The sequence below is a fragment of the Pinus tabuliformis genome, chromosome 6, assembly GCF_031772625.1.
Source record: "Pinus tabuliformis cultivar Carrire ecotype Pingquan chromosome 6, CPIR1, whole genome shotgun sequence".
Classification (NCBI taxonomy): Eukaryota; Viridiplantae; Streptophyta; class Pinopsida; order Pinales; family Pinaceae; genus Pinus; species Pinus tabuliformis.
Genome location: NC_142292.1, coordinates 623,915,745 through 623,987,833, shown reverse-complemented (window position 1 = coordinate 623,987,833; position 72,089 = coordinate 623,915,745). Strand labels below are relative to the sequence as shown.

Here is a 72,089-nt window from a genome sequence, read left to right as displayed (position 1 = left end):
CTTTGCTTTCCTTGGGAGTGTGCTTTGGATGGTATATGGCGCTCTTAGCAAGGATATCATCATGATGGTAAGGTTACTACTTTATATCAGAGAATTCCTCTGGCGTATAGTGTTTCTTGTTCTCACTGACGTTATAAGCTACAACTGAATCATACTTTGTTTTTGCAGGCACCAAACTTTGTCGGTGTGCCATTAGGGTTGGCTCAGATGATTTTATTCTGTGTTTATCGAGCCAAAAAGAGCCAACGCGTTGAAAACGAAAAGATGGATGGAGGCAAACAACGGGACTTTATCAAAGAGAGGAGCGACGTGGAAAAACCAAAATGCCCCTGGGATGACCAAGATATCGAAATGCAGTTGAATGTATGACTTGGCCGAAGCCGACCAAACTCTTTATCCTCTGCGATAAAATTTGCATCGTATTTTCGTTATTTTACACACTTGCTAGTGTGCAGCCATATCGAATTACGACTCAGGCTTTCAGTCAGTGCATGATACCTAAGTGTGATAAGTTCATGTAAAATTCTGTGGACTCTATGATTTATTAAATAAGTCCAGTTTCCATTTCTGTTATTCAGCAATGTCCGTAAATCTTGTGCAGTGTCCGTAAATCTTGTGATATCTATATAGAAGAATGTAAAATTTAAATCTATTATCATAGAATTTAATTAAATTTTGAACCAGCGAAGCACAAAACATTTGGGGTATCCATATGCGTAAAGCGAAAGCAACTTTAGTGCAACTCTCAGCTTCGAATGCGATGCACGCCCAAACTCGAATTTCAAACAAATGGCTGACAAATGCATGACGAAATCATGACTGAAATATGCCAGACAGAATAATGGAAAGCGAAAAATAGTAGGCTTGATGTAACATATGCAAGAGGACAAATGCCCTCGGCTATAGAACTCAAATAAATTATTAGCTATCCTTAAACATTAAATAACTTTTTAAAAGAAGTGACATGTAAAGTTCATATAATTTTCACAACTGCAGTATGTTGTTTTTTTTGGAATTACAAATGTATTAATTATTTTTTTTATATAGGTTTTGGTAGGTTATGTGGAGTTTAGAGTCTAAATATTAACAGTTAGTAAAGCATGTGAATTAATATTGGTATAAATATTATTAGCATTTAAAAAAAATGATACATTGTCGAATTCAACAACATTGTTGTGTGTTATTATAGGGGTTTATGGTTACTAATTTAGTGTTTAATTACTATAGCAATTTAATTTCCTCCTATGGCTAAGGAATTTGAAGAATCTTTTATCTAAGAATGATGGATGTTCTTGTAGAGTTGTTACCCAACCATTGCACTTAAGAGCCTCTACCAAGAACCATAGTTGTAATAGTGGAGCCCCCATCTTAAGCTGTAGCTCCATCTTAAGTTGTAGTCACGAGACTAGAGCCTCGATTGTAAGTTGCTTCCCTAAAGTGTTGTCATGGTGAGCTTGAGTCACAGTAGTCACTTCATCATCAATAAGAACTTTATGTGACTCAACTTAATGCTGGGAAGTGTTTCAAAAACCATTGTTGAATGGGCCATTTGCAGAGAAAACTCTACCACTTTGAGCAAGGGGCTACCATCATATGTAGGAAGGAAACAATGGAACAAAGCGAGCAATAGAGAGATAAACCGAATCAAGGGTTTGTAAACCCACACTACTACATGTGGGGGGTGTTTTCAGACAATATTTAAGACAATTTTCGAGTCAATTGTCTTAACTTGAGAAAAAAGGAAACTTGTGTATTGTCTTAATTATTGTGTTTAAGCGGGTTTCTCAAAATTATAGTCTTAAAAATTTGTCTCTATAAAGACAATATAGAACATATATTATTCTTGTCTCTATAAAGATAGAGACATTAGTGCCTCTTAAGAGACAGTTTCATTTGTCTCTATAGAGACACTTTCATTTTTGTCTATAGAGAGACTTTCATTTTTGTCTCTTTAGAGACAATTACATTTTTTTCTCTTCAAGGACAATAGCTGAGATTAAAAACATACTATTTCTATACAGACTCTAAGTCCATAATTCCAACTATTGTTTCTCTAGAGAGAATATGAAAAAATATTAAAAAAAAACAGAATCATTTTAAATTTTATTTTGAGGTGGTTTCAACATTTAATGTTCGCAAATAGTGATTTTAATTACTTGAAATCTCTGTTCTTTATGGAAAAAAAAAGGAATAAATTCCAATTTTTTTAAAGTTAACAATAAAGTCATTTTAAATATAAATGAAAAAACAATTTCCAAAACTTTACAGCTTTGGAAAGAAACCTTGAAAATCAGAAGGCAACGCACGTATATTTGTTGAAAATACATTCATGTCATTGAATTCGAACATGCAAGATCCTTAGTTGGAACTTCATTTCATAATATATTATGATGCAAAAAAAAATGTTCAGGATTTCTCCAATCTATAAGAGAGTTCACTCTCCAACATTTAAATCCCAGTCCCAGATCCTGAATCCCATTAAAAAAAATCAAAATTCACATTTCCTTAATTTCCTATCATCCCCTAAGGCCTAGTAGATTGTAGCATACTGTTTAATTATAGTTCCATGCTACCTGAATGCTTCTGCTTTTTCAGTTAAAATGATCACAAATTTCATAATCCATAAAATTATATTATGTTCTTAAGAATGCTTGCTTGGTTATTATCACTTCATCCTAGGAGACAAATGCATGGCAGAATGATGGCCACCAGACAGAATATTGGGAAAACAATGGGCTCGATGTCGTAGATGCAGAAGTTCAACTGCCCTCTCGCTATAGAAGACAAATACATTATTAATTATCCGTAAACATTTAATAACCTTCTAACATAGGTGACATGTAAAGTTCATATAATTTCCACCACTTAGGTTGCCCACACAAAAATTTACTATCTATTTTTAATGTCATTTAATTTGTCATGGGATATGTAAGGTACAATTATGAGGTGCACTTAACTTGCCTTAAACACTGCACAAGCAACCTTTCCTCCTCAAATTCTGAATCCATGTCGACTCCTACATCCCAACCATCATTTGAATTTTTACGTAAATTTAGATAAACAAATTCATATAGTGATATCTACATCGGGGGAGCAAAAGGGTTTTTATAACAAAGGTGGTTTCAATTTCATCATGTACATGTGTATCTTCATTTTCTTCACCATGTTTTCTCTCTTCATCTCATACAAAATCATTATTTTCTTCGAAAATTTCTTTATTAAATTTGTTTATATTGTTTATGACAACTACACTCTTCATGTCTTACATTTATTATTCTACATCGATAGGACCTTCCATGACTTCTTAAATTAATATTGCAATATCAAAATCCTCTAGTTCTTTTGTCACAATAATCACTTCGTCAACAACTGCAATCCTCTCTTGATCGGTGTTGCTGACATTTTCACTTTATGTCCTTTGTAGAATATTTCAAGCTTCTTTGGATGTGGTTTTTGTAGCAATATTAGGAAGCATCCTCTCATCCAAGCCTTTTTGAATAAGAAACAATGATGTTTCATACTCCTTGTTCTCTTCAAGTTTCTACCTCTAACCTTGAGTCATGGCCTCATAGGCTACCTGGCTTGAGGGTTCTTCAAACCCATTCAAAAAAAATTCCCATAAATAATCTATTAGTATCTTAATTTCCCACAATTCATAATTTCTACCAAAGAAAATAGGAGGGGGTGGAAGATAAGGACCACTAAAAATATCCATTCTTTGATGAATATGATATTTTCCAATATTTATCATGGTCTTGAGCTTGCAAAAAACCTTCAAACAATTACAATTTATATGCAAAACAAATGAGAGTTGTAGATTCCACTCTAGCAAACAACTAGGGCTCACAATGCTCATCCTTTCGATATGGTGGCTTCCTCAAATACCAAATGTTTCTCATCGCCCCCTCAACAAAAGAGTCTATGAAAGTAACATAACTAGGAGTTTTTAATGGATATGGGTTTCCAAAGTCCTTGATTTGGTGTATCTCTCAAATGATTTTGAAAATGGTCCTCTATACTAGGGCGTTTTTAATGGAAATGGGTTTACAAACCATTGTTTTGGTTTACCTCTCTATTTCTTTCTTTGTTGCATCGCTGGCTTCCCACATATGATGGTAGCCCCTTGCTCAAAACGGTAGAGGTTTCTATGAAAATGGTTCATTCAACAGCTGTTGTTCAAACACCTATCAATATCAAGTTGAGTCACTTAAAAGTTTTTGTTTTCCCATTATTGTGTCGGGAAGCCATGATTTTCTAGAAGGAAGTTATTTTCATCTTCCACCTTCTTAGTATTGCAAATCTGGAAAATTTTATCATCCTAGGGAGTCTTGGGAGTAGACGATCGCTTGGTGTCACTCTGAAGTTCACGAGATTTATTTCTAATCCTAGCAATATTAATTTTACTCTTAGTGCTAGTCAACATAGAGAGATAATTTTGGTTATCAACGGTGGGGTTGATCACCTCCTTATAGTACCTTAGCTTCCTTTTATCCTCCATCTTCTTAACATCCCACATCTTGTCCCTAAAATTGGGGTTAATGGTATCTTTGATATTGTCCTTGCTTCCCATGATGATCTCCTCCTTAATCCCCCAAAGTTTTAGAAAATACTGAGCATCCTAATGCGCACATGTGTGGGTTTTGCCTAATGTTAGAAGCAATTTTTGGGGGCCTCTTGGATTCCATATTGTGAAGATTCTTCTTATACATCAGATATGTAAACATAGTCGCACTTTCAATGGGAGACAGGCCAACTTCGATAAAGAGGATATGATACGGAGTATTTCCCTGGATGTTGAGGTTGTAGGTTATGAACTGCTTTTGGATCATCTCAATATTTCTCCACAACTCCCTAGGTATACTGCACACCCAAACTTCACATATCTATAAGATAACAGAGATGATGAGAGTATCAAAGAGGAACTTTTTTTACTTCAAATGAAAAGATCAACTGCCTTACAATTGTTTTCTAGCACATAATAAGCTTTGAAACCTCCAATAATTCTTTTCTCGATGCTATAATTTGAGTGGAGCTGATGAGGAAAGTTAATACCCAAATATTATAAGAAGAAACCTACTCAAGAAAATTGTTATCATAGACACAACTACCATGGGTGATGTTTTTACACTAGCCTTTAGTTGACTCGATTTTTTTTCCTCTCTCCTCCTCCTAGCACAAGGCAAAACCACCCCCTCGTTCGACTTGTTGATGAGGGCCATACTTTAATATTTAGATTATTATTTTAAATAATATTATTATTTTAAATAATAATGATAATAATAATATTTTTATTAATATAAATTAATAATATTCATTCATTTGTTAATTCAAGAAAATTTTAGGAAAAAATCACATAGAGAGTATTTGGTCAACGCGTTTCGAACCACCGAGGGTGGTCCATCTACAGGACAAGATGAAGATGCAGATCTCGGAGGAAGTTTAAATAAGATGATAGGTCAACCTAACGGTTAGAGGAAAACGACTATATTTGAGTGGGGAGCGAAATTTATATATATATAATATTATAAACCAACCAAAATTCTATTTACATTAAATTTCTTAAATAATTAATAAATAATAATTTAATTATTTGAAATAAATATTTAATATATTAATTAGCTTATTCATTCCTTATTTATTAATGTATTTATTTATTTGATTATCCAAATAGGAAATATTGTGTAAAATAAAATAAAATAAAATAAAAATATATAAATAACTAAATAACTAAACTAAACTAAATAAAATATAAATAAATAAATAATAAAGAGGATAAATAAATATATAAAAATAAAAAGTGAGGGTGTGCATTAAAAAGAATAAAAATAAAATATAACCAATTATATATATATATATATATATATATATATATATATATATATATATATATACACACACACACAAAATAAATAATAAAAGGGGATAAAAAAACAATAATAAAATGAAAACTATTTAAAATTATATAGAAAATAAAAAAGACGGTGTTAAGAAAAAAACATATTATTAATAATAATAACAAATGTTAATAGTAATAACTGAAATTCATCACAAATACACAATATTACTAAAAAAACAATAAAAATAAATAATAAGAGAGAGCGAATCCTCTATAAAACAAAAAGGGATAAAAAGCTCAGAAAAAGAGGGGAAAGAGTAAGAGGAGAGGGCAGAAATCCAACAGTTACTAATTTTCAAGTCATCATCCCTACTAACGTTATTAGAGGATCCCTCAATTCCAATGGCTTCCCTAAACTTGCATTGATGAAATGAGAAATTTTTGCGAAGAGCTTAACCTCCACAATGCATATGTGATGGTTGGTCTTCACTGCATGTTCCGCTAAAGCCCAGGATTTGGTCCTCCCAAGTTTGTTAGCAAAGACATGTTCTTTAACCCTTTGGTCAATAGACCAACCCATTTCTCCTATGTATGAGGACCCACACGAACATGTGATGACAGAAACACATTTCAAAATCCATAGGGTTCACCTGGTCTTTAACCGATTTTAGGGAGCCTCTAATGGTGTTGAGGGGTCTAAAGGTCGAGGGAACATTATGTTTCCTCAGGATTCTCACAATATTTTTTGTCGTCCCTTGGATGAAGTGGAGGTGAGCTCTTGAATGTTGATCAAATGTGTCAGTCTTAACCTTACGACCCTTACCATCTTTGACGAAAGCTTTAACAAACCTCTCTTCCTTGGGCTATTTTTAACAATTATAAATAATAAGTCAAAATTCGATAACTTCAATTCAAATTAAAAAATTAATTTCTATAACATGCAAATATTTACTATTATAATAATATTATTTACTATTTTAGGAAATTAAATTATTGAATTGTTTGAAAATAGAAAAATAAATAAACACAAAATTTCATGGAAACATTCTTTAAAATTTTATGAAAAGATTCTTTCAAATCTTTCAAATCACTCTAAATTGTTTTTTTAATATATTTCTAGGCTTTTATGAATCATATTTACCAAATTAAAGGGTTTATAATACTAATCCTATTAATATTATCAACATTTAATATATTAATCCTAGTGTTTAATATTCATGTTAGGGTTTACCATGAATATGTATAATATTAATATTCCCTCTAGTTTATAATATTAATACCTTGTGTTCTCAATATTAATCTCTTGAATTTTTAATATTAGACTATTGGATTTATTAATCTCTTAGATTTTCTATAATAATTGGTTAGATTGATAATATTAATCCTTTAGATTTAATATTATTACATGGGTTTATAATGCATTGGATTTATATTGATATATATCATATTATTATAATATAATAATTATAATTATTATAATTATTTCATTAATATTATAATATTATTTTATTATTATGGATATAATAATATAATAATTATTATTAAATTTATATCATTAATATCTATCAATATTTCAACCAAATTTATTAATATAATTGATATAATATATCAATTACATTTATCATAGTATGTATCACATGAAAAATTGTATTGTTTGTGTAATAGCTTTTACTTTGTTAGTGGGTAACATGATGGTAACATAAAACTGATTCAGAATGAAATATAATATAATATACTATATATTACCATTGATATTATTTACATGTTTAAGGTGGACTCCTTAATTTCATAAGCATATACTTATATTATTCTTTATTATCCCATAACTATTTTCTCAAAATACGGGGGTGACGCAAATCAAATATTCTGGGCTATTACCCTACCCATTTCGCGAACTATGCTACCTCGCCTTCTTTCTCACTAACCTGAATCCCATGCCTACCTTGGAGAATAGAGAACTTAGTTATAATTTTTATAGCCACATAAGAGCTAAGTTAGTTATAATTCCCAAATAAGAGCTCACTTACTCTCTCACCACCTTAACTTGGATATAATTCCCGGATAAGAGCTCAATTACACTCTCGCGACCTTACCTTTTTCAATGACATCAGGGAACACAAACTATGTGATTTTAGAATTTTATATCCTTTCATGCTTTACATTTCATGTTGTTTGAGTGTTGCATGTACAATACTTAAAGGGTAATTAGATTTTATGATTTAGGAAAATTAGATTTTATGATTTAGGAAATGATGATTTTTATGATTAGGAATATTTGTTTTCGGGATAATGAGAGGACTACGTAAATTTTTAGGTTTATAATAACATGCTTTTTAATAGTTTTATGCTGAGTGTTTAAAATAACCCATTTTACTTGGTAGTTGTATATCACGAGTAAAATACATTTCAATGTTTTAGGCTATGTTCTAAAAAATTAGTATGTAAACCATTTAATTTAAATGTAGCATAATGTTGAAACTAATTGGACGACATAGAAAATTTATAGTTATGATGATTTTAAATTTAAAGTGGATTAGTTTAAGATTTTAAGTCAAATTGATATTTCATCAAGAATGAGGAAGACATATATACTTAATTTGAGCTACATAAATTTTATTTCAAAAAATTTAAATGTAAACTAATTAAATTTTTTGATCTATATTTCTTATTTTTATCATCAATAAATTTTATTATTTACAATATAATATAGGGGATATCATACTACTCAAAACCTTAGTTTTATTGATTTCTATATTTTTAATTGGGATTATAAGCTTATAAGGTAAAAAACCATACATAAAGGCACCAAAATAATAAAAATGAATAGAAAACATTCTTAAACTCCCAATTGAATGAAAATAATGCTTATGCGTACCTAGGCAGAATGACGTAAAGAAAAGCCACGGGAAATTAAAAGGCAACAACCATCAAAGCATTCCTAAAGGCAGCACTGAGTGGCATTTCCAAACTAGAGCAAACCCTAGACAATAAACTAAAATCTGGGACACTAAACCCTAGACATTTGTAAAATTGTGGAGTTTGATATCATAAACTCTTGGCCACCAAAATTTTGGAGTGTTCTAATTGTTTTTATGTGAAAAATGGATTTAGTATTATTGAAAACTTTGGGCCACCAAAATTTTGGAGTTTGACATCAAAAATTCTTGGCCATGAAAATTTTGGAATTTGACATAAAAAATTCATGGCCACCTAAATTTTAAAGCTTTCTAATTGTGTTTTTGATAATGTAAATGGATTTAGTATCATCAAAAGTCATGAGCCACCAAAATCTTAGAGCTAGATATCAAAAACTATGGGCGGCCAAAATTTTAGAGCTCGAAAACTCTAACCTATATTTACAAAAAAAATTTCCTAATTTTACCAAAATCATATGGAAATTTTCATAATTTTCTAGGTGGGAAAATTGGAAACCTAATTAGTCTAAACAAAACCGAACCAAACCAGATGAACCTAACCTAGTGGGATATCATAATCGATGCGGATCTATGTTTTCTTACCTTACTGTACTCGTATATTTACCCAGCATTCGTGATATTTTTATGCTACCATCTCGTCTTTTGCTCTGTTGTCGAATAGGTGACAATATACGTGCAGGGACCCGCAGAGATCACGTTCCCGGAACCCTTCAACGAATGGAAGTAAAATTTACACCAGAGCTATAAGTATGCACCCGACACTATAGTATCTTCACCCCCTCGTTTTTCGCTTTTAAGTTTAACCATCCCGCAGACACAGAGTTTCGCGTTTCCAGAACATAGAAACGATGAATAACTTTGTACGTCTAGGGGCTGGCATTTTAGGTTCGTCAACGCTACCGTACTCCGCAATATTATGTTAGCTCTCTTTTTTCTGTTATTATAAACGTCATAGTTTTCAAGTTGGACGTATAGATTGAATGTTTAGATTCTAGTTCCTGTTAAACTGTAGCTGAACTATATAGTAACGTCAGCGTCTGGTTAATCTTACATGACTTTACAGGAAGTGCCATTGCTCTTCTTATGTACGGAGCATCAATGTAAGTGTAATAGTTATCACCGCATAACCCATATTATTAATTTCTGATATTATTTTAGTGTAATCGCCCTGAATAGTACTAGGTTGAAGCGAGTTATTCAGATTAGAAAGGCAGAGAGGCTCATGGTATTAATAAACGATGATAATATTTTAACCCTGAACAGAACCACATTCAAGAAGGTGATCCAAATGAGAAGTACGGAGAGTTTTTCAGGCTTTCCATACGCAATAGCGTTGTACAACTGCATTCTGTACACGTGGTATGGATCGCCTCTAATCAGCAATGGGTGGGAAAACATTGTTGTTATGGTTGTCAATGCTGTTGGCTTCCTACTTGAGTGCTGCTTTATTTGCATCTATCTCACTTTCGCTCCACCTAAACCCAAGGTATTATCTTGTCATATTTATTTGCTGCAAATAGTTTGGAGGTTCCATAAGACCTATTTTTGTCAATCAACATGACATAGATCCTTGGTATCATTTGGCAGTTCAAAATCAGTTAATGTTCAATGAATATTTCTTGCAGAGGAAAATGGTAGGAATGGTTATAGGCGTGTTGATGGTGTTTGGAACTATTGCAATAACTTCCTTTTTGGCTGTCCATGATCACAACAAAAGGAAGGCCGTTGTAGGAACTGCAGGATTAGTGGCAACTGCCATTCTCTACGCTTCTCCACTATCTGTAATTGTAAGCTTTACACTGCATTAGCTCTTTATAATGGCGCATCCATCGTTTAGATTTAGTTATTGTTACGTGTACAACATGGCATTTATTGTTAATATTTCTTACCGAGTTTCTTAAACTGCAGAGAACGGTAATTCAAACCAAGAGCGTGGAATTCATGCCCAGCTTCTATTTCTCCTTCTTTGCTTTCCTTGGGAGTGTGCTTTGGATGGTATATGGCGCTCTTAGCAAGGATATCATCATCATGGTAAGGTTACTACTTTATATCAGAGAATTCCTCTGGCGTATAGTGTTTCTTGTTCTCACTGACGTTATAAGCTACAACTGAATCATACTTTGTTTTTGCAGGCACCAAACTTTGTCGGTGTGCCATTAGGGTTGGCTCAGATGATTTTATTCTGTGTTTATCGAGGCAAAAAGAGCCAACGCGTTGAAAACGAAAAGATGGATGGAGGCAAACAACGGGACTTTATCAAAGAGAGGAGCGACGTGGAAAAACCAAAATGCCCCTGGGATGACCAAGATATCGAAATGCAGTTGAATGTATGACTTGGCCGAAGCCGACCAAACTCTTTATCCTCTGCGATAAAATTTGCATCGTATTTTCGTTATTTTACACACTTGCTAGTGTGCAGCCATATCGAATTACGACTCGGGCTTTCAGTCAGTGCATGATACCGAAGTGTGATAAGTTCATGTAAAATTCTGTGGACTCTATGATTTATTAAAACAGTCCAGTTTCCATTTCTGTCATTCAGCAATGTCCGTAAATCTTGTGCAGTGTCCGTAAATCTTGTGATATCTATATAGAAGAATGTAAAATTTAAATCTATTATCATAGAATTTAATTAAATTTTGAACCAGCGAAGCACAAAACATTTGGGGTATCCATATGCGTAAAGCGAAAGCAACTTTAGTGCAACTCTCAGCTTCGAATGCGATGCACGCCCAAACTCGAATTTCAAACAAATGGCTGACAAATGCATGACGAAATCATGACTGAAATATGCCAGACAGAATAATGGAAAGCGAAAAACAGTAGGCTTGATGTAACATATGCAAGAGGACAAATGCCCTCGGCTATAGAACTCAAATAAATTATTAGCTATCCTTAAACATTAAATAACTTTTTAAAAGAAGTGACATGTAAAGTTCATATAATTTTCACAACTGCAGTATGTTGTTTTTTTTGGAATTACAAATGTATTAATTATTTTTTTTATATAGGTTTTGGTAGGTTATGTGGAGTTTAGAGTCTAAATATTAACAGTTAGTAAAGCATGTGAATTAATATTGGTATAAATATTATTAGCATTTAAAAAAAATGATACATTGTCGAATTCAACAACATTGTTGTGTGTTATTATAGGGGTTTATGGTTACTAATTTAGTGTTTAATTACTATAGCAATTTAATTTCCTCCTATGGCTAAGGAATTTGAAGAATCTTTTATCTAAGAATGATGGATGTTCTTGTAGAGTTGTTACCCAACCATTGCACTTAAGAGCCTCTACCAAGAACCATAGTTGTAATAGTGGAGCCCCCATCTTAAGCTGTAGCTCCATCTTAAGTTGTAGTCACGAGACTAGAGCCTCGATTGTAAGTTGCTTCCCTAAAGTGTTGTCATGGTGAGCTTGAGTCACAGTAGTCACTTCATCATCAATAAGAACTTTATGTGACTCAACTTAATGCTGGGAAGTGTTTCAAAAACCATTGTTGAATGGGCCATTTGCAGAGAAAACTCTACCACTTTGAGCAAGGGGCTACCATCATATGTAGGAAGGAAACAATGGAACAAAGCGAGCAATAGAGAGATAAACCGAATCAAGGGTTTGTAAACCCACACTACTACATGTGGGGGGTGTTTTCAGACAATATTTAAGACAATTTTCGAGTCAATTGTCTTAACTTTAGAAAAAAGGAAACTTGTGTATTGTCTTAATTATTGTGTTTAAGCGGGTTTCTCAAAATTATAGTCTTAAAAATTTGTCTCTATAAAGACAATATAGAACATATATTATTCTTGTCTCTATAAAGATAGAGACATTAGTGCCTCTTAAGAGACAGTTTCATTTGTCTCTATAGAGACACTTTCATTTTTGTCTATAGAGAGACTTTCATTTTTGTCTCTTTAGAGACAATTACATTTTTTTCTCTTCAAGGACAATAGCTGAGATTAAAAACATACTATTTCTATACAGACTCTAAGTCCATAATTCCAACTATTGTTTCTCTAGAGAGAATATGAAAAAATATAAAAAAAAACAGAATCATTTTAAATTTTATTTTGAGGTGGTTTCAACATTTAATGTTCGCAAATAGTGATTTTAATTACTTGAAATCTCTGTTCTTTATGGAAAAAAAAAGGAATAAATTCCAATTTTTTTAAAGTTAACAATAAAGTCATTTTAAATATAAATGAAAAAACAATTTCCAAAACTTTACAGCTTTGGAAAGAAACCTTGAAAATCAGAAGGCAACGCACGTATATTTGTTGAAAATACATTCATGTCATTGAATTCGAACATGCAAGATCCTTAGTTGGAACTTCATTTCATAACATATTATGATGCAAAAAAAAATGTTCAGGATTTCTCCAATCTATAAGAGAGTTCACTCTCCAACATTTAAATCCCAAATCCCACATCCTGAATCCCATTAAAAAAAATCAAAATTCACATTTCCTTAATTTCCTATCATCCCCTAAGGCCTAGTAGATTGTAGCATACTGTTTAATTATAGTTCCATGCTACCTGAATGCTTCTGCTTTTTCAGTTAAAATGATCATAAATTTCATAATCCATAAAATTATATTATGTTCTTAAGAATGCTTGCTTGGTTATTATCACTTCATCCTAGGAGACAAATGCATGCCAGAATGATGGCCACCCGACATAATATTGGGAAAACAATGGGCTCGATGTCGTAGATGCAGAAGTTCAACTGCCCTCTCGCTATAGAAGACAAATACATTATTAATTATCCGTAAACATTTAATAACCTTCTAACATAGGTGACATGTAAAGTTCATATAATTTCCACCACTTAGGTTGCCCACACAAAAATTTACTATCTATTTTTAATGTCATTTAATTTGTCATGGGATATGTAAGGTACAATTATGAGGTGCACTTAACTTGCCTTAAACACTGCACAAGCAACCTTTCCTCCTCAAATTCTGAATCCATGTCGACTCCTACATCCCAACCATCATTTGAATTTTTACGTAAATTTAGATAAACAAATTCATATAGTGATATCTACATCGGGGGAGAAAAAGGGTTTTTATAACAAAGGTGGTTTCAATTTCATCATGTACATGTGTATCTTCATTTTCTTCACCATGTTTTCTCTCTTCATCTCATACAAAATCATTATTTTCTTCGAAAATTTCTTTATTAAATTTGTTTATATTGTTTATGACAACTACACTCTTCATGTCTTACATTTATTATTCTACATCGATAGGACCTTCCATGACTTCTTAAATTAATATTGCAATATCAAAATCCTCTAGTTCTTTTGTCACAATAATCACTTCGTCAACAACTGCAATCCTCTCTTGATCGGTGTTGCTGACATTTTCACTTTATGTCCTTTGTAGAATATTTCAAGCTTCTTTGGATGTGGTTTTTGTAGCAATATTAGGAAGCATCCTCTCATCCAAGCCTTTTTGAATAAGAAACAATGATGTTTCATACTCCTTGTTCTCTTCAAGTTTCTACCTCTAACCTTGAGTCATGGCCTCATAGGCTACCTGGCTTGAGGGTTCTTCAAACCCATTCAAAAAAAATTCCCATAAATAATCTATTAGTATCTTAATTTCCCACAATTCATAATTTCTACCAAAGAAAATAGGAGGGGGTGGAAGATAAGGACCACTAAAAATATCCATTCTTTGATGAATATGATATTTTCCAATATTTATCATGGTCTTGAGCTTGCAAAAAACCTTCAAACAATTACAATTTATATGCAAAACAAATGAGAGTTGTAGAATCCACTCTAGCAAACAACTAGGGCTCACAATGCTCATCCTTTCGATATGGTGGCTTCCTCAAATACCAAATGTTTCTCATCGCCCCCTCAACAAAAGAGTCTATGAAAGTAACATAACTAGGAGTTTTTAATGGATATGGGTTTCCAAAGTCCTTGATTTGGTGTATCTCTCAAATGATTTTGAAAATGGTCCTCTATACTAGGGCGTTTTTAATGGAAATGGGTTTACAAACCATTGTTTTGGTTTACCTCTCTATTTCTTTCTTTGTTGCATTGCTGGCTTCCCACATATGATGGTAGCCCCTTGCTCAAAACGGTAGAGGTTTCTATGAAAATGGTTCATTCAACAGCTGTTGTTCAAACACCTATCAATATCAAGTTGAGTCACTTAAAAGTTTTTGTAAATGATAAAGTGACTATTGTGACGCAAGATCACAATGGAAACACTTAGGGAGTTGGCTTACAATCGAGGCTGTAGGCTCGTGACTACAATTTAAGATGGGGGCTCGAGTATTGCGACTATGGTTCTTGGTAGAGAATATTATCTGCAATGGTTGGGGTAGCAACTCTACAAGAGCGTGATTCATTCTTAGGTAGAGGATTCTTCAAATTCCCTAGCCTGGTACCATTATGGGAGAGATAGGAGAAAATTAAGTTGCTATAATAATTAAACACTAGATAAGTCACAACAACATCCTATAATAACACACTACAATGTTGTTGAATTCCACAATTTAGAAGAATCTTTAAAATGCTAATAATAATTATATCAACTTTAACTCACATGCTTTAATAACTATCACTTTATTTAGACTTGAAACACCACATAACCTACCAAAACCTATACAAAAGAAGCAATTAATACATTTCTAACTCCAACCAAAAACAACCTTGTACAATTGTGGAAATCATATGAACTTTACCTGTCACTTATGTTAAAAGGTTATTAAATGTTTAGCGATAGCTAATAATTTATTTGACTTCTATAGCTAGAGGGAACTTGAACTTTTGCATCTACGGCATCGAGCCCATTGTTTTCCCATTATTGTGTCGGGAAGCCATGATTTTCTAGAAGGAAGTTATTTTCATCTTCCACCTTCTTAGTATTGCAAATCTGGAAAATTTTATCATCCTAGGGAGTCTTGGGAGTAGACGATCGCTTGGTGTCACTCTGAAGTTCACGAGATTTATTTCTAATCCTAGCAATATTAATTTTACTCTTAGTGCTAGTCAACATAGAGAGATAATTTTGGTTATCAACGGTGGGGTTGATCACCTCCTTATAGTACCTTAGCTTCCTTTTATCCTCCATCTTCTTAACATCCCACATCTTGTCCCTAAAATTGGGGTTAATGGTATCTTTGATATTGTCCTTGCTTCCCATGATGATCTCCTCCTTAATCCCCCAAAGTTTTAGAAAATACTGAGCATCCTAATGCCACCCAAGCTTGGGGCACATGTGTGGGTTTTGCCTAATGTTAGAAGCAATTTTTGGGGGCCTCTTGGATTCCATATTGTGAAGATTCTTCTTATACATCAGATATGTAAACATAGTCGCACTTTCAATGGGGGACAGGCCAACTTCGATAAAGAGGATATGATACGGAGTATTTCCCTGGATGTTGAGGTTGTAGGTTATGAACTGCTTTTGGATCATCTCAATATTTCTCCACAACTCCCTAGGTATACTGCACACCCAAACTTCACATATCTATAAGATAACAGAGATGATGAGAGTATCAAAGAGGAACTTTTTTTACTTCAAATGAAAAGATCAACTGCCTTACAATTGTTTTCTAGCACATAATAAGCTTTGAAACCTCCAATAATTCTTTTCTCGATGCTATAATTTGAGTGGAGCTGATGAGGAAAGTTAATACCCAAATATTATAAGAAGAAACCTACTCAAGAAAATTGTTATCATAGACACAACTACCATGGGTGATGTTTTTACACTAGCCTTTAGTTGACTCGATTTTTTTTCCTCTCTCCTCCTCCTAGCACAAGGCAAAACCACCCCCTCGTTCGACTTGTTGATGAGGGCCATACTTTAATATTTAGATTATTATTTTAAATAATATTATTATTTTAAATAATAATGATAATAATAATATTTTTATTAATATAAATTAATAATATTCATTCATTTGTTAATTCAAGAAAATTTTAGGAAAAAATCACATAGAGAGTATTTGGTCAACGCGTTTCGAACCACCGAGGGTGGTCCATCTACAGGACAAGATGAAGATGCAGATCTCGGAGGAAGTTTAAATAAGATGATAGGTCAACCTAACGGTTAGAGGAAAACGACTATATTTGAGTGGGGAGCGAAATTTATATATATATAATATTATAAACCAACCAAAATTCTATTTACATTAAATTTCTTAAATAATTAATAAATAATAATTTAATTATTTGAAATAAATATTTAATATATTAATTAGCTTATTCATTCCTTATTTATTAATGTATTTATTTATTTGATTATCCAAATAGGAAATATTGTGTAAAATAAAATAAAATAAAATAAAAATATATAAATAACTAAATAACTAAACTAAACTAAATAAAATATAAATAAATAAATAATAAAGAGGATAAATAAATATATAAAAATAAAAAGTGAGGGTGTGCATTAAAAAGAATAAAAATATAAAATATAACCAATATATATATATATATATATATATATATATATATATATATATATATATATATATATATATACACACACACAAAATAAATAATAAAAGGGGATAAAAAAACAATAATAAAATGAAAACTATTTAAAATTATATAGAAAATAAAAAAGACGGTGTTAAGAAAAAAACATATTATTAATAATAATAACAAATGTTAATAGTAATAACTGAAATTCATCACAAATACACAATATTACTAAAAAAACAATAAAAATAAATAATAAGAGAGAGCGAATCCTCTATAAAACAAAAAGGGATAAAAAGCTCAGAAAAAGAGGGGAAAGAGTAAGAGGAGAGGGCAGAAATCCAACAGTTACTAATTTTCAAGTCATCATCCCTACTAACGTTATTAGAGGATCCCTCAATTCCAATGGCTTCCCTAAACTTGCATTGATGAAATGAGAAATTTTTGCGAAGAGCTTAACCTCCACAATGCATATGTGATGGTTGGTCTTCACTGCATGTTCCGCTAAAGCCCAGGATTTGGTCCTCCCAAGTTTGTTAGCAAAGACATGTTCTTTAACCCTTTGGTCAATAGACCAACCCATTTCTCCTATGTATGAGGACCCACACGAACATGTGATGACAGAAACACATTTCAAAATCCATAGGGTTCACCTGGTCTTTAACCGATTTTAGGGAGCCTCTAATGGTGTTGAGGGGTCTAAAGGTCGAGGGAACATTATGTTTCCTCAGGATTCTCACAATATTTTTTGTCGTCCCTTGGATGAAGTGGAGGTGAGCTCTTGAATGTTGATCAAATGTGTCAGTCTTAACCTTACGACCCTTACCATCTTTGACGAAAGCTTTAACAAACCTCTCTTCCTTGGGCTATTTTTAACAATTATAAATAATAAGTCAAAATTCGATAACTTCAATTCAAATTAAAAAATTAATTTCTATAACATGCAAATATTTACTATTATAATAATATTATTTACTATTTTAGGAAATTAAATTATTGAATTGTTTGAAAATAGAAAAATAAATAAACACAAAATTTCATGGAAACATTCTTTAAAATTTTATGAAAAGATTCTTTCAAATCTTTCAAATCACTCTAAATTGTTTTTTTAATATATTTCTAGGCTTTTATGAATCATATTTACCAAATTAAAGGGTTTATAATACTAATCCTATTAATATTATCAACATTTAATATATTAATCCTAGTGTTTAATATTCATGTTAGGGTTTACCATGAATATGTATAATATTAATATTCCCTCTAGTTTATAATATTAATACCTTGTGTTCTCAATATTAATCTCTTGAATTTTTAATATTAGACTATTGGATTTATTAATCTCTTAGATTTTCTATAATAATTGGTTAGATTGATAATATTAATCCTTTAGATTTAATATTATTACATGGGTTTATAATGCATTGGATTTATATTGATATATATCATATTATTATAATATAATAATTATAATTATTATAATTATTTCATTAATATTATAATATTATTTTATTATTATGGATATAATAATATAATAATTATTATTAAATTTATATCATTAATATCTATCAATATTTCAACCAAATTTATTAATATAATTGATATAATATATCAATTACATTTATCATAGTATGTATCACATGAAAAATTGTATTGTTTGTGTAATAGCTTTTACTTTGTTAGTGGGTAACATGATGGTAACATAAAACTGATTCAGAATGAAATATAATATAATATACTATATATTACCATTGATATTATTTACATGTTTAAGGTGGACTCCTTAATTTCATAAGCATATACTTATATTATTCTTTATTATCCCATAACTATTTTCTCAAAATACGGGGGTGACGCAAATCAAATATTCTGGGCTATTACCCTACCCATTTCGCGAACTATGCTACCTCGCCTTCTTTCTCACTAACCTGAATCCCATGCCTACCTTGGAGAATAGAGAACTTAGTTATAATTTTTATAGCCACATAAGAGCTAAGTTAGTTATAATTCCCAAATAAGAGCTCACTTACTCTCTCACCACCTTAACTTGGATATAATTCCCGGATAAGAGCTCAATTACACTCTCGCGACCTTACCTTTTTCAATGACATCAGGGAACACAAACTATGTGATTTTAGAATTTTATATCCTTTCATGCTTTACATTTCATGTTGTTTGAGTGTTGCATGTACAATACTTAAAGGGTAATTAGATTTTATGATTTAGGAAAATTAGATTTTATGATTTAGGAAATGATGATTTTTATGATTAGGAATATTTGTTTTCGGGATAATGAGAGGACTACGTAAATTTTTAGGTTTATAATAACATGCTTTTTAATAGTTTTATGCTGAGTGTTTAAAATAACCCATTTTACTTGGTAGTTGTATATCACGAGTAAAATACATTTCAATGTTTTAGGCTATGTTCTAAAAAATTAGTATGTAAACCATTTAATTTAAATGTAGCATAATGTTGAAACTAATTGGACGACATAGAAAATTTATAGTTATGATGATTTTAAATTTAAAGTGGATTAGTTTAAGATTTTAAGTCAAATTGATATTTCATCAAGAATGAGGAAGACATATATACTTAATTTGAGCTACATAAATTTTATTTCAAAAAATTTAAATGTAAACTAATTAAATTTTTTGATCTATATTTCTTATTTTTATCATCAATAAATTTTATTATTTACAATATAATATAGGGGATATCATACTACTCAAAACCTTAGTTTTATTGATTTCTATATTTTTAATTGGGATTATAAGCTTATAAGGTAAAAAACCATACATAAAGGCACCAAAATAATAAAAATGAATAGAAAACATTCTTAAACTCCCAATTGAATGAAAATAATGCTTATGCGTACCTAGGCAGAATGACGTAAAGAAAAGCCACGGGAAATTAAAAGGCAACAACCATCAAAGCATTCCTAAAGGCAGCACTGAGTGGCATTTCCAAACTAGAGCAAACCCTAGACAATAAACTAAAATCTGGGACACTAAACCCTAGACATTTGTAAAATTGTGGAGTTTGATATCATAAACTCTTGGCCACCAAAATTTTGGAGTGTTCTAATTGTTTTTATGTGAAAAATGGATTTAGTATTATTGAAAACTTTGGGCCACCAAAATTTTGGAGTTTGACATCAAAAATTCTTGGCCATGAAAATTTTGGAATTTGACATAAAAAATTCATGGCCACCTAAATTTTAAAGCTTTCTAATTGTGTTTTTGATAATGTAAATGGATTTAGTATCATCAAAAGTCATGAGCCACCAAAATCTTAGAGCTAGATATCAAAAACTATGGGCGGCCAAAATTTTAGAGCTCGAAAACTCTAACCTATATTTACAAAAAAATTTTCCTAATTTTACCAAAATCATATGGAAATTTTCATAATTTTCTAGGTGGGAAAATTGGAAACCTAATTAGTCTAAACAAAACCGAACCAAACCAGATGAACCTAACCTAGTGGGATATCATAATCGATGCGGATCTATGTTTTCTTACCTTACTGTACTCGTATATTTACCCAGCATTCGTGATATTTTTATGCTACCATCTCGTCTTTTGCTCTGTTGTCGAATAGGTGACAATATACGTGCAGGGACCCGCAGAGATCACGTTCCCGGAACCCTTCAACGAATGGAAGTAAAATTTACACCAGAGCTATAAGTATGCACCCGACACTATAGTATCTTCACCCCCTCGTTTTTCGCTTTTAAGTTTAACCATCCCGCAGACACAGAGTTTCGCGTTTCCAGAACATAGAAACGATGAATAACTTTGTACGTCTAGGGGCTGGCATTTTAGGTTCGTCAACGCTACCGTACTCCGCAATATTATGTTAGCTCTCTTTTTTCTGTTATTATAAACGTCATAGTTTTCAAGTTGGACGTATAGATTGAATGTTTAGATTCTAGTTCCTGTTAAACTGTAGCTGAACTATATAGTAACGTCAGCGTCTGGTTAATCTTACATGACTTTACAGGAAGTGCCATTGCTCTTCTTATGTACGGAGCATCAATGTAAGTGTAATAGTTATCACCGCATAACCCATATTATTAATTTCTGATATTATTTTAGTGTAATCGCCCTGAATAGTACTAGGTTGAAGCGAGTTATTCAGATTAGAAAGGCAGAGAGGCTCATGGTATTAATAAACGATGATAATATTTTAACCCTGAACAGAACCACATTCAAGAAGGTGATCCAAATGAGAAGTACGGAGAGTTTTTCAGGCTTTCCATACGCAATAGCGTTGTACAACTGCATTCTGTACACGTGGTATGGATCGCCTCTAATCAGCAATGGGTGGGAAAACATTGTTGTTATGGTTGTCAATGCTGTTGGCTTCCTACTTGAGTGCTGCTTTATTTGCATCTATCTCACTTTCGCTCCACCTAAACCCAAGGTATTATCTTGTCATATTTATTTGCTGCAAATAGTTTGGAGGTTCCATAAGACCTATTTTTGTCAATCAACATGACATAGATCCTTGGTATCATTTGGCAGTTCAAAATCAGTTAATGTTCAATGAATATTTCTTGCAGAGGAAAATGGTAGGAATGGTTATAGGCGTGTTGATGGTGTTTGGAACTATTGCAATAACTTCCTTTTTGGCTGTCCATGATCACAACAAAAGGAAGGCCGTTGTAGGAACTGCAGGATTAGTGGCAACTGCCATTCTCTACGCTTCTCCACTATCTGTAATTGTAAGCTTTACACTGCATTAGCTCTTTATAATGGCGCATCCATCGTTTAGATTTAGTTATTGTTACGTGTACAACATGGCATTTATTGTTAATATTTCTTACCGAGTTTCTTAAACTGCAGAGAACGGTAATTCAAACCAAGAGCGTGGAATTCATGCCCAGCTTCTATTTCTCCTTCTTTGCTTTCCTTGGGAGTGTGCTTTGGATGGTATATGGCGCTCTTAGCAAGGATATCATCATCATGGTAAGGTTACTACTTTATATCAGAGAATTCCTCTGGCGTATAGTGTTTCTTGTTCTCACTGACGTTATAAGCTACAACTGAATCATACTTTGTTTTTGCAGGCACCAAACTTTGTCGGTGTGCCATTAGGGTTGGCTCAGATGATTTTATTCTGTGTTTATCGAGGCAAAAAGAGCCAACGCGTTGAAAACGAAAAGATGGATGGAGGCAAACAACGGGACTTTATCAAAGAGAGGAGCGACGTGGAAAAACCAAAATGCCCCTGGGATGACCAAGATATCGAAATGCAGTTGAATGTATGACTTGGCCGAAGCCGACCAAACTCTTTATCCTCTGCGATAAAATTTGCATCGTATTTTCGTTATTTTACACACTTGCTAGTGTGCAGCCATATCGAATTACGACTCGGGCTTTCAGTCAGTGCATGATACCGAAGTGTGATAAGTTCATGTAAAATTCTGTGGACTCTATGATTTATTAAAACAGTCCAGTTTCCATTTCTGTCATTCAGCAATGTCCGTAAATCTTGTGCAGTGTCCGTAAATCTTGTGATATCTATATAGAAGAATGTAAAATTTAAATCTATTATCATAGAATTTAATTAAATTTTGAACCAGCGAAGCACAAAACATTTGGGGTATCCATATGCGTAAAGCGAAAGCAACTTTAGTGCAACTCTCAGCTTCGAATGCGATGCACGCCCAAACTCGAATTTCAAACAAATGGCTGACAAATGCATGACGAAATCATGACTGAAATATGCCAGACAGAATAATGGAAAGCGAAAAACAGTAGGCTTGATGTAACATATGCAAGAGGACAAATGCCCTCGGCTATAGAACTCAAATAAATTATTAGCTATCCTTAAACATTAAATAACTTTTTAAAAGAAGTGACATGTAAAGTTCATATAATTTTCACAACTGCAGTATGTTGTTTTTTTTGGAATTACAAATGTATTAATTATTTTTTTTATATAGGTTTTGGTAGGTTATGTGGAGTTTAGAGTCTAAATATTAACAGTTAGTAAAGCATGTGAATTAATATTGGTATAAATATTATTAGCATTTAAAAAAAATGATACATTGTCGAATTCAACAACATTGTTGTGTGTTATTATAGGGGTTTATGGTTACTAATTTAGTGTTTAATTACTATAGCAATTTAATTTCCTCCTATGGCTAAGGAATTTGAAGAATCTTTTATCTAAGAATGATGGATGTTCTTGTAGAGTTGTTACCCAACCATTGCACTTAAGAGCCTCTACCAAGAACCATAGTTGTAATAGTGGAGCCCCCATCTTAAGCTGTAGCTCCATCTTAAGTTGTAGTCACGAGACTAGAGCCTCGATTGTAAGTTGCTTCCCTAAAGTGTTGTCATGGTGAGCTTGAGTCACAGTAGTCACTTCATCATCAATAAGAACTTTATGTGACTCAACTTAATGCTGGGAAGTGTTTCAAAAACCATTGTTGAATGGGCCATTTGCAGAGAAAACTCTACCACTTTGAGCAAGGGGCTACCATCATATGTAGGAAGGAAACAATGGAACAAAGCGAGCAATAGAGAGATAAACCGAATCAAGGGTTTGTAAACCCACACTACTACATGTGGGGGGTGTTTTCAGACAATATTTAAGACAATTTTCGAGTCAATTGTCTTAACTTTAGAAAAAAGGAAACTTGTGTATTGTCTTAATTATTGTGTTTAAGCGGGTTTCTCAAAATTATAGTCTTAAAAATTTGTCTCTATAAAGACAATATAGAACATATATTATTCTTGTCTCTATAAAGATAGAGACATTAGTGCCTCTTAAGAGACAGTTTCATTTGTCTCTATAGAGACACTTTCATTTTTGTCTATAGAGAGACTTTCATTTTTGTCTCTTTAGAGACAATTACATTTTTTTCTCTTCAAGGACAATAGCTGAGATTAAAAACATACTATTTCTATACAGACTCTAAGTCCATAATTCCAACTATTGTTTCTCTAGAGAGAATATGAAAAAATATAAAAAAAAAACAGAATCATTTTAAATTTTATTTTGAGGTGGTTTCAACATTTAATGTTCGCAAATAGTGATTTTAATTACTTGAAATCTCTGTTCTTTATGGAAAAAAAAAGGAATAAATTCCAATTTTTTTAAAGTTAACAATAAAGTCATTTTAAATATAAATGAAAAAACAATTTCCAAAACTTTACAGCTTTGGAAAGAAACCTTGAAAATCAGAAGGCAACGCACGTATATTTGTTGAAAATACATTCATGTCATTGAATTCGAACATGCAAGATCCTTAGTTGGAACTTCATTTCATAACATATTATGATGCAAAAAAAAATGTTCAGGATTTCTCCAATCTATAAGAGAGTTCACTCTCCAACATTTAAATCCCAAATCCCACATCCTGAATCCCATTAAAAAAAATCAAAATTCACATTTCCTTAATTTCCTATCATCCCCTAAGGCCTAGTAGATTGTAGCATACTGTTTAATTATAGTTCCATGCTACCTGAATGCTTCTGCTTTTTCAGTTAAAATGATCATAAATTTCATAATCCATAAAATTATATTATGTTCTTAAGAATGCTTGCTTGGTTATTATCACTTCATCCTAGGAGACAAATGCATGCAGAATGATGGCCACCCGACATAATATTGGGAAAACAATGGGCTCGATGTCGTAGATGCAGAAGTTCAACTGCCCTCTCGCTATAGAAGACAAATACATTATTAATTATCCGTAAACATTTAATAACCTTCTAACATAGGTGACATGTAAAGTTCATATAATTTCCACCACTTAGGTTGCCCACACAAAAATTTACTATCTATTTTTAATGTCATTTAATTTGTCATGGGATATGTAAGGTACAATTATGAGGTGCACTTAACTTGCCTTAAACACTGCACAAGCAACCTTTCCTCCTCAAATTCTGAATCCATGTCGACTCCTACATCCCAACCATCATTTGAATTTTTACGTAAATTTAGATAAACAAATTCATATAGTGATATCTACATCGGGGGAGAAAAAGGGTTTTTATAACAAAGGTGGTTTCAATTTCATCATGTACATGTGTATCTTCATTTTCTTCACCATGTTTTCTCTCTTCATCTCATACAAAATCATTATTTTCTTCGAAAATTTCTTTATTAAATTTGTTTATATTGTTTATGACAACTACACTCTTCATGTCTTACATTTATTATTCTACATCGATAGGACCTTCCATGACTTCTTAAATTAATATTGCAATATCAAAATCCTCTAGTTCTTTTGTCACAATAATCACTTCGTCAACAACTGCAATCCTCTCTTGATCGGTGTTGCTGACATTTTCACTTTATGTCCTTTGTAGAATATTTCAAGCTTCTTTGGATGTGGTTTTTGTAGCAATATTAGGAAGCATCCTCTCATCCAAGCCTTTTTGAATAAGAAACAATGATGTTTCATACTCCTTGTTCTCTTCAAGTTTCTACCTCTAACCTTGAGTCATGGCCTCATAGGCTACCTGGCTTGAGGGTTCTTCAAACCCATTCAAAAAAAATTCCCATAAATAATCTATTAGTATCTTAATTTCCCACAATTCATAATTTCTACCAAAGAAAATAGGAGGGGGTGGAAGATAAGGACCACTAAAAATATCCATTCTTTGATGAATATGATATTTTCCAATATTTATCATGGTCTTGAGCTTGCAAAAAACCTTCAAACAATTACAATTTATATGCAAAACAAATGAGAGTTGTAGAATCCACTCTAGCAAACAACTAGGGCTCACAATGCTCATCCTTTCGATATGGTGGCTTCCTCAAATACCAAATGTTTCTCATCGCCCCCTCAACAAAAGAGTCTATGAAAGTAACATAACTAGGAGTTTTTAATGGATATGGGTTTCCAAAGTCCTTGATTTGGTGTATCTCTCAAATGATTTTGAAAATGGTCCTCTATACTAGGGCGTTTTTAATGGAAATGGGTTTACAAACCATTGTTTTGGTTTACCTCTCTATTTCTTTCTTTGTTGCATTGCTGGCTTCCCACATATGATGGTAGCCCCTTGCTCAAAACGGTAGAGGTTTCTATGAAAATGGTTCATTCAACAGCTGTTGTTCAAACACCTATCAATATCAAGTTGAGTCACTTAAAAGTTTTTGTAAATGATAAAGTGACTATTGTGACGCAAGATCACAATGGAAACACTTAGGGAGTTGGCTTACAATCGAGGCTGTAGGCTCGTGACTACAATTTAAGATGGGGGCTCGAGTATTGCGACTATGGTTCTTGGTAGAGAATATTATCTGCAATGGTTGGGGTAGCAACTCTACAAGAGCGTGATTCATTCTTAGGTAGAGGATTCTTCAAATTCCCTAGCCTGGTACCATTATGGGAGAGATAGGAGAAAATTAAGTTGCTATAATAATTAAACACTAGATAAGTCACAACAACATCCTATAATAACACACTACAATGTTGTTGAATTCCACAATTTAGAAGAATCTTTAAAATGCTAATAATAATTATATCAACTTTAACTCACATGCTTTAATAACTATCACTTTATTTAGACTTGAAACACCACATAACCTACCAAAACCTATACAAAAGAAGCAATTAATACATTTCTAACTCCAACCAAAAACAACCTTGTACAATTGTGGAAATCATATGAACTTTACCTGTCACTTATGTTAAAAGGTTATTAAATGTTTAGCGATAGCTAATAATTTATTTGACTTCTATAGCTAGAGGGAACTTGAACTTTTGCATCTACGGCATCGAGCCCATTGTTTTCCCATTATTGTGTCGGGAAGCCATGATTTTCTAGAAGGAAGTTATTTTCATCTTCCACCTTCTTAGTATTGCAAATCTGGAAAATTTTATCATCCTAGGGAGTCTTGGGAGTAGACGATCGCTTGGTGTCACTCTGAAGTTCACGAGATTTATTTCTAATCCTAGCAATATTAATTTTACTCTTAGTGCTAGTCAACATAGAGAGATAATTTTGGTTATCAACGGTGGGGTTGATCACCTCCTTATAGTACCTTAGCTTCCTTTTATCCTCCATCTTCTTAACATCCCACATCTTGTCCCTAAAATTGGGGTTAATGGTATCTTTGATATTGTCCTTGCTTCCCATGATGATCTCCTCCTTAATCCCCCAAAGTTTTAGAAAATACTGAGCATCCTAATGCCACCCAAGCTTGGGGCACATGTGTGGGTTTTGCCTAATGTTAGAAGCAATTTTTGGGGGCCTCTTGGATTCCATATTGTGAAGATTCTTCTTATACATCAGATATGTAAACATAGTCGCACTTTCAATGGGGGACAGGCCAACTTCGATAAAGAGGATATGATACGGAGTATTTCCCTGGATGTTGAGGTTGTAGGTTATGAACTGCTTTTGGATCATCTCAATATTTCTCCACAACTCCCTAGGTATACTGCACACCCAAACTTCACATATCTATAAGATAACAGAGATGATGAGAGTATCAAAGAGGAACTTTTTTTACTTCAAATGAAAAGATCAACTGCCTTACAATTGTTTTCTAGCACATAATAAGCTTTGAAACCTCCAATAATTCTTTTCTCGATGCTATAATTTGAGTGGAGCTGATGAGGAAAGTTAATACCCAAATATTATAAGAAGAAACCTACTCAAGAAAATTGTTATCATAGACACAACTACCATGGGTGATGTTTTTACACTAGCCTTTAGTTGACTCGATTTTTTTTCCTCTCTCCTCCTCCTAGCACAAGGCAAAACCACCCCCTCGTTCGACTTGTTGATGAGGGCCATACTTTAATATTTAGATTATTATTTTAAATAATATTATTATTTTAAATAATAATGATAATAATAATATTTTTATTAATATAAATTAATAATATTCATTCATTTGTTAATTCAAGAAAATTTTAGGAAAAAATCACATAGAGAGTATTTGGTCAACGCGTTTCGAACCACCGAGGGTGGTCCATCTACAGGACAAGATGAAGATGCAGATCTCGGAGGAAGTTTAAATAAGATGATAGGTCAACCTAACGGTTAGAGGAAAACGACTATATTTGAGTGGGGAGCGAAATTTATATATATATATAATATTATAAACCAACCAAAATTCTATTTACATTAAATTTCTTAAATAATTAATAAATAATAATTTAATTATTTGAAATAAATATTTAATATATTAATTAGCTTATTCATTCCTTATTTATTAATGTATTTATTTATTTGATTATCCAAATAGGAAATATTGTGTAAAATAAAATAAAATAAAATAAAAATATATAAATAACTAAATAACTAAACTAAACTAAATAAAATATAAATAAATAAATAATAAAGAGGATAAATAAATATATAAAAATAAAAAGTGAGGGTGTGCATTAAAAAGAATAAAAATAAAAATATAACCAATTATATATATATATATATATATATATATATATATATATATATATATATATATATATATACACACAAAATAAATAATAAAAGGGGATAAAAAAACAATAATAAAATGAAAACTATTTAAAATTATATAGAAAATAAAAAAGACGGTGTTAAGAAAAAAACATATTATTAATAATAATAACAAATGTTAATAGTAATAACTGAAATTCATCACAAATACACAATATTACTAAAAAAACAATAAAAATAAATAATAAGAGAGAGCGAATCCTCTATAAAACAAAAAGGGATAAAAAGCTCAGAAAAAGAGGGGAAAGAGTAAGAGGAGAGGGCAGAAATCCAACAGTTACTAATTTTCAAGTCATCATCCCTACTAACGTTATTAGAGGATCCCTCAATTCCAATGGCTTCCCTAAACTTGCATTGATGAAATGAGAAATTTTTGCGAAGAGCTTAACCTCCACAATGCATATGTGATGGTTGGTCTTCACTGCATGTTCCGCTAAAGCCCAGGATTTGGTCCTCCCAAGTTTGTTAGCAAAGACATGTTCTTTAACCCTTTGGTCAATAGACCAACCCATTTCTCCTATGTATGAGGACCCACACGAACATGTGATGACAGAAACACATTTCAAAATCCATAGGGTTCACCTGGTCTTTAACCGATTTTAGGGAGCCTCTAATGGTGTTGAGGGGTCTAAAGGTCGAGGGAACATTATGTTTCCTCAGGATTCTCACAATATTTTTTGTCGTCCCTTGGATGAAGTGGAGGTGAGCTCTTGAATGTTGATCAAATGTGTCAGTCTTAACCTTACGACCCTTACCATCTTTGACGAAAGCTTTAACAAACCTCTCTTCCTTGGGCTATTTTTAACAATTATAAATAATAAGTCAAAATTCGATAACTTCAATTCAAATTAAAAAATTAATTTCTATAACATGCAAATATTTACTATTATAATAATATTATTTACTATTTTAGGAAATTAAATTATTGAATTGTTTGAAAATAGAAAAATAAATAAACACAAAATTTCATGGAAACATTCTTTAAAATTTTATGAAAAGATTCTTTCAAATCTTTCAAATCACTCTAAATTGTTTTTTTAATATATTTCTAGGCTTTTATGAATCATATTTACCAAATTAAAGGGTTTATAATACTAATCCTATTAATATTATCAACATTTAATATATTAATCCTAGTGTTTAATATTCATGTTAGGGTTTACCATGAATATGTATAATATTAATATTCCCTCTAGTTTATAATATTAATACCTTGTGTTCTCAATATTAATCTCTTGAATTTTTAATATTAGACTATTGGATTTATTAATCTCTTAGATTTTCTATAATAATTGGTTAGATTGATAATATTAATCCTTTAGATTTAATATTATTACATGGGTTTATAATGCATTGGATTTATATTGATATATATCATATTATTATAATATAATAATTATAATTATTATAATTATTTCATTAATATTATAATATTATTTTATTATTATGGATATAATAATATAATAATTATTATTAAATTTATATCATTAATATCTATCAATATTTCAACCAAATTTATTAATATAATTGATATAATATATCAATTACATTTATCATAGTATGTATCACATGAAAAATTGTATTGTTTGTGTAATAGCTTTTACTTTGTTAGTGGGTAACATGATGGTAACATAAAACTGATTCAGAATGAAATATAATATAATATACTATATATTACCATTGATATTATTTACATGTTTAAGGTGGACTCCTTAATTTCATAAGCATATACTTATATTATTCTTTATTATCCCATAACTATTTTCTCAAAATACGGGGGTGACGCAAATCAAATATTCTGGGCTATTACCCTACCCATTTCGCGAACTATGCTACCTCGCCTTCTTTCTCACTAACCTGAATCCCATGCCTACCTTGGAGAATAGAGAACTTAGTTATAATTTTTATAGCCACATAAGAGCTAAGTTAGTTATAATTCCCAAATAAGAGCTCACTTACTCTCTCACCACCTTAACTTGGATATAATTCCCGGATAAGAGCTCAATTACACTCTCGCGACCTTACCTTTTTCAATGACATCAGGGAACACAAACTATGTGATTTTAGAATTTTATATCCTTTCATGCTTTACATTTCATGTTGTTTGAGTGTTGCATGTACAATACTTAAAGGGTAATTAGATTTTATGATTTAGGAAAATTAGATTTTATGATTTAGGAAATGATGATTTTTATGATTAGGAATATTTGTTTTCGGGATAATGAGAGGACTACGTAAATTTTTAGGTTTATAATAACATGCTTTTTAATAGTTTTATGCTGAGTGTTTAAAATAACCCATTTTACTTGGTAGTTGTATATCACGAGTAAAATACATTTCAATGTTTTAGGCTATGTTCTAAAAAATTAGTATGTAAACCATTTAATTTAAATGTAGCATAATGTTGAAACTAATTGGACGACATAGAAAATTTATAGTTATGATGATTTTAAATTTAAAGTGGATTAGTTTAAGATTTTAAGTCAAATTGATATTTCATCAAGAATGAGGAAGACATATATACTTAATTTGAGCTACATAAATTTTATTTCAAAAAATTTAAATGTAAACTAATTAAATTTTTTGATCTATATTTCTTATTTTTATCATCAATAAATTTTATTATTTACAATATAATATAGGGGATATCATACTACTCAAAACCTTAGTTTTATTGATTTCTATATTTTTAATTGGGATTATAAGCTTATAAGGTAAAAAACCATACATAAAGGCACCAAAATAATAAAAATGAATAGAAAACATTCTTAAACTCCCAATTGAATGAAAATAATGCTTATGCGTACCTAGGCAGAATGACGTAAAGAAAAGCCACGGGAAATTAAAAGGCAACAACCATCAAAGCATTCCTAAAGGCAGCACTGAGTGGCATTTCCAAACTAGAGCAAACCCTAGACAATAAACTAAAATCTGGGACACTAAACCCTAGACATTTGTAAAATTGTGGAGTTTGATATCATAAACTCTTGGCCACCAAAATTTTGGAGTGTTCTAATTGTTTTTATGTGAAAAATGGATTTAGTATTATTGAAAACTTTGGGCCACCAAAATTTTGGAGTTTGACATCAAAAATTCTTGGCCATGAAAATTTTGGAATTTGACATAAAAAATTCATGGCCACCTAAATTTTAAAGCTTTCTAATTGTGTTTTTGATAATGTAAATGGATTTAGTATCATCAAAAGTCATGAGCCACCAAAATCTTAGAGCTAGATATCAAAAACTATGGGCGGCCAAAATTTTAGAGCTCGAAAACTCTAACCTATATTTACAAAAAATTTTTCCTAATTTTACCAAAATCATATGGAAATTTTCATAATTTTCTAGGTGGGAAAATTGGAAACCTAATTAGTCTAAACAAAACCGAACCAAACCAGATGAACCTAACCTAGTGGGATATCATAATCGATGCGGATCTATGTTTTCTTACCTTACTGTACTCGTATATTTACCCAGCATTCGTGATATTTTTATGCTACCATCTCGTCTTTTGCTCTGTTGTCGAATAGGTGACAATATACGTGCAGGGACCCGCAGAGATCACGTTCCCGGAACCCTTCAACGAATGGAAGTAAAATTTACACCAGAGCTATAAGTATGCACCCGACACTATAGTATCTTCACCCCCTCGTTTTTCGCTTTTAAGTTTAACCATCCCGCAGACACAGAGTTTCGCGTTTCCAGAACATAGAAACGATGAATAACTTTGTACGTCTAGGGGCTGGCATTTTAGGTTCGTCAACGCTACCGTACTCCGCAATATTATGTTAGCTCTCTTTTTTCTGTTATTATAAACGTCATAGTTTTCAAGTTGGACGTATAGATTGAATGTTTAGATTCTAGTTCCTGTTAAACTGTAGCTGAACTATATAGTAACGTCAGCGTCTGGTTAATCTTACATGACTTTACAGGAAGTGCCATTGCTCTTCTTATGTACGGAGCATCAATGTAAGTGTAATAGTTATCACCGCATAACCCATATTATTAATTTCTGATATTATTTTAGTGTAATCGCCCTGAATAGTACTAGGTTGAAGCGAGTTATTCAGATTAGAAAGGCAGAGAGGCTCATGGTATTAATAAACGATGATAATATTTTAACCCTGAACAGAACCACATTCAAGAAGGTGATCCAAATGAGAAGTACGGAGAGTTTTTCAGGCTTTCCATACGCAATAGCGTTGTACAACTGCATTCTGTACACGTGGTATGGATCGCCTCTAATCAGCAATGGGTGGGAAAACATTGTTGTTATGGTTGTCAATGCTGTTGGCTTCCTACTTGAGTGCTGCTTTATTTGCATCTATCTCACTTTCGCTCCACCTAAACCCAAGGTATTATCTTGTCATATTTATTTGCTGCAAATAGTTTGGAGGTTCCATAAGACCTATTTTTGTCAATCAACATGACATAGATCCTTGGTATCATTTGGCAGTTCAAAATCAGTTAATGTTCAATGAATATTTCTTGCAGAGGAAAATGGTAGGAATGGTTATAGGCGTGTTGATGGTGTTTGGAACTATTGCAATAACTTCCTTTTTGGCTGTCCATGATCACAACAAAAGGAAGGCCGTTGTAGGAACTGCAGGATTAGTGGCAACTGCCATTCTCTACGCTTCTCCACTATCTGTAATTGTAAGCTTTACACTGCATTAGCTCTTTATAATGGCGCATCCATCGTTTAGATTTAGTTATTGTTACGTGTACAACATGGCATTTATTGTTAATATTTCTTACCGAGTTTCTTAAACTGCAGAGAACGGTAATTCAAACCAAGAGCGTGGAATTCATGCCCAGCTTCTATTTCTCCTTCTTTGCTTTCCTTGGGAGTGTGCTTTGGATGGTATATGGCGCTCTTAGCAAGGATATCATCATCATGGTAAGGTTACTACTTTATATCAGAGAATTCCTCTGGCGTATAGTGTTTCTTGTTCTCACTGACGTTATAAGCTACAACTGAATCATACTTTGTTTTTGCAGGCACCAAACTTTGTCGGTGTGCCATTAGGGTTGGCTCAGATGATTTTATTCTGTGTTTATCGAGGCAAAAAGAGCCAACGCGTTGAAAACGAAAAGATGGATGGAGGCAAACAACGGGACTTTATCAAAGAGAGGAGCGACGTGGAAAAACCAAAATGCCCCTGGGATGACCAAGATATCGAAATGCAGTTGAATGTATGACTTGGCCGAAGCCGACCAAACTCTTTATCCTCTGCGATAAAATTTGCATCGTATTTTCGTTATTTTACACACTTGCTAGTGTGCAGCCATATCGAATTACGACTCGGGCTTTCAGTCAGTGCATGATACCGAAGTGTGATAAGTTCATGTAAAATTCTGTGGACTCTATGATTTATTAAAACAGTCCAGTTTCCATTTCTGTCATTCAGCAATGTCCGTAAATCTTGTGCAGTGTCCGTAAATCTTGTGATATCTATATAGAAGAATGTAAAATTTAAATCTATTATCATAGAATTTAATTAAATTTTGAACCAGCGAAGCACAAAACATTTGGGGTATCCATATGCGTAAAGCGAAAGCAACTTTAGTGCAACTCTCAGCTTCGAATGCGATGCACGCCCAAACTCGAATTTCAAACAAATGGCTGACAAATGCATGACGAAATCATGACTGAAATATGCCAGACAGAATAATGGAAAGCGAAAAACAGTAGGCTTGATGTAACATATGCAAGAGGACAAATGCCCTCGGCTATAGAACTCAAATAAATTATTAGCTATCCTTAAACATTAAATAACTTTTTAAAAGAAGTGACATGTAAAGTTCATATAATTTTCACAACTGCAGTATGTTGTTTTTTTTGGAATTACAAATGTATTAATTATTTTTTTTATATAGGTTTTGGTAGGTTATGTGGAGTTTAGAGTCTAAATATTAACAGTTAGTAAAGCATGTGAATTAATATTGGTATAAATATTATTAGCATTTAAAAAAAATGATACATTGTCGAATTCAACAACATTGTTGTGTGTTATTATAGGGGTTTATGGTTACTAATTTAGTGTTTAATTACTATAGCAATTTAATTTCCTCCTATGGCTAAGGAATTTGAAGAATCTTTTATCTAAGAATGATGGATGTTCTTGTAGAGTTGTTACCCAACCATTGCACTTAAGAGCCTCTACCAAGAACCATAGTTGTAATAGTGGAGCCCCCATCTTAAGCTGTAGCTCCATCTTAAGTTGTAGTCACGAGACTAGAGCCTCGATTGTAAGTTGCTTCCCTAAAGTGTTGTCATGGTGAGCTTGAGTCACAGTAGTCACTTCATCATCAATAAGAACTTTATGTGACTCAACTTAATGCTGGGAAGTGTTTCAAAAACCATTGTTGAATGGGCCATTTGCAGAGAAAACTCTACCACTTTGAGCAAGGGGCTACCATCATATGTAGGAAGGAAACAATGGAACAAAGCGAGCAATAGAGAGATAAACCGAATCAAGGGTTTGTAAACCCACACTACTACATGTGGGGGGTGTTTTCAGACAATATTTAAGACAATTTTCGAGTCAATTGTCTTAACTTTAGAAAAAAGGAAACTTGTGTATTGTCTTAATTATTGTGTTTAAGCGGGTTTCTCAAAATTATAGTCTTAAAAATTTGTCTCTATAAAGACAATATAGAACATATATTATTCTTGTCTCTATAAAGATAGAGACATTAGTGCCTCTTAAGAGACAGTTTCATTTGTCTCTATAGAGACACTTTCATTTTTGTCTATAGAGAGACTTTCATTTTTGTCTCTTTAGAGACAATTACATTTTTTTCTCTTCAAGGACAATAGCTGAGATTAAAAACATACTATTTCTATACAGACTCTAAGTCCATAATTCCAACTATTGTTTCTCTAGAGAGAATATGAAAAAATATAAAAAAAAAACAGAATCATTTTAAATTTTATTTTGAGGTGGTTTCAACATTTAATGTTCGCAAATAGTGATTTTAATTACTTGAAATCTCTGTTCTTTATGGAAAAAAAAAGGAATAAATTCCAATTTTTTTAAAGTTAACAATAAAGTCATTTTAAATATAAATGAAAAAACAATTTCCAAAACTTTACAGCTTTGGAAAGAAACCTTGAAAATCAGAAGGCAACGCACGTATATTTGTTGAAAATACATTCATGTCATTGAATTCGAACATGCAAGATCCTTAGTTGGAACTTCATTTCATAACATATTATGATGCAAAAAAAAATGTTCAGGATTTCTCCAATCTATAAGAGAGTTCACTCTCCAACATTTAAATCCCAAATCCCACATCCTGAATCCCATTAAAAAAAATCAAAATTCACATTTCCTTAATTTCCTATCATCCCCTAAGGCCTAGTAGATTGTAGCATACTGTTTAATTATAGTTCCATGCTACCTGAATGCTTCTGCTTTTTCAGTTAAAATGATCATAAATTTCATAATCCATAAAATTATATTATGTTCTTAAGAATGCTTGCTTGGTTATTATCACTTCATCCTAGGAGACAAATGCATGCCAGAATGATGGCCACCCGACATAATATTGGGAAAACAATGGGCTCGATGTCGTAGATGCAGAAGTTCAACTGCCCTCTCGCTATAGAAGACAAATACATTATTAATTATCCGTAAACATTTAATAACCTTCTAACATAGGTGACATGTAAAGTTCATATAATTTCCACCACTTAGGTTGCCCACACAAAAATTTACTATCTATTTTTAATGTCATTTAATTTGTCATGGGATATGTAAGGTACAATTATGAGGTGCACTTAACTTGCCTTAAACACTGCACAAGCAACCTTTCCTCCTCAAATTCTGAATCCATGTCGACTCCTACATCCCAACCATCATTTGAATTTTTACGTAAATTTAGATAAACAAATTCATATAGTGATATCTACATCGGGGGAGAAAAAGGGTTTTTATAACAAAGGTGGTTTCAATTTCATCATGTACATGTGTATCTTCATTTTCTTCACCATGTTTTCTCTCTTCATCTCATACAAAATCATTATTTTCTTCGAAAATTTCTTTATTAAATTTGTTTATATTGTTTATGACAACTACACTCTTCATGTCTTACATTTATTATTCTACATCGATAGGACCTTCCATGACTTCTTAAATTAATATTGCAATATCAAAATCCTCTAGTTCTTTTGTCACAATAATCACTTCGTCAACAACTGCAATCCTCTCTTGATCGGTGTTGCTGACATTTTCACTTTATGTCCTTTGTAGAATATTTCAAGCTTCTTTGGATGTGGTTTTTGTAGCAATATTAGGAAGCATCCTCTCATCCAAGCCTTTTTGAATAAGAAACAATGATGTTTCATACTCCTTGTTCTCTTCAAGTTTCTACCTCTAACCTTGAGTCATGGCCTCATAGGCTACCTGGCTTGAGGGTTCTTCAAACCCATTCAAAAAAAATTCCCATAAATAATCTATTAGTATCTTAATTTCCCACAATTCATAATTTCTACCAAAGAAAATAGGAGGGGGTGGAAGATAAGGACCACTAAAAATATCCATTCTTTGATGAATATGATATTTTCCAATATTTATCATGGTCTTGAGCTTGCAAAAAACCTTCAAACAATTACAATTTATATGCAAAACAAATGAGAGTTGTAGAATCCACTCTAGCAAACAACTAGGGCTCACAATGCTCATCCTTTCGATATGGTGGCTTCCTCAAATACCAAATGTTTCTCATCGCCCCCTCAACAAAAGAGTCTATGAAAGTAACATAACTAGGAGTTTTTAATGGATATGGGTTTCCAAAGTCCTTGATTTGGTGTATCTCTCAAATGATTTTGAAAATGGTCCTCTATACTAGGGCGTTTTTAATGGAAATGGGTTTACAAACCATTGTTTTGGTTTACCTCTCTATTTCTTTCTTTGTTGCATTGCTGGCTTCCCACATATGATGGTAGCCCCTTGCTCAAAACGGTAGAGGTTTCTATGAAAATGGTTCATTCAACAGCTGTTGTTCAAACACCTATCAATATCAAGTTGAGTCACTTAAAAGTTTTTGTAAATGATAAAGTGACTATTGTGACGCAAGATCACAATGGAAACACTTAGGGAGTTGGCTTACAATCGAGGCTGTAGGCTCGTGACTACAATTTAAGATGGGGGCTCGAGTATTGCGACTATGGTTCTTGGTAGAGAATATTATCTGCAATGGTTGGGGTAGCAACTCTACAAGAGCGTGATTCATTCTTAGGTAGAGGATTCTTCAAATTCCCTAGCCTGGTACCATTATGGGAGAGATAGGAGAAAATTAAGTTGCTATAATAATTAAACACTAGATAAGTCACAACAACATCCTATAATAACACACTACAATGTTGTTGAATTCCACAATTTAGAAGAATCTTTAAAATGCTAATAATAATTATATCAACTTTAACTCACATGCTTTAATAACTATCACTTTATTTAGACTTGAAACACCACATAACCTACCAAAACCTATACAAAAGAAGCAATTAATACATTTCTAACTCCAACCAAAAACAACCTTGTACAATTGTGGAAATCATATGAACTTTACCTGTCACTTATGTTAAAAGGTTATTAAATGTTTAGCGATAGCTAATAATTTATTTGACTTCTATAGCTAGAGGGAACTTGAACTTTTGCATCTACGGCATCGAGCCCATTGTTTTCCCATTATTGTGTCGGGAAGCCATGATTTTCTAGAAGGAAGTTATTTTCATCTTCCACCTTCTTAGTATTGCAAATCTGGAAAATTTTATCATCCTAGGGAGTCTTGGGAGTAGACGATCGCTTGGTGTCACTCTGAAGTTCACGAGATTTATTTCTAATCCTAGCAATATTAATTTTACTCTTAGTGCTAGTCAACATAGAGAGATAATTTTGGTTATCAACGGTGGGGTTGATCACCTCCTTATAGTACCTTAGCTTCCTTTTATCCTCCATCTTCTTAACATCCCACATCTTGTCCCTAAAATTGGGGTTAATGGTATCTTTGATATTGTCCTTGCTTCCCATGATGATCTCCTCCTTAATCCCCCAAAGTTTTAGAAAATACTGAGCATCCTAATGCCACCCAAGCTTGGGGCACATGTGTGGGTTTTGCCTAATGTTAGAAGCAATTTTTGGGGGCCTCTTGGATTCCATATTGTGAAGATTCTTCTTATACATCAGATATGTAAACATAGTCGCACTTTCAATGGGGGACAGGCCAACTTCGATAAAGAGGATATGATACGGAGTATTTCCCTGGATGTTGAGGTTGTAGGTTATGAACTGCTTTTGGATCATCTCAATATTTCTCCACAACTCCCTAGGTATACTGCACACCCAAACTTCACATATCTATAAGATAACAGAGATGATGAGAGTATCAAAGAGGAACTTTTTTTACTTCAAATGAAAAGATCAACTGCCTTACAATTGTTTTCTAGCACATAATAAGCTTTGAAACCTCCAATAATTCTTTTCTCGATGCTATAATTTGAGTGGAGCTGATGAGGAAAGTTAATACCCAAATATTATAAGAAGAAACCTACTCAAGAAAATTGTTATCATAGACACAACTACCATGGGTGATGTTTTTACACTAGCCTTTAGTTGACTCGATTTTTTTTCCTCTCTCCTCCTCCTAGCACAAGGCAAAACCACCCCCTCGTTCGACTTGTTGATGAGGGCCATACTTTAATATTTAGATTATTATTTTAAATAATATTATTATTTTAAATAATAATGATAATAATAATATTTTTATTAATATAAATTAATAATATTCATTCATTTGTTAATTCAAGAAAATTTTAGGAAAAAATCACATAGAGAGTATTTGGTCAACGCGTTTCGAACCACCGAGGGTGGTCCATCTACAGGACAAGATGAAGATGCAGATCTCGGAGGAAGTTTAAATAAGATGATAGGTCAACCTAACGGTTAGAGGAAAACGACTATATTTGAGTGGGGAGCGAAATTTATATATATATAATATTATAAACCAACCAAAATTCTATTTACATTAAATTTCTTAAATAATTAATAAATAATAATTTAATTATTTGAAATAAATATTTAATATATTAATTAGCTTATTCATTCCTTATTTATTAATGTATTTATTTATTTGATTATCCAAATAGGAAATATTGTGTAAAATAAAATAAAATAAAATAAAAATATATAAATAACTAAATAACTAAACTAAACTAAATAAAATATAAATAAATAAATAATAAAGAGGATAAATAAATATATAAAAATAAAAAGTGAGGGTGTGCATTAAAAAGAATAAAAATAAAAATATAACCAATTATTAATATATATATATATATATATATATATATATATATATATATATATATATATACACAAAATAAATAATAAAAGGGGATAAAAAAACAATAATAAAATGAAAACTATTTAAAATTATATAGAAAATAAAAAAGACGGTGTTAAGAAAAAAACATATTATTAATAATAATAACAAATGTTAATAGTAATAACTGAAATTCATCACAAATACACAATATTACTAAAAAAACAATAAAAATAAATAATAAGAGAGAGCGAATCCTCTATAAAACAAAAAGGGATAAAAAGCTCAGAAAAAGAGGGGAAAGAGTAAGAGGAGAGGGCAGAAATCCAACAGTTACTAATTTTCAAGTCATCATCCCTACTAACGTTATTAGAGGATCCCTCAATTCCAATGGCTTCCCTAAACTTGCATTGATGAAATGAGAAATTTTTGCGAAGAGCTTAACCTCCACAATGCATATGTGATGGTTGGTCTTCACTGCATGTTCCGCTAAAGCCCAGGATTTGGTCCTCCCAAGTTTGTTAGCAAAGACATGTTCTTTAACCCTTTGGTCAATAGACCAACCCATTTCTCCTATGTATGAGGACCCACACGAACATGTGATGACAGAAACACATTTCAAAATCCATAGGGTTCACCTGGTCTTTAACCGATTTTAGGGAGCCTCTAATGGTGTTGAGGGGTCTAAAGGTCGAGGGAACATTATGTTTCCTCAGGATTCTCACAATATTTTTTGTCGTCCCTTGGATGAAGTGGAGGTGAGCTCTTGAATGTTGATCAAATGTGTCAGTCTTAACCTTACGACCCTTACCATCTTTGACGAAAGCTTTAACAAACCTCTCTTCCTTGGGCTATTTTTAACAATTATAAATAATAAGTCAAAATTCGATAACTTCAATTCAAATTAAAAAATTAATTTCTATAACATGCAAATATTTACTATTATAATAATATTATTTACTATTTTAGGAAATTAAATTATTGAATTGTTTGAAAATAGAAAAATAAATAAACACAAAATTTCATGGAAACATTCTTTAAAATTTTATGAAAAGATTCTTTCAAATCTTTCAAATCACTCTAAATTGTTTTTTTAATATATTTCTAGGCTTTTATGAATCATATTTACCAAATTAAAGGGTTTATAATACTAATCCTATTAATATTATCAACATTTAATATATTAATCCTAGTGTTTAATATTCATGTTAGGGTTTACCATGAATATGTATAATATTAATATTCCCTCTAGTTTATAATATTAATACCTTGTGTTCTCAATATTAATCTCTTGAATTTTTAATATTAGACTATTGGATTTATTAATCTCTTAGATTTTCTATAATAATTGGTTAGATTGATAATATTAATCCTTTAGATTTAATATTATTACATGGGTTTATAATGCATTGGATTTATATTGATATATATCATATTATTATAATATAATAATTATAATTATTACAATTATTTCATTAATATTATAATATTATTTTATTATTATGGATATAATAATATAATAATTATTATTAAATTTATATCATTAATATCTATCAATATTTCAACCAAATTTATTAATATAATTGATATAATATATCAATTACATTTATCATAGTATGTATCACATGAAAAATTGTATTGTTTGTGTAATAGCTTTTACTTTGTTAGTGGGTAACATGATGGTAACATAAAACTGATTCAGAATGAAATATAATATAATATACTATATATTACCATTGATATTATTTACATGTTTAAGGTGGACTCCTTAATTTCATAAGCATATACTTATATTATTCTTTATTATCCCATAACTATTTTCTCAAAATACGGGGGTGACGCAAATCAAATATTCTGGGCTATTACCCTACCCATTTCGCGAACTATGCTACCTCGCCTTCTTTCTCACTAACCTGAATCCCATGCCTACCTTGGAGAATAGAGAACTTAGTTATAATTTTTATAGCCACATAAGAGCTAAGTTAGTTATAATTCCCAAATAAGAGCTCACTTACTCTCTCACCACCTTAACTTGGATATAATTCCCGGATAAGAGCTCAATTACACTCTCGCGACCTTACCTTTTTCAATGACATCAGGGAACACAAACTATGTGATTTTAGAATTTTATATCCTTTCATGCTTTACATTTCATGTTGTTTGAGTGTTGCATGTACAATACTTAAAGGGTAATTAGATTTTATGATTTAGGAAAATTAGATTTTATGATTTAGGAAATGATGATTTTTATGATTAGGAATATTTGTTTTCGGGATAATGAGAGGACTACGTAAATTTTTAGGTTTATAATAACATGCTTTTTAATAGTTTTATGCTGAGTGTTTAAAATAACCCATTTTACTTGGTAGTTGTATATCACGAGTAAAATACATTTCAATGTTTTAGGCTATGTTCTAAAAAATTAGTATGTAAACCATTTAATTTAAATGTAGCATAATGTTGAAACTAATTGGACGACATAGAAAATTTATAGTTATGATGATTTTAAATTTAAAGTGGATTAGTTTAAGATTTTAAGTCAAATTGATATTTCATCAAGAATGAGGAAGACATATATACTTAATTTGAGCTACATAAATTTTATTTCAAAAAATTTAAATGTAAACTAATTAAATTTTTTGATCTATATTTCTTATTTTTATCATCAATAAATTTTATTATTTACAATATAATATAGGGGATATCATACTACTCAAAACCTTAGTTTTATTGATTTCTATATTTTTAATTGGGATTATAAGCTTATAAGGTAAAAAACCATACATAAAGGCACCAAAATAATAAAAATGAATAGAAAACATTCTTAAACTCCCAATTGAATGAAAATAATGCTTATGCGTACCTAGGCAGAATGACGTAAAGAAAAGCCACGGGAAATTAAAAGGCAACAACCATCAAAGCATTCCTAAAGGCAGCACTGAGTGGCATTTCCAAACTAGAGCAAACCCTAGACAATAAACTAAAATCTGGGACACTAAACCCTAGACATTTGTAAAATTGTGGAGTTTGATATCATAAACTCTTGGCCACCAAAATTTTGGAGTGTTCTAATTGTTTTTATGTGAAAAATGGATTTAGTATTATTGAAAACTTTGGGCCACCAAAATTTTGGAGTTTGACATCAAAAATTCTTGGCCATGAAAATTTTGGAATTTGACATAAAAAATTCATGGCCACCTAAATTTTAAAGCTTTCTAATTGTGTTTTTGATAATGTAAATGGATTTAGTATCATCAAAAGTCATGAGCCACCAAAATCTTAGAGCTAGATATCAAAAACTATGGGCGGCCAAAATTTTAGAGCTCGAAAACTCTAACCTATATTTACAAAAAATTTTTCCTAATTTTACCAAAATCATATGGAAATTTTCATAATTTTCTAGGTGGGAAAATTGGAAACCTAATTAGTCTAAACAAAACCGAACCAAACCAGATGAACCTAACCTAGTGGGATATCATAATCGATGCGGATCTATGTTTTCTTACCTTACTGTACTCGTATATTTACCCAGCATTCGTGATATTTTTATGCTACCATCTCGTCTTTTGCTCTGTTGTCGAATAGGTGACAATATACGTGCAGGGACCCGCAGAGATCACGTTCCCGGAACCCTTCAACGAATGGAAGTAAAATTTACACCAGAGCTATAAGTATGCACCCGACACTATAGTATCTTCACCCCCTCGTTTTTCGCTTTTAAGTTTAACCATCCCGCAGACACAGAGTTTCGCGTTTCCAGAACATAGAAACGATGAATAACTTTGTACGTCTAGGGGCTGGCATTTTAGGTTCGTCAACGCTACCGTACTCCGCAATATTATGTTAGCTCTCTTTTTTCTGTTATTATAAACGTCATAGTTTTCAAGTTGGACGTATAGATTGAATGTTTAGATTCTAGTTCCTGTTAAACTGTAGCTGAACTATATAGTAACGTCAGCGTCTGGTTAATCTTACATGACTTTACAGGAAGTGCCATTGCTCTTCTTATGTACGGAGCATCAATGTAAGTGTAATAGTTATCACCGCATAACCCATATTATTAATTTCTGATATTATTTTAGTGTAATCGCCCTGAATAGTACTAGGTTGAAGCGAGTTATTCAGATTAGAAAGGCAGAGAGGCTCATGGTATTAATAAACGATGATAATATTTTAACCCTGAACAGAACCACATTCAAGAAGGTGATCCAAATGAGAAGTACGGAGAGTTTTTCAGGCTTTCCATACGCAATAGCGTTGTACAACTGCATTCTGTACACGTGGTATGGATCGCCTCTAATCAGCAATGGGTGGGAAAACATTGTTGTTATGGTTGTCAATGCTGTTGGCTTCCTACTTGAGTGCTGCTTTATTTGCATCTATCTCACTTTCGCTCCACCTAAACCCAAGGTATTATCTTGTCATATTTATTTGCTGCAAATAGTTTGGAGGTTCCATAAGACCTATTTTTGTCAATCAACATGACATAGATCCTTGGTATCATTTGGCAGTTCAAAATCAGTTAATGTTCAATGAATATTTCTTGCAGAGGAAAATGGTAGGAATGGTTATAGGCGTGTTGATGGTGTTTGGAACTATTGCAATAACTTCCTTTTTGGCTGTCCATGATCACAACAAAAGGAAGGCCGTTGTAGGAACTGCAGGATTAGTGGCAACTGCCATTCTCTACGCTTCTCCACTATCTGTAATTGTAAGCTTTACACTGCATTAGCTCTTTATAATGGCGCATCCATCGTTTAGATTTAGTTATTGTTACGTGTACAACATGGCATTTATTGTTAATATTTCTTACCGAGTTTCTTAAACTGCAGAGAACGGTAATTCAAACCAAGAGCGTGGAATTCATGCCCAGCTTCTATTTCTCCTTCTTTGCTTTCCTTGGGAGTGTGCTTTGGATGGTATATGGCGCTCTTAGCAAGGATATCATCATCATGGTAAGGTTACTACTTTATATCAGAGAATTCCTCTGGCGTATAGTGTTTCTTGTTCTCACTGACGTTATAAGCTACAACTGAATCATACTTTGTTTTTGCAGGCACCAAACTTTGTCGGTGTGCCATTAGGGTTGGCTCAGATGATTTTATTCTGTGTTTATCGAGGCAAAAAGAGCCAACGCGTTGAAAACGAAAAGATGGATGGAGGCAAACAACGGGACTTTATCAAAGAGAGGAGCGACGTGGAAAAACCAAAATGCCCCTGGGATGACCAAGATATCGAAATGCAGTTGAATGTATGACTTGGCCGAAGCCGACCAAACTCTTTATCCTCTGCGATAAAATTTGCATCGTATTTTCGTTATTTTACACACTTGCTAGTGTGCAGCCATATCGAATTACGACTCGGGCTTTCAGTCAGTGCATGATACCGAAGTGTGATAAGTTCATGTAAAATTCTGTGGACTCTATGATTTATTAAAACAGTCCAGTTTCCATTTCTGTCATTCAGCAATGTCCGTAAATCTTGTGCAGTGTCCGTAAATCTTGTGATATCTATATAGAAGAATGTAAAATTTAAATCTATTATCATAGAATTTAATTAAATTTTGAACCAGCGAAGCACAAAACATTTGGGGTATCCATATGCGTAAAGCGAAAGCAACTTTAGTGCAACTCTCAGCTTCGAATGCGATGCACGCCCAAACTCGAATTTCAAACAAATGGCTGACAAATGCATGACGAAATCATGACTGAAATATGCCAGACAGAATAATGGAAAGCGAAAAACAGTAGGCTTGATGTAACATATGCAAGAGGACAAATGCCCTCGGCTATAGAACTCAAATAAATTATTAGCTATCCTTAAACATTAAATAACTTTTTAAAAGAAGTGACATGTAAAGTTCATATAATTTTCACAACTGCAGTATGTTGTTTTTTTTGGAATTACAAATGTATTAATTATTTTTTTTATATAGGTTTTGGTAGGTTATGTGGAGTTTAGAGTCTAAATATTAACAGTTAGTAAAGCATGTGAATTAATATTGGTATAAATATTATTAGCATTTAAAAAAAATGATACATTGTCGAATTCAACAACATTGTTGTGTGTTATTATAGGGGTTTATGGTTACTAATTTAGTGTTTAATTACTATAGCAATTTAATTTCCTCCTATGGCTAAGGAATTTGAAGAATCTTTTATCTAAGAATGATGGATGTTCTTGTAGAGTTGTTACCCAACCATTGCACTTAAGAGCCTCTACCAAGAACCATAGTTGTAATAGTGGAGCCCCCATCTTAAGCTGTAGCTCCATCTTAAGTTGTAGTCACGAGACTAGAGCCTCGATTGTAAGTTGCTTCCCTAAAGTGTTGTCATGGTGAGCTTGAGTCACAGTAGTCACTTCATCATCAATAAGAACTTTATGTGACTCAACTTAATGCTGGGAAGTGTTTCAAAAACCATTGTTGAATGGGCCATTTGCAGAGAAAACTCTACCACTTTGAGCAAGGGGCTACCATCATATGTAGGAAGGAAACAATGGAACAAAGCGAGCAATAGAGAGATAAACCGAATCAAGGGTTTGTAAACCCACACTACTACATGTGGGGGGTGTTTTCAGACAATATTTAAGACAATTTTCGAGTCAATTGTCTTAACTTTAGAAAAAAGGAAACTTGTGTATTGTCTTAATTATTGTGTTTAAGCGGGTTTCTCAAAATTATAGTCTTAAAAATTTGTCTCTATAAAGACAATATAGAACATATATTATTCTTGTCTCTATAAAGATAGAGACATTAGTGCCTCTTAAGAGACAGTTTCATTTGTCTCTATAGAGACACTTTCATTTTTGTCTATAGAGAGACTTTCATTTTTGTCTCTTTAGAGACAATTACATTTTTTTCTCTTCAAGGACAATAGCTGAGATTAAAAACATACTATTTCTATACAGACTCTAAGTCCATAATTCCAACTATTGTTTCTCTAGAGAGAATATGAAAAAATATAAAAAAAAAACAGAATCATTTTAAATTTTATTTTGAGGTGGTTTCAACATTTAATGTTCGCAAATAGTGATTTTAATTACTTGAAATCTCTGTTCTTTATGGAAAAAAAAAGGAATAAATTCCAATTTTTTTAAAGTTAACAATAAAGTCATTTTAAATATAAATGAAAAAACAATTTCCAAAACTTTACAGCTTTGGAAAGAAACCTTGAAAATCAGAAGGCAACGCACGTATATTTGTTGAAAATACATTCATGTCATTGAATTCGAACATGCAAGATCCTTAGTTGGAACTTCATTTCATAACATATTATGATGCAAAAAAAAATGTTCAGGATTTCTCCAATCTATAAGAGAGTTCACTCTCCAACATTTAAATCCCAAATCCCACATCCTGAATCCCATTAAAAAAAATCAAAATTCACATTTCCTTAATTTCCTATCATCCCCTAAGGCCTAGTAGATTGTAGCATACTGTTTAATTATAGTTCCATGCTACCTGAATGCTTCTGCTTTTTCAGTTAAAATGATCATAAATTTCATAATCCATAAAATTATATTATGTTCTTAAGAATGCTTGCTTGGTTATTATCACTTCATCCTAGGAGACAAATGCATCGCAGAATGATGGCCGCCCGACATAATATTGGGAAAACAATGGGCTCGATGTCGTAGATGCAGAAGTTCAACTGCCCTCTCGCTATAGAAGACAAATACATTATTAATTATCCGTAAACATTTAATAACCTTCTAACATAGGTGACATGTAAAGTTCATATAATTTCCACCACTTAGGTTGCCCACACAAAAATTTACTATCTATTTTTAATGTCATTTAATTTGTCATGGGATATGTAAGGTACAATTATGAGGTGCACTTAACTTGCCTTAAACACTGCACAAGCAACCTTTCCTCCTCAAATTCTGAATCCATGTCGACTCCTACATCCCAACCATCATTTGAATTTTTACGTAAATTTAGATAAACAAATTCATATAGTGATATCTACATCGGGGGAGAAAAAGGGTTTTTATAACAAAGGTGGTTTCAATTTCATCATGTACATGTGTATCTTCATTTTCTTCACCATGTTTTCTCTCTTCATCTCATACAAAATCATTATTTTCTTCGAAAATTTCTTTATTAAATTTGTTTATATTGTTTATGACAACTACACTCTTCATGTCTTACATTTATTATTCTACATCGATAGGACCTTCCATGACTTCTTAAATTAATATTGCAATATCAAAATCCTCTAGTTCTTTTGTCACAATAATCACTTCGTCAACAACTGCAATCCTCTCTTGATCGGTGTTGCTGACATTTTCACTTTATGTCCTTTGTAGAATATTTCAAGCTTCTTTGGATGTGGTTTTTGTAGCAATATTAGGAAGCATCCTCTCATCCAAGCCTTTTTGAATAAGAAACAATGATGTTTCATACTCCTTGTTCTCTTCAAGTTTCTACCTCTAACCTTGAGTCATGGCCTCATAGGCTACCTGGCTTGAGGGTTCTTCAAACCCATTCAAAAAAAATTCCCATAAATAATCTATTAGTATCTTAATTTCCCACAATTCATAATTTCTACCAAAGAAAATAGGAGGGGGTGGAAGATAAGGACCACTAAAAATATCCATTCTTTGATGAATATGATATTTTCCAATATTTATCATGGTCTTGAGCTTGCAAAAAACCTTCAAACAATTACAATTTATATGCAAAACAAATGAGAGTTGTAGAATCCACTCTAGCAAACAACTAGGGCTCACAATGCTCATCCTTTCGATATGGTGGCTTCCTCAAATACCAAATGTTTCTCATCGCCCCCTCAACAAAAGAGTCTATGAAAGTAACATAACTAGGAGTTTTTAATGGATATGGGTTTCCAAAGTCCTTGATTTGGTGTATCTCTCAAATGATTTTGAAAATGGTCCTCTATACTAGGGCGTTTTTAATGGAAATGGGTTTACAAACCATTGTTTTGGTTTACCTCTCTATTTCTTTCTTTGTTGCATTGCTGGCTTCCCACATATGATGGTAGCCCCTTGCTCAAAACGGTAGAGGTTTCTATGAAAATGGTTCATTCAACAGCTGTTGTTCAAACACCTATCAATATCAAGTTGAGTCACTTAAAAGTTTTTGTAAATGATAAAGTGACTATTGTGACGCAAGATCACAATGGAAACACTTAGGGAGTTGGCTTACAATCGAGGCTGTAGGCTCGTGACTACAATTTAAGATGGGGGCTCGAGTATTGCGACTATGGTTCTTGGTAGAGAATATTATCTGCAATGGTTGGGGTAGCAACTCTACAAGAGCGTGATTCATTCTTAGGTAGAGGATTCTTCAAATTCCCTAGCCTGGTACCATTATGGGAGAGATAGGAGAAAATTAAGTTGCTATAATAATTAAACACTAGATAAGTCACAACAACATCCTATAATAACACACTACAATGTTGTTGAATTCCACAATTTAGAAGAATCTTTAAAATGCTAATAATAATTATATCAACTTTAACTCACATGCTTTAATAACTATCACTTTATTTAGACTTGAAACACCACATAACCTACCAAAACCTATACAAAAGAAGCAATTAATACATTTCTAACTCCAACCAAAAACAACCTTGTACAATTGTGGAAATCATATGAACTTTACCTGTCACTTATGTTAAAAGGTTATTAAATGTTTAGCGATAGCTAATAATTTATTTGACTTCTATAGCTAGAGGGAACTTGAACTTTTGCATCTACGGCATCGAGCCCATTGTTTTCCCATTATTGTGTCGGGAAGCCATGATTTTCTAGAAGGAAGTTATTTTCATCTTCCACCTTCTTAGTATTGCAAATCTGGAAAATTTTATCATCCTAGGGAGTCTTGGGAGTAGACGATCGCTTGGTGTCACTCTGAAGTTCACGAGATTTATTTCTAATCCTAGCAATATTAATTTTACTCTTAGTGCTAGTCAACATAGAGAGATAATTTTGGTTATCAACGGTGGGGTTGATCACCTCCTTATAGTACCTTAGCTTCCTTTTATCCTCCATCTTCTTAACATCCCACATCTTGTCCCTAAAATTGGGGTTAATGGTATCTTTGATATTGTCCTTGCTTCCCATGATGATCTCCTCCTTAATCCCCCAAAGTTTTAGAAAATACTGAGCATCCTAATGCCACCCAAGCTTGGGGCACATGTGTGGGTTTTGCCTAATGTTAGAAGCAATTTTTGGGGGCCTCTTGGATTCCATATTGTGAAGATTCTTCTTATACATCAGATATGTAAACATAGTCGCACTTTCAATGGGGGACAGGCCAACTTCGATAAAGAGGATATGATACGGAGTATTTCCCTGGATGTTGAGGTTGTAGGTTATGAACTGCTTTTGGATCATCTCAATATTTCTCCACAACTCCCTAGGTATACTGCACACCCAAACTTCACATATCTATAAGATAACAGAGATGATGAGAGTATCAAAGAGGAACTTTTTTTACTTCAAATGAAAAGATCAACTGCCTTACAATTGTTTTCTAGCACATAATAAGCTTTGAAACCTCCAATAATTCTTTTCTCGATGCTATAATTTGAGTGGAGCTGATGAGGAAAGTTAATACCCAAATATTATAAGAAGAAACCTACTCAAGAAAATTGTTATCATAGACACAACTACCATGGGTGATGTTTTTACACTAGCCTTTAGTTGACTCGATTTTTTTTCCTCTCTCCTCCTCCTAGCACAAGGCAAAACCACCCCCTCGTTCGACTTGTTGATGAGGGCCATACTTTAATATTTAGATTATTATTTTAAATAATATTATTATTTTAAATAATAATGATAATAATAATATTTTTATTAATATAAATTAATAATATTCATTCATTTGTTAATTCAAGAAAATTTTAGGAAAAAATCACATAGAGAGTATTTGGTCAACGCGTTTCGAACCACCGAGGGTGGTCCATCTACAGGACAAGATGAAGATGCAGATCTCGGAGGAAGTTTAAATAAGATGATAGGTCAACCTAACGGTTAGAGGAAAACGACTATATTTGAGTGGGGAGCGAAATTTATATATATATAATATTATAAACCAACCAAAATTCTATTTACATTAAATTTCTTAAATAATTAATAAATAATAATTTAATTATTTGAAATAAATATTTAATATATTAATTAGCTTATTCATTCCTTATTTATTAATGTATTTATTTATTTGATTATCCAAATAGGAAATATTGTGTAAAATAAAATAAAATAAAATAAAAATATATAAATAACTAAATAACTAAACTAAACTAAATAAAATATAAATAAATAAATAATAAAGAGGATAAATAAATATATAAAAATAAAAAGTGAGGGTGTGCATTAAAAAGAATAAAAATAAAAATATAACCATATATATATATATATATATATATATATATATATATATATACACACAAAATAAATAATAAAAGGGGATAAAAAAACAATAATAAAATGAAAACTATTTAAAATTATATAGAAAATAAAAAAGACGGTGTTAAGAAAAAAACATATTATTAATAATAATAACAAATGTTAATAGTAATAACTGAAATTCATCACAAATACACAATATTACTAAAAAAACAATAAAAATAAATAATAAGAGAGAGCGAATCCTCTATAAAACAAAAAGGGATAAAAAGCTCAGAAAAAGAGGGGAAAGAGTAAGAGGAGAGGGCAGAAATCCAACAGTTACTAATTTTCAAGTCATCATCCCTACTAACGTTATTAGAGGATCCCTCAATTCCAATGGCTTCCCTAAACTTGCATTGATGAAATGAGAAATTTTTGCGAAGAGCTTAACCTCCACAATGCATATGTGATGGTTGGTCTTCACTGCATGTTCCGCTAAAGCCCAGGATTTGGTCCTCCCAAGTTTGTTAGCAAAGACATGTTCTTTAACCCTTTGGTCAATAGACCAACCCATTTCTCCTATGTATGAGGACCCACACGAACATGTGATGACAGAAACACATTTCAAAATCCATAGGGTTCACCTGGTCTTTAACCGATTTTAGGGAGCCTCTAATGGTGTTGAGGGGTCTAAAGGTCGAGGGAACATTATGTTTCCTCAGGATTCTCACAATATTTTTTGTCGTCCCTTGGATGAAGTGGAGGTGAGCTCTTGAATGTTGATCAAATGTGTCAGTCTTAACCTTACGACCCTTACCATCTTTGACGAAAGCTTTAACAAACCTCTCTTCCTTGGGCTATTTTTAACAATTATAAATAATAAGTCAAAATTCGATAACTTCAATTCAAATTAAAAAATTAATTTCTATAACATGCAAATATTTACTATTATAATAATATTATTTACTATTTTAGGAAATTAAATTATTGAATTGTTTGAAAATAGAAAAATAAATAAACACAAAATTTCATGGAAACATTCTTTAAAATTTTATGAAAAGATTCTTTCAAATCTTTCAAATCACTCTAAATTGTTTTTTTAATATATTTCTAGGCTTTTATGAATCATATTTACCAAATTAAAGGGTTTATAATACTAATCCTATTAATATTATCAACATTTAATATATTAATCCTAGTGTTTAATATTCATGTTAGGGTTTACCATGAATATGTATAATATTAATATTCCCTCTAGTTTATAATATTAATACCTTGTGTTCTCAATATTAATCTCTTGAATTTTTAATATTAGACTATTGGATTTATTAATCTCTTAGATTTTCTATAATAATTGGTTAGATTGATAATATTAATCCTTTAGATTTAATATTATTACATGGGTTTATAATGCATTGGATTTATATTGATATATATCATATTATTATAATATAATAATTATAATTATTACAATTATTTCATTAATATTATAATATTATTTTATTATTATGGATATAATAATATAATAATTATTATTAAATTTATATCATTAATATCTATCAATATTTCAACCAAATTTATTAATATAATTGATATAATATATCAATTACATTTATCATAGTATGTATCACATGAAAAATTGTATTGTTTGTGTAATAGCTTTTACTTTGTTAGTGGGTAACATGATGGTAACATAAAACTGATTCAGAATGAAATATAATATAATATACTATATATTACCATTGATATTATTTACATGTTTAAGGTGGACTCCTTAATTTCATAAGCATATACTTATATTATTCTTTATTATCCCATAACTATTTTCTCAAAATACGGGGGTGACGCAAATCAAATATTCTGGGCTATTACCCTACCCATTTCGCGAACTATGCTACCTCGCCTTCTTTCTCACTAACCTGAATCCCATGCCTACCTTGGAGAATAGAGAACTTAGTTATAATTTTTATAGCCACATAAGAGCTAAGTTAGTTATAATTCCCAAATAAGAGCTCACTTACTCTCTCACCACCTTAACTTGGATATAATTCCCGGATAAGAGCTCAATTACACTCTCGCGACCTTACCTTTTTCAATGACATCAGGGAACACAAACTATGTGATTTTAGAATTTTATATCCTTTCATGCTTTACATTTCATGTTGTTTGAGTGTTGCATGTACAATACTTAAAGGGTAATTAGATTTTATGATTTAGGAAAATTAGATTTTATGATTTAGGAAATGATGATTTTTATGATTAGGAATATTTGTTTTCGGGATAATGAGAGGACTACGTAAATTTTTAGGTTTATAATAACATGCTTTTTAATAGTTTTATGCTGAGTGTTTAAAATAACCCATTTTACTTGGTAGTTGTATATCACGAGTAAAATACATTTCAATGTTTTAGGCTATGTTCTAAAAAATTAGTATGTAAACCATTTAATTTAAATGTAGCATAATGTTGAAACTAATTGGACGACATAGAAAATTTATAGTTATGATGATTTTAAATTTAAAGTGGATTAGTTTAAGATTTTAAGTCAAATTGATATTTCATCAAGAATGAGGAAGACATATATACTTAATTTGAGCTACATAAATTTTATTTCAAAAAATTTAAATGTAAACTAATTAAATTTTTTGATCTATATTTCTTATTTTTATCATCAATAAATTTTATTATTTACAATATAATATAGGGGATATCATACTACTCAAAACCTTAGTTTTATTGATTTCTATATTTTTAATTGGGATTATAAGCTTATAAGGTAAAAAACCATACATAAAGGCACCAAAATAATAAAAATGAATAGAAAACATTCTTAAACTCCCAATTGAATGAAAATAATGCTTATGCGTACCTAGGCAGAATGACGTAAAGAAAAGCCACGGGAAATTAAAAGGCAACAACCATCAAAGCATTCCTAAAGGCAGCACTGAGTGGCATTTCCAAACTAGAGCAAACCCTAGACAATAAACTAAAATCTGGGACACTAAACCCTAGACATTTGTAAAATTGTGGAGTTTGATATCATAAACTCTTGGCCACCAAAATTTTGGAGTGTTCTAATTGTTTTTATGTGAAAAATGGATTTAGTATTATTGAAAACTTTGGGCCACCAAAATTTTGGAGTTTGACATCAAAAATTCTTGGCCATGAAAATTTTGGAATTTGACATAAAAAATTCATGGCCACCTAAATTTTAAAGCTTTCTAATTGTGTTTTTGATAATGTAAATGGATTTAGTATCATCAAAAGTCATGAGCCACCAAAATCTTAGAGCTAGATATCAAAAACTATGGGCGGCCAAAATTTTAGAGCTCGAAAACTCTAACCTATATTTACAAAAAATTTTTCCTAATTTTACCAAAATCATATGGAAATTTTCATAATTTTCTAGGTGGGAAAATTGGAAACCTAATTAGTCTAAACAAAACCGAACCAAACCAGATGAACCTAACCTAGTGGGATATCATAATCGATGCGGATCTATGTTTTCTTACCTTACTGTACTCGTATATTTACCCAGCATTCGTGATATTTTTATGCTACCATCTCGTCTTTTGCTCTGTTGTCGAATAGGTGACAATATACGTGCAGGGACCCGCAGAGATCACGTTCCCGGAACCCTTCAACGAATGGAAGTAAAATTTACACCAGAGCTATAAGTATGCACCCGACACTATAGTATCTTCACCCCCTCGTTTTTCGCTTTTAAGTTTAACCATCCCGCAGACACAGAGTTTCGCGTTTCCAGAACATAGAAACGATGAATAACTTTGTACGTCTAGGGGCTGGCATTTTAGGTTCGTCAACGCTACCGTACTCCGCAATATTATGTTAGCTCTCTTTTTTCTGTTATTATAAACGTCATAGTTTTCAAGTTGGACGTATAGATTGAATGTTTAGATTCTAGTTCCTGTTAAACTGTAGCTGAACTATATAGTAACGTCAGCGTCTGGTTAATCTTACATGACTTTACAGGAAGTGCCATTGCTCTTCTTATGTACGGAGCATCAATGTAAGTGTAATAGTTATCACCGCATAACCCATATTATTAATTTCTGATATTATTTTAGTGTAATCGCCCTGAATAGTACTAGGTTGAAGCGAGTTATTCAGATTAGAAAGGCAGAGAGGCTCATGGTATTAATAAACGATGATAATATTTTAACCCTGAACAGAACCACATTCAAGAAGGTGATCCAAATGAGAAGTACGGAGAGTTTTTCAGGCTTTCCATACGCAATAGCGTTGTACAACTGCATTCTGTACACGTGGTATGGATCGCCTCTAATCAGCAATGGGTGGGAAAACATTGTTGTTATGGTTGTCAATGCTGTTGGCTTCCTACTTGAGTGCTGCTTTATTTGCATCTATCTCACTTTCGCTCCACCTAAACCCAAGGTATTATCTTGTCATATTTATTTGCTGCAAATAGTTTGGAGGTTCCATAAGACCTATTTTTGTCAATCAACATGACATAGATCCTTGGTATCATTTGGCAGTTCAAAATCAGTTAATGTTCAATGAATATTTCTTGCAGAGGAAAATGGTAGGAATGGTTATAGGCGTGTTGATGGTGTTTGGAACTATTGCAATAACTTCCTTTTTGGCTGTCCATGATCACAACAAAAGGAAGGCCGTTGTAGGAACTGCAGGATTAGTGGCAACTGCCATTCTCTACGCTTCTCCACTATCTGTAATTGTAAGCTTTACACTGCATTAGCTCTTTATAATGGCGCATCCATCGTTTAGATTTAGTTATTGTTACGTGTACAACATGGCATTTATTGTTAATATTTCTTACCGAGTTTCTTAAACTGCAGAGAACGGTAATTCAAACCAAGAGCGTGGAATTCATGCCCAGCTTCTATTTCTCCTTCTTTGCTTTCCTTGGGAGTGTGCTTTGGATGGTATATGGCGCTCTTAGCAAGGATATCATCATCATGGTAAGGTTACTACTTTATATCAGAGAATTCCTCTGGCGTATAGTGTTTCTTGTTCTCACTGACGTTATAAGCTACAACTGAATCATACTTTGTTTTTGCAGGCACCAAACTTTGTCGGTGTGCCATTAGGGTTGGCTCAGATGATTTTATTCTGTGTTTATCGAGGCAAAAAGAGCCAACGCGTTGAAAACGAAAAGATGGATGGAGGCAAACAACGGGACTTTATCAAAGAGAGGAGCGACGTGGAAAAACCAAAATGCCCCTGGGATGACCAAGATATCGAAATGCAGTTGAATGTATGACTTGGCCGAAGCCGACCAAACTCTTTATCCTCTGCGATAAAATTTGCATCGTATTTTCGTTATTTTACACACTTGCTAGTGTGCAGCCATATCGAATTACGACTCGGGCTTTCAGTCAGTGCATGATACCGAAGTGTGATAAGTTCATGTAAAATTCTGTGGACTCTATGATTTATTAAAACAGTCCAGTTTCCATTTCTGTCATTCAGCAATGTCCGTAAATCTTGTGCAGTGTCCGTAAATCTTGTGATATCTATATAGAAGAATGTAAAATTTAAATCTATTATCATAGAATTTAATTAAATTTTGAACCAGCGAAGCACAAAACATTTGGGGTATCCATATGCGTAAAGCGAAAGCAACTTTAGTGCAACTCTCAGCTTCGAATGCGATGCACGCCCAAACTCGAATTTCAAACAAATGGCTGACAAATGCATGACGAAATCATGACTGAAATATGCCAGACAGAATAATGGAAAGCGAAAAACAGTAGGCTTGATGTAACATATGCAAGAGGACAAATGCCCTCGGCTATAGAACTCAAATAAATTATTAGCTATCCTTAAACATTAAATAACTTTTTAAAAGAAGTGACATGTAAAGTTCATATAATTTTCACAACTGCAGTATGTTGTTTTTTTTGGAATTACAAATGTATTAATTATTTTTTTTATATAGGTTTTGGTAGGTTATGTGGAGTTTAGAGTCTAAATATTAACAGTTAGTAAAGCATGTGAATTAATATTGGTATAAATATTATTAGCATTTAAAAAAAATGATACATTGTCGAATTCAACAACATTGTTGTGTGTTATTATAGGGGTTTATGGTTACTAATTTAGTGTTTAATTACTATAGCAATTTAATTTCCTCCTATGGCTAAGGAATTTGAAGAATCTTTTATCTAAGAATGATGGATGTTCTTGTAGAGTTGTTACCCAACCATTGCACTTAAGAGCCTCTACCAAGAACCATAGTTGTAATAGTGGAGCCCCCATCTTAAGCTGTAGCTCCATCTTAAGTTGTAGTCACGAGACTAGAGCCTCGATTGTAAGTTGCTTCCCTAAAGTGTTGTCATGGTGAGCTTGAGTCACAGTAGTCACTTCATCATCAATAAGAACTTTATGTGACTCAACTTAATGCTGGGAAGTGTTTCAAAAACCATTGTTGAATGGGCCATTTGCAGAGAAAACTCTACCACTTTGAGCAAGGGGCTACCATCATATGTAGGAAGGAAACAATGGAACAAAGCGAGCAATAGAGAGATAAACCGAATCAAGGGTTTGTAAACCCACACTACTACATGTGGGGGGTGTTTTCAGACAATATTTAAGACAATTTTCGAGTCAATTGTCTTAACTTTAGAAAAAAGGAAACTTGTGTATTGTCTTAATTATTGTGTTTAAGCGGGTTTCTCAAAATTATAGTCTTAAAAATTTGTCTCTATAAAGACAATATAGAACATATATTATTCTTGTCTCTATAAAGATAGAGACATTAGTGCCTCTTAAGAGACAGTTTCATTTGTCTCTATAGAGACACTTTCATTTTTGTCTATAGAGAGACTTTCATTTTTGTCTCTTTAGAGACAATTACATTTTTTTCTCTTCAAGGACAATAGCTGAGATTAAAAACATACTATTTCTATACAGACTCTAAGTCCATAATTCCAACTATTGTTTCTCTAGAGAGAATATGAAAAAATATAAAAAAAAAACAGAATCATTTTAAATTTTATTTTGAGGTGGTTTCAACATTTAATGTTCGCAAATAGTGATTTTAATTACTTGAAATCTCTGTTCTTTATGGAAAAAAAAAGGAATAAATTCCAATTTTTTTAAAGTTAACAATAAAGTCATTTTAAATATAAATGAAAAAACAATTTCCAAAACTTTACAGCTTTGGAAAGAAACCTTGAAAATCAGAAGGCAACGCACGTATATTTGTTGAAAATACATTCATGTCATTGAATTCGAACATGCAAGATCCTTAGTTGGAACTTCATTTCATAACATATTATGATGCAAAAAAAAATGTTCAGGATTTCTCCAATCTATAAGAGAGTTCACTCTCCAACATTTAAATCCCAAATCCCACATCCTGAATCCCATTAAAAAAAATCAAAATTCACATTTCCTTAATTTCCTATCATCCCCTAAGGCCTAGTAGATTGTAGCATACTGTTTAATTATAGTTCCATGCTACCTGAATGCTTCTGCTTTTTCAGTTAAAATGATCATAAATTTCATAATCCATAAAATTATATTATGTTCTTAAGAATGCTTGCTTGGTTATTATCACTTCATCCTAGGAGACAAATGCATGCCAGAATGATGGCCACCCGACATAATATTGGGAAAACAATGGGCTCGATGTCGTAGATGCAGAAGTTCAACTGCCCTCTCGCTATAGAAGACAAATACATTATTAATTATCCGTAAACATTTAATAACCTTCTAACATAGGTGACATGTAAAGTTCATATAATTTCCACCACTTAGGTTGCCCACACAAAAATTTACTATCTATTTTTAATGTCATTTAATTTGTCATGGGATATGTAAGGTACAATTATGAGGTGCACTTAACTTGCCTTAAACACTGCACAAGCAACCTTTCCTCCTCAAATTCTGAATCCATGTCGACTCCTACATCCCAACCATCATTTGAATTTTTACGTAAATTTAGATAAACAAATTCATATAGTGATATCTACATCGGGGGAGAAAAAGGGTTTTTATAACAAAGGTGGTTTCAATTTCATCATGTACATGTGTATCTTCATTTTCTTCACCATGTTTTCTCTCTTCATCTCATACAAAATCATTATTTTCTTCGAAAATTTCTTTATTAAATTTGTTTATATTGTTTATGACAACTACACTCTTCATGTCTTACATTTATTATTCTACATCGATAGGACCTTCCATGACTTCTTAAATTAATATTGCAATATCAAAATCCTCTAGTTCTTTTGTCACAATAATCACTTCGTCAACAACTGCAATCCTCTCTTGATCGGTGTTGCTGACATTTTCACTTTATGTCCTTTGTAGAATATTTCAAGCTTCTTTGGATGTGGTTTTTGTAGCAATATTAGGAAGCATCCTCTCATCCAAGCCTTTTTGAATAAGAAACAATGATGTTTCATACTCCTTGTTCTCTTCAAGTTTCTACCTCTAACCTTGAGTCATGGCCTCATAGGCTACCTGGCTTGAGGGTTCTTCAAACCCATTCAAAAAAAATTCCCATAAATAATCTATTAGTATCTTAATTTCCCACAATTCATAATTTCTACCAAAGAAAATAGGAGGGGGTGGAAGATAAGGACCACTAAAAATATCCATTCTTTGATGAATATGATATTTTCCAATATTTATCATGGTCTTGAGCTTGCAAAAAACCTTCAAACAATTACAATTTATATGCAAAACAAATGAGAGTTGTAGAATCCACTCTAGCAAACAACTAGGGCTCACAATGCTCATCCTTTCGATATGGTGGCTTCCTCAAATACCAAATGTTTCTCATCGCCCCCTCAACAAAAGAGTCTATGAAAGTAACATAACTAGGAGTTTTTAATGGATATGGGTTTCCAAAGTCCTTGATTTGGTGTATCTCTCAAATGATTTTGAAAATGGTCCTCTATACTAGGGCGTTTTTAATGGAAATGGGTTTACAAACCATTGTTTTGGTTTACCTCTCTATTTCTTTCTTTGTTGCATTGCTGGCTTCCCACATATGATGGTAGCCCCTTGCTCAAAACGGTAGAGGTTTCTATGAAAATGGTTCATTCAACAGCTGTTGTTCAAACACCTATCAATATCAAGTTGAGTCACTTAAAAGTTTTTGTAAATGATAAAGTGACTATTGTGACGCAAGATCACAATGGAAACACTTAGGGAGTTGGCTTACAATCGAGGCTGTAGGCTCGTGACTACAATTTAAGATGGGGGCTCGAGTATTGCGACTATGGTTCTTGGTAGAGAATATTATCTGCAATGGTTGGGGTAGCAACTCTACAAGAGCGTGATTCATTCTTAGGTAGAGGATTCTTCAAATTCCCTAGCCTGGTACCATTATGGGAGAGATAGGAGAAAATTAAGTTGCTATAATAATTAAACACTAGATAAGTCACAACAACATCCTATAATAACACACTACAATGTTGTTGAATTCCACAATTTAGAAGAATCTTTAAAATGCTAATAATAATTATATCAACTTTAACTCACATGCTTTAATAACTATCACTTTATTTAGACTTGAAACACCACATAACCTACCAAAACCTATACAAAAGAAGCAATTAATACATTTCTAACTCCAACCAAAAACAACCTTGTACAATTGTGGAAATCATATGAACTTTACCTGTCACTTATGTTAAAAGGTTATTAAATGTTTAGCGATAGCTAATAATTTATTTGACTTCTATAGCTAGAGGGAACTTGAACTTTTGCATCTACGGCATCGAGCCCATTGTTTTCCCATTATTGTGTCGGGAAGCCATGATTTTCTAGAAGGAAGTTATTTTCATCTTCCACCTTCTTAGTATTGCAAATCTGGAAAATTTTATCATCCTAGGGAGTCTTGGGAGTAGACGATCGCTTGGTGTCACTCTGAAGTTCACGAGATTTATTTCTAATCCTAGCAATATTAATTTTACTCTTAGTGCTAGTCAACATAGAGAGATAATTTTGGTTATCAACGGTGGGGTTGATCACCTCCTTATAGTACCTTAGCTTCCTTTTATCCTCCATCTTCTTAACATCCCACATCTTGTCCCTAAAATTGGGGTTAATGGTATCTTTGATATTGTCCTTGCTTCCCATGATGATCTCCTCCTTAATCCCCCAAAGTTTTAGAAAATACTGAGCATCCTAATGCCACCCAAGCTTGGGGCACATGTGTGGGTTTTGCCTAATGTTAGAAGCAATTTTTGGGGGCCTCTTGGATTCCATATTGTGAAGATTCTTCTTATACATCAGATATGTAAACATAGTCGCACTTTCAATGGGGGACAGGCCAACTTCGATAAAGAGGATATGATACGGAGTATTTCCCTGGATGTTGAGGTTGTAGGTTATGAACTGCTTTTGGATCATCTCAATATTTCTCCACAACTCCCTAGGTATACTGCACACCCAAACTTCACATATCTATAAGATAACAGAGATGATGAGAGTATCAAAGAGGAACTTTTTTTACTTCAAATGAAAAGATCAACTGCCTTACAATTGTTTTCTAGCACATAATAAGCTTTGAAACCTCCAATAATTCTTTTCTCGATGCTATAATTTGAGTGGAGCTGATGAGGAAAGTTAATACCCAAATATTATAAGAAGAAACCTACTCAAGAAAATTGTTATCATAGACACAACTACCATGGGTGATGTTTTTACACTAGCCTTTAGTTGACTCGATTTTTTTTCCTCTCTCCTCCTCCTAGCACAAGGCAAAACCACCCCCTCGTTCGACTTGTTGATGAGGGCCATACTTTAATATTTAGATTATTATTTTAAATAATATTATTATTTTAAATAATATTTTTATTAATATAAATTAATAATATTCATTCATTTGTTAATTCAAGAAAATTTTAGGAAAAAATCACATAGAGAGTATTTGGTCAACGCGTTTCGAACCACCGAGGGTGGTCCATCTACAGGACAAGATGAAGATGCAGATCTCGGAGGAAGTTTAAATAAGATGATAGGTCAACCTAACGGTTAGAGGAAAACGACTATATTTGAGTGGGGAGCGAAATTTATATATATATATATATATTATAAACCAACCAAAATTCTATTTACATTAAATTTCTTAAATAATTAATAAATAATAATTTAATTATTTGAAATAAATATTTAATATATTAATTAGCTTATTCATTCCTTATTTATTAATGTATTTATTTATTTGATTATCCAAATAGGAAATATTGTGTAAAATAAAATAAAATAAAATAAAAATATATAAATAACTAAATAACTAAACTAAACTAAATAAAATATAAATAAATAAATAATAAAGAGGATAAATAAATATATAAAAATAAAAAGTGACGGTGTGCATTAAAAAGAATAAAAATAAAAATATAACCAATTATTAATATATATATATATATATATATATATATATATATATATATATATATACACAAAATAAATAATAAAAGGGGATAAAAAAACAATAATAAAATGAAAACTATTTAAAATTATATAGAAAATAAAAAAGACGGTGTTAAGAAAAAAACATATTATTAATAATAATAACAAATGTTAATAGTAATAACTGAAATTCATCACAAATACACAATATTACTAAAAAAACAATAAAAATAAATAATAAGAGAGAGCGAATCCTCTATAAAACAAAAAGGGATAAAAAGCTCAGAAAAAGAGGGGAAAGAGTAAGAGGAGAGGGCAGAAATCCAACAGTTACTAATTTTCAAGTCATCATCCCTACTAACGTTATTAGAGGATCCCTCAATTCCAATGGCTTCCCTAAACTTGCATTGATGAAATGAGAAATTTTTGCGAAGAGCTTAACCTCCACAATGCATATGTGATGGTTGGTCTTCACTGCATGTTCCGCTAAAGCCCAGGATTTGGTCCTCCCAAGTTTGTTAGCAAAGACATGTTCTTTAACCCTTTGGTCAATAGACCAACCCATTTCTCCTATGTATGAGGACCCACACGAACATGTGATGACAGAAACACATTTCAAAATCCATAGGGTTCACCTGGTCTTTAACCGATTTTAGGGAGCCTCTAATGGTGTTGAGGGGTCTAAAGGTCGAGGGAACATTATGTTTCCTCAGGATTCTCACAATATTTTTTGTCGTCCCTTGGATGAAGTGGAGGTGAGCTCTTGAATGTTGATCAAATGTGTCAGTCTTAACCTTACGACCCTTACCATCTTTGACGAAAGCTTTAACAAACCTCTCTTCCTTGGGCTATTTTTAACAATTATAAATAATAAGTCAAAATTCGATAACTTCAATTCAAATTAAAAAATTAATTTCTATAACATGCAAATATTTACTATTATAATAATATTATTTACTATTTTAGGAAATTAAATTATTGAATTGTTTGAAAATAGAAAAATAAATAAACACAAAATTTCATGGAAACATTCTTTAAAATTTTATGAAAAGATTCTTTCAAATCTTTCAAATCACTCTAAATTGTTTTTTTAATATATTTCTAGGCTTTTATGAATCATATTTACCAAATTAAAGGGTTTATAATACTAATCCTATTAATATTATCAACATTTAATATATTAATCCTAGTGTTTAATATTCATGTTAGGGTTTACCATGAATATGTATAATATTAATATTCCCTCTAGTTTATAATATTAATACCTTGTGTTCTCAATATTAATCTCTTGAATTTTTAATATTAGACTATTGGATTTATTAATCTCTTAGATTTTCTATAATAATTGGTTAGATTGATAATATTAATCCTTTAGATTTAATATTATTACATGGGTTTATAATGCATTGGATTTATATTGATATATATCATATTATTATAATATAATAATTATAATTATTACAATTATTTCATTAATATTATAATATTATTTTATTATTATGGATATAATAATATAATAATTATTATTAAATTTATATCATTAATATCTATCAATATTTCAACCAAATTTATTAATATAATTGATATAATATATCAATTACATTTATCATAGTATGTATCACATGAAAAATTGTATTGTTTGTGTAATAGCTTTTACTTTGTTAGTGGGTAACATGATGGTAACATAAAACTGATTCAGAATGAAATATAATATAATATACTATATATTACCATTGATATTATTTACATGTTTAAGGTGGACTCCTTAATTTCATAAGCATATACTTATATTATTCTTTATTATCCCATAACTATTTTCTCAAAATACGGGGGTGACGCAAATCAAATATTCTGGGCTATTACCCTACCCATTTCGCGAACTATGCTACCTCGCCTTCTTTCTCACTAACCTGAATCCCATGCCTACCTTGGAGAATAGAGAACTTAGTTATAATTTTTATAGCCACATAAGAGCTAAGTTAGTTATAATTCCCAAATAAGAGCTCACTTACTCTCTCACCACCTTAACTTGGATATAATTCCCGGATAAGAGCTCAATTACACTCTCGCGACCTTACCTTTTTCAATGACATCAGGGAACACAAACTATGTGATTTTAGAATTTTATATCCTTTCATGCTTTACATTTCATGTTGTTTGAGTGTTGCATGTACAATACTTAAAGGGTAATTAGATTTTATGATTTAGGAAAATTAGATTTTATGATTTAGGAAATGATGATTTTTATGATTAGGAATATTTGTTTTCGGGATAATGAGAGGACTACGTAAATTTTTAGGTTTATAATAACATGCTTTTTAATAGTTTTATGCTGAGTGTTTAAAATAACCCATTTTACTTGGTAGTTGTATATCACGAGTAAAATACATTTCAATGTTTTAGGCTATGTTCTAAAAAATTAGTATGTAAACCATTTAATTTAAATGTAGCATAATGTTGAAACTAATTGGACGACATAGAAAATTTATAGTTATGATGATTTTAAATTTAAAGTGGATTAGTTTAAGATTTTAAGTCAAATTGATATTTCATCAAGAATGAGGAAGACATATATACTTAATTTGAGCTACATAAATTTTATTTCAAAAAATTTAAATGTAAACTAATTAAATTTTTTGATCTATATTTCTTATTTTTATCATCAATAAATTTTATTATTTACAATATAATATAGGGGATATCATACTACTCAAAACCTTAGTTTTATTGATTTCTATATTTTTAATTGGGATTATAAGCTTATAAGGTAAAAAACCATACATAAAGGCACCAAAATAATAAAAATGAATAGAAAACATTCTTAAACTCCCAATTGAATGAAAATAATGCTTATGCGTACCTAGGCAGAATGACGTAAAGAAAAGCCACGGGAAATTAAAAGGCAACAACCATCAAAGCATTCCTAAAGGCAGCACTGAGTGGCTGGCCATTTTAGGTTCGTCAACGCTACCGTACTCCGCAATATTATGTTAGCTCTCTTTTTTCTGTTATTATAAACGTCATAGTTTTCAAGTTGGACGTATAGATTGAATGTTTAGATTCTAGTTCCTGTTAAACTGTAGCTGAACTATATAGTAACGTCAGCGTCTGGTTAATCTTACATGACTTTACAGGAAGTGCCATTGCTCTTCTTATGTACGGAGCATCAATGTAAGTGTAATAGTTATCACCGCATAACCCATATTATTAATTTCTGATATTATTTTAGTGTAATCGCCCTGAATAGTACTAGGTTGAAGCGAGTTATTCAGATTAGAAAGGCAGAGAGGCTCATGGTATTAATAAACGATGATAATATTTTAACCCTGAACAGAACCACATTCAAGAAGGTGATCCAAATGAGAAGTACGGAGAGTTTTTCAGGCTTTCCATACGCAATAGCGTTGTACAACTGCATTCTGTACACGTGGTATGGATCGCCTCTAATCAGCAATGGGTGGGAAAACATTGTTGTTATGGTTGTCAATGCTGTTGGCTTCCTACTTGAGTGCTGCTTTATTTGCATCTATCTCACTTTCGCTCCACCTAAACCCAAGGTATTATCTTGTCATATTTATTTGCTGCAAATAGTTTGGAGGTTCCATAAGACCTATTTTTGTCAATCAACATGACATAGATCCTTGGTATCATTTGGCAGTTCAAAATCAGTTAATGTTCAATGAATATTTCTTGCAGAGGAAAATGGTAGGAATGGTTATAGGCGTGTTGATGGTGTTTGGAACTATTGCAATAACTTCCTTTTTGGCTGTCCATGATCACAACAAAAGGAAGGCCGTTGTAGGAACTGCAGGATTAGTGGCAACTGCCATTCTCTACGCTTCTCCACTATCTGTAATTGTAAGCTTTACACTGCATTAGCTCTTTATAATGGCGCATCCATCGTTTAGATTTAGTTATTGTTACGTGTACAACATGGCATTTATTGTTAATATTTCTTACCGAGTTTCTTAAACTGCAGAGAACGGTAATTCAAACCAAGAGCGTGGAATTCATGCCCAGCTTCTATTTCTCCTTCTTTGCTTTCCTTGGGAGTGTGCTTTGGATGGTATATGGCGCTCTTAGCAAGGATATCATCATCATGGTAAGGTTACTACTTTATATCAGAGAATTCCTCTGGCGTATAGTGTTTCTTGTTCTCACTGACGTTATAAGCTACAACTGAATCATACTTTGTTTTTGCAGGCACCAAACTTTGTCGGTGTGCCATTAGGGTTGGCTCAGATGATTTTATTCTGTGTTTATCGAGGCAAAAAGAGCCAACGCGTTGAAAACGAAAAGATGGATGGAGGCAAACAACGGGACTTTATCAAAGAGAGGAGCGACGTGGAAAAACCAAAATGCCCCTGGGATGACCAAGATATCGAAATGCAGTTGAATGTATGACTTGGCCGAAGCCGACCAAACTCTTTATCCTCTGCGATAAAATTTGCATCGTATTTTCGTTATTTTACACACTTGCTAGTGTGCAGCCATATCGAATTACGACTCGGGCTTTCAGTCAGTGCATGATACCGAAGTGTGATAAGTTCATGTAAAATTCTGTGGACTCTATGATTTATTAAAACAGTCCAGTTTCCATTTCTGTCATTCAGCAATGTCCGTAAATCTTGTGCAGTGTCCGTAAATCTTGTGATATCTATATAGAAGAATGTAAAATTTAAATCTATTATCATAGAATTTAATTAAATTTTGAACCAGCGAAGCACAAAACATTTGGGGTATCCATATGCGTAAAGCGAAAGCAACTTTAGTGCAACTCTCAGCTTCGAATGCGATGCACGCCCAAACTCGAATTTCAAACAAATGGCTGACAAATGCATGACGAAATCATGACTGAAATATGCCAGACAGAATAATGGAAAGCGAAAAACAGTAGGCTTGATGTAACATATGCAAGAGGACAAATGCCCTCGGCTATAGAACTCAAATAAATTATTAGCTATCCTTAAACATTAAATAACTTTTTAAAAGAAGTGACATGTAAAGTTCATATAATTTTCACAACTGCAGTATGTTGTTTTTTTTTGGAATTACAAATGTATTAATTATTTTTTTTATATAGGTTTTGGTAGGTTATGTGGAGTTTAGAGTCTAAATATTAACAGTTAGTAAAGCATGTGAATTAATATTGGTATAAATATTATTAGCATTTAAAAAAAATGATACATTGTCGAATTCAACAACATTGTTGTGTGTTATTATAGGGGTTTATGGTTACTAATTTAGTGTTTAATTACTATAGCAATTTAATTTCCTCCTATGGCTAAGGAATTTGAAGAATCTTTTATCTAAGAATGATGGATGTTCTTGTAGAGTTGTTACCCAACCATTGCACTTAAGAGCCTCTACCAAGAACCATAGTTGTAATAGTGGAGCCCCCATCTTAAGCTGTAGCTCCATCTTAAGTTGTAGTCACGAGACTAGAGCCTCGATTGTAAGTTGCTTCCCTAAAGTGTTGTCATGGTGAGCTTGAGTCACAGTAGTCACTTCATCATCAATAAGAACTTTATGTGACTCAACTTAATGCTGGGAAGTGTTTCAAAAACCATTGTTGAATGGGCCATTTGCAGAGAAAACTCTACCACTTTGAGCAAGGGGCTACCATCATATGTAGGAAGGAAACAATGGAACAAAGCGAGCAATAGAGAGATAAACCGAATCAAGGGTTTGTAAACCCACACTACTACATGTGGGGGGTGTTTTCAGACAATATTTAAGACAATTTTCGAGTCAATTGTCTTAACTTTAGAAAAAAGGAAACTTGTGTATTGTCTTAATTATTGTGTTTAAGCGGGTTTCTCAAAATTATAGTCTTAAAAATTTGTCTCTATAAAGACAATATAGAACATATATTATTCTTGTCTCTATAAAGATAGAGACATTAGTGCCTCTTAAGAGACAGTTTCATTTGTCTCTATAGAGACACTTTCATTTTTGTCTATAGAGAGACTTTCATTTTTGTCTCTTTAGAGACAATTACATTTTTTTCTCTTCAAGGACAATAGCTGAGATTAAAAACATACTATTTCTATACAGACTCTAAGTCCATAATTCCAACTATTGTTTCTCTAGAGAGAATATGAAAAAATATAAAAAAAAAACAGAATCATTTTAAATTTTATTTTGAGGTGGTTTCAACATTTAATGTTCGCAAATAGTGATTTTAATTACTTGAAATCTCTGTTCTTTATGGAAAAAAAAAGGAATAAATTCCAATTTTTTTAAAGTTAACAATAAAGTCATTTTAAATATAAATGAAAAAACAATTTCCAAAACTTTACAGCTTTGGAAAGAAACCTTGAAAATCAGAAGGCAACGCACGTATATTTGTTGAAAATACATTCATGTCATTGAATTCGAACATGCAAGATCCTTAGTTGGAACTTCATTTCATAACATATTATGATGCAAAAAAAAATGTTCAGGATTTCTCCAATCTATAAGAGAGTTCACTCTCCAACATTTAAATCCCAAATCCCACATCCTGAATCCCATTAAAAAAAATCAAAATTCACATTTCCTTAATTTCCTATCATCCCCTAAGGCCTAGTAGATTGTAGCATACTGTTTAATTATAGTTCCATGCTACCTGAATGCTTCTGCTTTTTCAGTTAAAATGATCATAAATTTCATAATCCATAAAATTATATTATGTTCTTAAGAATGCTTGCTTGGTTATTATCACTTCATCCTAGGAGACAAATGCATGCAGAATGATGGCCACCCGACATAATATTGGGAAAACAATGGGCTCGATGTCGTAGATGCAGAAGTTCAACTGCCCTCTCGCTATAGAAGACAAATACATTATTAATTATCCGTAAACATTTAATAACCTTCTAACATAGGTGACATGTAAAGTTCATATAATTTCCACCACTTAGGTTGCCCACACAAAAATTTACTATCTATTTTTAATGTCATTTAATTTGTCATGGGATATGTAAGGTACAATTATGAGGTGCACTTAACTTGCCTTAAACACTGCACAAGCAACCTTTCCTCCTCAAATTCTGAATCCATGTCGACTCCTACATCCCAACCATCATTTGAATTTTTACGTAAATTTAGATAAACAAATTCATATAGTGATATCTACATCGGGGGAGAAAAGGGTTTTTATAACAAAGGTGGTTTCAATTTCATCATGTACATGTGTATCTTCATTTTCTTCACCATGTTTTCTCTCTTCATCTCATACAAAATCATTATTTTCTTCGAAAATTTCTTTATTAAATTTGTTTATATTGTTTATGACAACTACACTCTTCATGTCTTACATTTATTATTCTACATCGATAGGACCTTCCATGACTTCTTAAATTAATATTGCAATATCAAAATCCTCTAGTTCTTTTGTCACAATAATCACTTCGTCAACAACTGCAATCCTCTCTTGATCGGTGTTGCTGACATTTTCACTTTATGTCCTTTGTAGAATATTTCAAGCTTCTTTGGATGTGGTTTTTGTAGCAATATTAGGAAGCATCCTCTCATCCAAGCCTTTTTGAATAAGAAACAATGATGTTTCATACTCCTTGTTCTCTTCAAGTTTCTACCTCTAACCTTGAGTCATGGCCTCATAGGCTACCTGGCTTGAGGGTTCTTCAAACCCATTCAAAAAAAATTCCCATAAATAATCTATTAGTATCTTAATTTCCCACAATTCATAATTTCTACCAAAGAAAATAGGAGGGGGTGGAAGATAAGGACCACTAAAAATATCCATTCTTTGATGAATATGATATTTTCCAATATTTATCATGGTCTTGAGCTTGCAAAAAACCTTCAAACAATTACAATTTATATGCAAAACAAATGAGAGTTGTAGATCCACTCTAGCAAACAACTAGGGCTCACAATGCTCATCCTTTCGATATGGTGGCTTCCTCAAATACCAAATGTTTCTCATCGCCCCCTCAACAAAAGAGTCTATGAAAGTAACATAACTAGGAGTTTTTAATGGATATGGGTTTCCAAAGTCCTTGATTTGGTGTATCTCTCAAATGATTTTGAAAATGGTCCTCTATACTAGGGCGTTTTTAATGGAAATGGGTTTACAAACCATTGTTTTGGTTTACCTCTCTATTTCTTTCTTTGTTGCATTGCTGGCTTCCCACATATGATGGTAGCCCCTTGCTCAAAACGGTAGAGGTTTCTATGAAAATGGTTCATTCAACAGCTGTTGTTCAAACACCTATCAATATCAAGTTGAGTCACTTAAAAGTTTTTGTAAATGATAAAGTGACTATTGTGACGCAAGATCACAATGGAAACACTTAGGGAGTTGGCTTACAATCGAGGCTGTAGGCTCGTGACTACAATTTAAGATGGGGGCTCGAGTATTGCGACTATGGTTCTTGGTAGAGAATATTATCTGCAATGGTTGGGGTAGCAACTCTACAAGAGCGTGATTCATTCTTAGGTAGAGGATTCTTCAAATTCCCTAGCCTGGTACCATTATGGGAGAGATAGGAGAAAATTAAGTTGCTATAATAATTAAACACTAGATAAGTCACAACAACATCCTATAATAACACACTACAATGTTGTTGAATTCCACAATTTAGAAGAATCTTTAAAATGCTAATAATAATTATATCAACTTTAACTCACATGCTTTAATAACTATCACTTTATTTAGACTTGAAACACCACATAACCTACCAAAACCTATACAAAAGAAGCAATTAATACATTTCTAACTCCAACCAAAAACAACCTTGTACAATTGTGGAAATCATATGAACTTTACCTGTCACTTATGTTAAAAGGTTATTAAATGTTTAGGGATAGCTAATAATTTATTTGACTTCTATAGCTAGAGGGAACTTGAACTTTTGCATCTACGGCATCGAGCCCATTGTTTTCCCATTATTGTGTCGGGAAGCCATGATTTTCTAGAAGGAAGTTATTTTCATCTTCCACCTTCTTAGTATTGCAAATCTGGAAAATTTTATCATCCTAGGGAGTCTTGGGAGTAGACGATCGCTTGGTGTCACTCTGAAGTTCACGAGATTTATTTCTAATCCTAGCAATATTAATTTTACTCTTAGTGCTAGTCAACATAGAGAGATAATTTTGGTTATCAACGGTGGGGTTGATCACCTCCTTATAGTACCTTAGCTTCCTTTTATCCTCCATCTTCTTAACATCCCACATCTTGTCCCTAAAATTGGGGTTAATGGTATCTTTGATATTGTCCTTGCTTCCCATGATGATCTCCTCCTTAATCCCCCAAAGTTTTAGAAAATACTGAGCATCCTAATGCCACCCAAGCTTGGGGCACATGTGTGGGTTTTGCCTAATGTTAGAAGCAA

At 32.2% G+C, this 72,089-nt stretch overlaps 7 protein-coding genes across 7 annotated transcripts in view; all 7 read left to right on the top strand.

The window, feature by feature from the left end:
• LOC149260148 (bidirectional sugar transporter SWEET3b-like) overlaps positions 1–369 on the top strand; it is a 1,485-nt gene extending 1,116 nt beyond the window's left edge. The window contains exons 5-6 of the mRNA XM_089456942.1: positions 1–67; positions 169–369. The exon at positions 1–67 is cut by the window's left edge and continues 56 nt beyond it. Of these exons, the coding sequence (XP_089313068.1) occupies positions 1–67; positions 169–369 (268 nt within the window). The remainder of the gene's footprint in view (positions 68–168) is intronic.
• Positions 370–9,620: 9,251 nt separating this feature from the next.
• Positions 9,621–11,244, top strand: LOC149260147 (bidirectional sugar transporter SWEET3b-like). The gene is made up of 7 exons (XM_089456932.1): positions 9,621–9,657; positions 9,836–9,872; positions 10,036–10,258; positions 10,398–10,559; positions 10,681–10,803; positions 10,905–11,099; positions 11,185–11,244. The coding sequence occupies exons 1-7, from the start codon at positions 9,621–9,623 to the stop codon at positions 11,242–11,244; spliced, it is 837 nt and encodes a 278-aa protein (XP_089313058.1).
• A 9,768-nt stretch (positions 11,245–21,012) lies between these two features.
• On the top strand, positions 21,013–22,636 carry LOC149260146 (bidirectional sugar transporter SWEET3b-like). The gene is made up of 7 exons (XM_089456924.1): positions 21,013–21,049; positions 21,228–21,264; positions 21,428–21,650; positions 21,790–21,951; positions 22,073–22,195; positions 22,297–22,491; positions 22,577–22,636. The coding sequence occupies exons 1-7, from the start codon at positions 21,013–21,015 to the stop codon at positions 22,634–22,636; spliced, it is 837 nt and encodes a 278-aa protein (XP_089313050.1).
• Positions 22,637–32,400: 9,764 nt separating this feature from the next.
• LOC149260145 (bidirectional sugar transporter SWEET3b-like) lies at positions 32,401–34,024 on the top strand. Its single transcript, XM_089456913.1, has 7 exons — positions 32,401–32,437; positions 32,616–32,652; positions 32,816–33,038; positions 33,178–33,339; positions 33,461–33,583; positions 33,685–33,879; positions 33,965–34,024. The coding sequence occupies exons 1-7, from the start codon at positions 32,401–32,403 to the stop codon at positions 34,022–34,024; spliced, it is 837 nt and encodes a 278-aa protein (XP_089313039.1).
• Positions 34,025–43,783: 9,759 nt separating this feature from the next.
• LOC149260144 (bidirectional sugar transporter SWEET3b-like) lies at positions 43,784–45,407 on the top strand. Its single transcript, XM_089456907.1, has 7 exons — positions 43,784–43,820; positions 43,999–44,035; positions 44,199–44,421; positions 44,561–44,722; positions 44,844–44,966; positions 45,068–45,262; positions 45,348–45,407. Exons 1-7 carry the CDS (start codon positions 43,784–43,786, stop codon positions 45,405–45,407), a joined length of 837 nt encoding a protein of 278 aa, XP_089313033.1.
• Positions 45,408–55,150: 9,743 nt separating this feature from the next.
• Positions 55,151–56,774, top strand: LOC149260143 (bidirectional sugar transporter SWEET3b-like). The gene is made up of 7 exons (XM_089456897.1): positions 55,151–55,187; positions 55,366–55,402; positions 55,566–55,788; positions 55,928–56,089; positions 56,211–56,333; positions 56,435–56,629; positions 56,715–56,774. Exons 1-7 carry the CDS (start codon positions 55,151–55,153, stop codon positions 56,772–56,774), a joined length of 837 nt encoding a protein of 278 aa, XP_089313023.1.
• Positions 56,775–65,899: 9,125 nt separating this feature from the next.
• Positions 65,900–67,291, top strand: LOC149260142 (bidirectional sugar transporter SWEET3b-like). Its single transcript, XM_089456889.1, has 6 exons — positions 65,900–65,919; positions 66,083–66,305; positions 66,445–66,606; positions 66,728–66,850; positions 66,952–67,146; positions 67,232–67,291. The coding sequence occupies exons 1-6, from the start codon at positions 65,903–65,905 to the stop codon at positions 67,289–67,291; spliced, it is 780 nt and encodes a 259-aa protein (XP_089313015.1). The 5' UTR covers positions 65,900–65,902.
• The last annotated feature ends 4,798 nt before the right edge of the window (positions 67,292–72,089 follow it).

Coding starts and splice junctions, on each gene's coding strand:
- LOC149260147 (XM_089456932.1), top strand. CDS start 9,621: ATGAATAACTTTGTACGTCTAGGGGCTGGCATTTTAG. Junction 10,259..10,397: donor TCGCTCCACCTAAACCCAAG/GTATTATCTTGT, acceptor TATTTCTTGCAG/AGGAAAATGGTAGGAATGGT. Junction 10,804..10,904: donor GCAAGGATATCATCATCATG/GTAAGGTTACTA, acceptor TTGTTTTTGCAG/GCACCAAACTTTGTCGGTGT.
- LOC149260146 (XM_089456924.1), top strand. CDS start 21,013: ATGAATAACTTTGTACGTCTAGGGGCTGGCATTTTAG. Junction 21,952..22,072: donor CTTCTCCACTATCTGTAATT/GTAAGCTTTACA, acceptor CTTAAACTGCAG/AGAACGGTAATTCAAACCAA. Junction 22,492..22,576: donor ATATCGAAATGCAGTTGAAT/GTATGACTTGGC, acceptor CACACTTGCTAG/TGTGCAGCCATATCGAATTA.
- LOC149260145 (XM_089456913.1), top strand. CDS start 32,401: ATGAATAACTTTGTACGTCTAGGGGCTGGCATTTTAG. Junction 32,653..32,815: donor CTTATGTACGGAGCATCAAT/GTAAGTGTAATA, acceptor AACCCTGAACAG/AACCACATTCAAGAAGGTGA. Junction 33,340..33,460: donor CTTCTCCACTATCTGTAATT/GTAAGCTTTACA, acceptor CTTAAACTGCAG/AGAACGGTAATTCAAACCAA.
- LOC149260144 (XM_089456907.1), top strand. CDS start 43,784: ATGAATAACTTTGTACGTCTAGGGGCTGGCATTTTAG. Junction 44,036..44,198: donor CTTATGTACGGAGCATCAAT/GTAAGTGTAATA, acceptor AACCCTGAACAG/AACCACATTCAAGAAGGTGA. Junction 44,723..44,843: donor CTTCTCCACTATCTGTAATT/GTAAGCTTTACA, acceptor CTTAAACTGCAG/AGAACGGTAATTCAAACCAA.
- LOC149260143 (XM_089456897.1), top strand. CDS start 55,151: ATGAATAACTTTGTACGTCTAGGGGCTGGCATTTTAG. Junction 55,188..55,365: donor TCTAGGGGCTGGCATTTTAG/GTTCGTCAACGC, acceptor ATGACTTTACAG/GAAGTGCCATTGCTCTTCTT. Junction 56,334..56,434: donor GCAAGGATATCATCATCATG/GTAAGGTTACTA, acceptor TTGTTTTTGCAG/GCACCAAACTTTGTCGGTGT.
- LOC149260142 (XM_089456889.1), top strand. Junction 66,306..66,444: donor TCGCTCCACCTAAACCCAAG/GTATTATCTTGT, acceptor TATTTCTTGCAG/AGGAAAATGGTAGGAATGGT. Junction 66,607..66,727: donor CTTCTCCACTATCTGTAATT/GTAAGCTTTACA, acceptor CTTAAACTGCAG/AGAACGGTAATTCAAACCAA.